At 39.4% G+C, this 71,998-nt stretch overlaps 1 protein-coding gene and 1 pseudogene across 1 annotated transcript; both read left to right on the top strand.

Annotated features, from left to right (window-relative positions):
• Positions 1-12,990: 12,990 nt before the first annotated feature.
• Positions 12,991-39,083, top strand: TMEM272 (transmembrane protein 272). Its single transcript, XM_044666527.1, has 4 exons — positions 12,991-13,048; positions 19,159-19,218; positions 23,857-23,939; positions 38,721-39,083. The coding sequence occupies exons 1-4, from the start codon at positions 12,991-12,993 to the stop codon at positions 39,081-39,083; spliced, it is 564 nt and encodes a 187-aa protein (XP_044522462.1).
• On the top strand, positions 17,756-17,869 carry LOC123243407 (annotated as a pseudogene).
• Positions 39,084-71,998: the final 32,915 nt, after the last annotated feature.

The raw sequence follows: 71,998 nt of genomic DNA, 5'->3' as shown, positions 1-71,998 counted from the left end.
TATTTGTCCCCTCCTCTTCCCATGCCCTCTTTGTGTGTAATAGAGTATCCTATTTTTCTTATTCACTCAAGTTTCTCTTGGTGTCCCCTACTATTCACCCCTCTCTTTCCCATCCCCCCATGTCATCTTAGACCATTTGGTATTCCATCGTCTCCCTATGAATTATTCTTCTGATTGCTATGATAGTGAATACTATAATAGTGAATAGAGTTCACTACAGAGAATTATACATAGCATTTCTCCACATAGGAATACAGATAATTAGATCTTATTGAAGCCCTTAAAGAGGCAAATTTTAAAAAATATGAGTTTTCTTTCTTTCCCCTCTGTTTCTTATTTACCTTTTCATGTTTCTCTTGATTTTTGTGGTTGGATATCAAACTTTCCATATAGCCCTGGTCTTTTCTGTGCAAATACTTGGAAATCTTCAATTTTGTTGAATGCCCATACTTTCCCCTGGAAGTATATAGTCAGTTTTGATGGGTAGTTGATCCATGGTTGAAGGCCCACCTCTCTTGCCTTTCTGAATATCATATTCCAAGCCTTGTGGTCTTTTAGCGTGGAGGCTACCAGATCCTGTGTGATCCTGATTGGTGCTCCTTGATATTTGAATTGTCTCTTTCTGGCTTCTTATAAGATTTTTTCTTTTACTTGGAAGCTCTTGAATTTGGCTATTATATTCCTGGGGGTTGTCCTTTCTGGGTCTAGTGTAGAGGGTGTTCTATGGATCCTTTCAATGTCTATATTGCCCTCTTGTTGTAGAACTTCAGGACAATTTTGCTGAATAATTTCTTTTAGTATGCAGTCCAAGTTTCTATTAATTTCTGCTTTTTCTGGAAGACCAATGATCTCAAATTGTCTCTTCTAGCCCTGTTTTCTTGATCTGTCACTTTCTCATTGAGATATTTCATGTTTTCTTCTATTTTATCAGTCTTTTGACTTTGTTTTATTTGTTCTTGCTGTCTTGAGAGATCATTAGCTTCTAATTGCTCAATTCTAGCCTTTGGGGACTGGTTTTCCTTTTCAATCTGGTCATTTCTGGTCTTCAGTTGATGTGCCTCACTTTCCAATCGTGAAATTCTGCCTTTTAAACTGTTATTTTCTTGCCAGATCTCTTCCTTCTTTTTCATCATCTCAGATTTGAACTCTGCAATAGCTTGTGACCAGTTTTCATTATTTTGGGAAGGTTTGGATATGATTTCTTGTTTGTTCCCCTCTGTTGTCTGGATTTTCTCTATGTAAAAGTTGTCGAGTGTTCCCAAGTTCTTCTTGATAATCTTTCTCTTCTGGGGTTCCTGATTTTGGTTTGCCATTGTTGTTGGCCCAGCGCCTTCTGCGCTTTATCCTCACACTCAGGGTCTGTCTAGGCTCCCGAGGTCTCAGGTCTCCTTGTTCTCGGGGTCGAGCCTCCTGGTCGTCCCTGGTCTGCCCCTGTGCCCCAGGCTCCTTCAACAGTCTCAGGGCACTGCTTCCACAGCCGTGCTCCTGTCTGCACAGGGTCCCTACTCGAGGTCCAAGCCTGTGCTCAAGAACCTTGTCCACGCCTTGGGCAATGCCTTCACCCGCGCAGACTCTCAGGAAAGTCCGTGTGCGTTCTTTAGCCTCTTGGGGTCCTATGTCTTGCTGCTATCAGAAACAAGCCCTGGAGCTGCCAGTGACATAATGGGTGCCCCAATCCTGCTTTCACTCTTGTGCGCTGGCCTCTGAGTTGTACGTGGTGTGTGGGGGTGGGGGTGGTGGAGGGGCTTCTTCCTCTCGCGTTTTAGTGAGAGCTGTTTCACCCCTTTATAGTGTGGAAATGCCCCGATTCTGCGTACCTTCAATGCTGCGCCCTGTTGTGGGGTCCCTTCATTCGTCTGGATTCATTTTTATGTCCCCTTGAGGAGTCCTGTATGCTTCGGTTAGGAGAGATCAAGCAGTCCTGCTCCTTACTCTGCCGCCATCTTAACCGGAAGTCTCTCCCATAGCTTTTTACCACCACCATCTTATCACTCATCAAATACTGTCAATAGATATATTGATTCTCTTCTCTATTTATCTTGAATATCTTTATTTATATCATTCCCATTTGTCTGTGAGCTCCTTCCTGGCATCCCTAGCATTTAGCTCAGTGCCTGCCTGGCACTTGGTAAAACCCCGATAAATGTTTGTAGACTGAATAACTAGAGAGCCCCTAGAAAGTATAAGGGAGGGGCAGGGAGTCTCTTCCTGAGTCATGAAAAGATTCCTGTAGTTAAATGCAGGAAGACTTGTGCTGTTGAGTTAGATGGGAAGTATAACTTGTTCATGAGTCCTGCTAATGTTACAGAAGGCTGTCACATGTTGCCTTTGTTACATGACCGTTCTCAGCTAAGTGACATCAAATGTCTATTTTGTGGATTTGGAATGAAGCTATATTGTCAGAATGTTCATGAAGGGGAAAGAAATACTTCTGCCCACTTCACATCACCTTTCCCTTCTCTGGGCAGCACCAGAGCTGAGGTGAAGACTGAGATTTTAGAGATTTTAATTTTGTTGGCCTGGCCAGAGAGTTCTAGCTATTTTTCTCTTAAGAACTGAAAAGAAAAGAATCAGCAAGCCTTTTTAAAGTGCTCACTATGAGCCAGGTACTATTCTAGGTGCTGGGCTATAAGGACAAGAAGCAAGGTCATTCCTGCCCTCAAGGAACTTACAGTCTATGGGAGTGATACAACATATTCTACAATATATAAATAAAAGATATAACAAAATAAGTGCAAGGTAATTAAGGGGGAGACTATTAACTGGGGAGATCAAGAAAGGGCTTCATTTGGCCAGAGGTGGCACTTAAGATGAACATTGAAGGGAACTAGGGGATTCTTCTTCTTTTTTTAAAAAACCCTTACCTTCTGTCATAGAGTCAGTACTGTGTATTGGTTCCAAGGCAGAAGAATGGTAAGGGCTAGGCAATGGGGATAAGTGACTTGCCCAGGGTCACAGAGCTTAAAAGTGTTTGGGGCCAGATTTGAACCTAGGACCTCCCATCTTTAGGTCTGGTTCTTAATCCCCTGAGCCACCCAGCTGCCCCCAGAACTAGGGGATTCTTAAAGACAAAGGGAAGGGAAGAAGCATTCCAGGTATGGAGGCCAGCCCAGACAAAGGCCTAGAGAGGAGATGGAATGTCAGGGGGGTAGGAGAGGGAAAGGGTGTATCTAGAAGGCAATTAAAAAGGAACATAAAATGTTTGATGGGGAGAAATGTGTCATCAGGCTTGAAATACAGTTTTAGAGCAAAACCAAACCAAACCAAAAACACTTTTGCCTACAAATGAGACTTTGACAAGGAGTTCTGACAGCTCTGAATTCTAACAATGGCTTCCATCCCAGCTCCAATGACTAATAGATCTGAAAGATAATACTCCCTGTGGTAGAACAGTTAACAGTTCTCCGCACATTTTGGTTCTTCTCAATTACCTTGAATGTTAAAGAAAAATGAAGGACTTAAAGAAGTAGAAATTACCCACGTTTTAAAAATGGAAACAATGTTATGACCCACATTGATTTTTTAAAAAAAGTAGTTGCTATCAGCTGGATGCATCATCCACCATTCTATTTTTTATTGCTTTATAAAATGTTTCCTTCCCTTGAAGTCCTCTCCTGAGTCTTCCTCATAGCACAGAATTGACACTAGGCCAGTGATGGCGAATCTTTTAGAGACCGAGTGCCCAAATTACAGTCCTCACGCCACTTGTGAGCCGCCCCCTTACCCCAGACAGGGGAGGGAGGAAGCTCTCCCATTGGGCTGTTGGGCAGAGAGGTGGGTGATGGAAGAAATGTCCTCAGACAGGGTGGAAAGAGTGAGGGGAGCAGCCCCCTCTAGTATGCTCCAACACATGTGCCATAGGTTCGCCAACATGGCACTAGGCTAACCCTTCGGGTTGAATGAACTTAGTTTAAAAAAAAAAAAAGGCTTTGCAGATGCGCTGCTGCCTAAATGGCCACCAGGTCAGGGAATTTTCTGTCCCAGCAATTTGTGAAAATTGTCTCCTCAATCTGCATTAGTGGGAGGAGAGCCACCACCAGTGCCAAGACTTGGTTCTTTGAGGTATACAAACAAGCATAAAACATTTGATCATTTCACTCAGATTGTTATCATTATCCTCAACATCATCTAAATAAAATATAAGGTCCCTGAGGGGAGGCACTATTTTGTTTCTGTCTGTATACTCTCAGTATTTAACACAGTGCCTACCTGGTAATTGGGTGCTTAATAAATGCTTGTCAACTGAACAAATGAATATTATTTTGTTGTAAAGTTGCAGATGGGGATGGTGTGGGTGGAGGGATTTGGCAAAGGCAGGAGACTGAAAAGAGAATCCTGTTTGGCACTCAGGCTGGGTAAAGGGTGCTCTCAAAGGGGAAAAATAAGGCTACAACTCATTGTTCTCTATGGTTCCCCATGTGTGCACCAGCCTCAAATACATACATTCAAGGTACAAACTAATTGTTCTATTAAGTCAGACACACACCCAGTGCCATTAAGTCCTAGCCTGCTCTTTAATAGGTTGTCATTGCTTGCCTTCTCAATGAGGAGGGGAAGAGAGGGAGGAAGGGAGAGAATTTGGAACTCAAAATTTAAAAAAAAATTTAAAAATTATTTTACCTATAATTGGAAAAAATATTTTTAAAATAGCCAAAAAAATAATTTTTGTTATAGAAATGATAGAAACAATTTGAGAGTAGTGCTTGAAAGCAAATTTGGTGAAAGTTGATTCTCAGAACTGAACACAGTACCTGGCAGAAACCAAATGCTTAACAAATGTCTTTTTAGGGCAGCTAGGTAGCTCAGTGGATAAAGAGCCAAACCTGGAGACAGGAGGTCCTGGGTTCAAATCTCACTTCAGATACTTCCTAACTATGTGACTCTGGATAAGTCACTTAATTCCAAGTGCCTAGCCTTTACTGGTCTTCTGCCTTGGAATTCATGCTTACTTAGTATTAATTAGTATTCTCTAAAACAGAAGGTAAGGGTTTTAAAAAAATGCCTTTTTATTCATTACTGGCCTTGTACAATTTGTAGAGTGTAAATGCTATCCCAGGGACAAAAAGAAAATGGTTACCATGGAGAAAAGAGTAATTTGTCCCATAGGTAGAAGAACTGAAGTTTAGATCTGCTGTGAAAAAAAATTCCGTTCATCTTAAAAAAACAAACAAACAAAACAACTCATACCTTTCATCTTATATTCAATGCTATTTATTGGTTCCAAGGCAGAAGAATGAATGGTAAGGGCTAGGCAATGGGGGTTAAGTGACTTGCCCAGGATCACATAGCTAGGAAGTGTCTGAGGTCAGATTTGAAGCCAAAACCTCTCATTTCTAGACCTGGCTCTCAGTTCTATTGAGCTACTTAGCTGCTTCCTATTTGTATTTTAAAATCTGCCTATGGATTGTTTTAATTTGGGGCATCTAGGTGGTACAGTGACTAGTGTGCTGTGCCTAGAATAGAGAGCTGAGCTTAGAGTCAGGAATCCAGCCGTAGACACTTTCCCAGTCGTGTGACCTAGACATGTTGTGTAACCACTGTCTGTCTCAAAGTTTCCTCAACTGTAAAATGGGAACAATAACATCAGCTCCCTCCCAGAACTGCTGGGTGGATCAAATGAGATAATATCTCTAAAAGCACTTAATGCAGTGCCTGACACGTAGTGGGTGCCACATAAATGCTTATTCCCTTTCCCTTAATATTCTAGCAATAGCATATGCTAAATTCTTGTTGAATGACTCATTGATCTCTTTTGTCTCCCCCATTAGTTTATACAACCCCAGCTAAATACTGGGGATCCAGAGAAAGGCAGAAGCCAAGTCCCTGATCTCCAGGAATGGACATTTTAAAGGGTGAGGCATGCCCATGCCCACAACAAAAGTTCTAAGAATTTTAAAGTCGAAAACTTATGTAAAGAATTTATGAAGATTTCATATACCATGATCTGTGTGTGAGTTTGTTAGCCTGGGGACATCCTACCTCCCTGGTTCTAATCATTATGTGTGTTATGGGAGAAATATCTCTTCTCTGAGTTCATGTGATGGGTAACTGCTGCCAAATACATATTTAACACAAAGCAGAAATTATGATGGTCTAAGTTATTATTATCATTTTATTAATTTTTAATTTTTTCTATTTTTAATTATTTGTTTGTTTTACTAAGCTTTATTATTACTCTCAAACTTAGGGATTTTTAAAATATTTTTTTTATTTTTTTATTAAGTTTTATTATTATTCTCAAACCTAGATTCAGACCTCAGAGGAAATATGAACAATCATGAGTATTCTGAAAAGGTTTTTTTATAGTCAAAATTATGTTAGAATGACAGAGAAATAATTTGTTTACATATTGTGATTTTGTATATTCCTCTTAGGGCATAAAAGTTAAAGGGGGCTCAATGGATTGAGAGCCAGACCTAAAAATGAGAGGCCCTGGGTTCAAATCTGGCCTCAGATACTTCCTAGCTGTATGACCCTGAGTAAGTCATTTAATTCCACTCTTCTGCCCTGGAACTAATATTAATTTTAAGAAGGAAGATAATGGTTTTTTAAAAAGTTAAAGAGAAGGTAGATCTACAATTCTATACTTTCTTCAATGTCATAAAAACTGAACAAACTTAAACAGTCAGGATCTCATACACCTCCTAAGGAAACAAATTTGTCAAGAGTTAAACTAAAGCCAGGTTCCAGTTTAAGCTACATTTAGAGTATTCACAATAGGCTGATTGAGGACCAAGATTTACATGTTGCCAAAAAATCAGGAATAGTTGAGATCCTTCCTTTGCCTTCTTATCTAAGGAACAATTAAAACTCAAGTACATTCTTATATCCCATAGGACAACTTTTGGCCAGGTAAGGTTAATTTTAGCCAAAAGGTACAAGAAGAATTCTTGAAACTCCCATAATACAAGGTACTTCTACGCTAGCAGAAAATCAAAAGATGAAAGAAATTAGGATTCTCTGGCCTGGCGAAATTGCATGCAGGATTGCTGGGGATCCCCACTGCCCAGCCAAGAGAGGCCAAGAGGCCAAGATTACCTGAAAAAGTTTGTTCTTTTCTAAGTTATAACTTGTTCACATCAAAGCAGAAAAAGGAAGTGTGCCTTTACCACCCATAAGTGAGTATTATACAAGGTGCTGGAGGAGAAAAGGCATTTTGATAAGATTTGGACTCAAGCAACCTCATGAAATTTGTTTGGTCTAGTTGCAGAATAAGACACCAATACAAATTCCTAAATATTCTACAACCAGTGGATTAGAGCGTTTAAAAAGGATGGGGATAAAGGAAGGCTTCTTAAAGAAGAGGATATTTAAATTTTGGCTTTAAAAAATGAACAGGAAATTAATACCTGAAGGCATTCAAGGCCAAGAGAACAGCCTTAGCAAAGGTAGATAGGTGGGAGATTGCAGTACTTATCTGAAGAACCATTTTTTTCCTACAGCTAAAAGGATCATAACAGAAAGTTAAAAGTGAATCAGCCTATTCAGAAGACCAAACAAAGTAATTTCCCACTGACCCAAGACCCCAAGAAAAAGGACCACATTTTCCTCATTCTTTTAGCCAAAGGTGATTTTCTGTGGGACCGCAGTGGGTTTTTCAGACAACCTTTCTGTTCTTAGAGGCTTTGATTAGAAGGCAGTATCATTAGTAATCCACCTCATTAAGTGTACACAAGAACAATCAAGCTCCAACCCTCACAATAGCTACCTAGGTTTCCCAGCTGGCATCTTTTCTTTTCAAACAAACCACTGGCACCTGCTAACCTCATTACCACTCCCCAGAGGTCTGGCTCCGATTATACTCTGAACAGTGAGAAAGCAATGGAGAAATAGCTGAGAAGAAAAGATAGACTTCCTTGGAGCTTTGGAAGGATCTTCTCCTACAATCTCTCACTGACCTAATTGGGGAAAATAAAGATTGTGGCAGATATAATAGAAATGGGAACTTTAAGACTAGTCTAAAAATGGAGAATCAGCCTTAGAAAATAGATGAAACAACTCTTAGAGAAGAGCCTCCATGAAAACTTATGGGTGTGATTGATAGCTAGCTAGATGGATGGATAGATGGATAGACAGATAGATGGATAGTATAATAAGGGAATAAAGCAAGTGGATGGGGTTTGTGGGTCCCTAAGTCAGTAGGTGGAAAAGGAGGGTACAATGGTGGAGGTAGTAAATTGAGGTGGTAGGAGATGTAAGGGAATGTCTGAGTTTGGGGAAATATAAGATGATGAAGTAGAATGAGCGGCAAGGGGAGAGGATGAGGTAGTTGGGCAGGCAGCTGCAACAGGGAGACACAGACTGGGTACACAGGCTTGAGACAGAGGACACTGAAGAGAAACAGGCTGAACCCTTCCAGGTAGGAAGGGCACTTCTACAGACAAAAGGTCAGGGCCAGCCAGAAATGGTTTGAAACTAACTAGAGGGCTTTCTAGTCAGTTTCTCAAGTTCACAAAGAAGAAGTCCCCAGGCTCTTCCCTGTCTGTGAAATAGAAGGGCTTCTCAGAGGAAGTCTAGAGATCACCACTTCCTCCAAGATGGACGCCTCCAGCTTCCCTCAGGGTCCAAAGAGAAACTATTCCCTTTTCTCCTTATGCCTCTTTTATCATTCAACCAATGATTTAGCAAAAGGTTAGATTAAATAACAACAGGGTTTATTAAGTTTCAGGGTTGATTATAAAGGACAGAGGGATACAAGGTTTCTCTAACAACCGCCTAGAAAGAAACTCCAGGTGGGGGAGGGACACAGGAATGGGAGACTGAGAAAGGGCCTGCTCTCACTCAGTCCGGGAGGTTTTGTTGCCTTTAAGGTTAGGGAAGTTACACACAATGAATCAGGAGATAATTTGTATCAAGGGTAAGCCCTACTTGACTATGGGGAAAACGAAGTCTTCAAAGTTTGATTGCTACCACCCAAATCCACCCTTCTCCCAAAATTAGGAAGGAAATGGGGATTGAAATAGGGAAGGTCAGAGAGATCCAGAGGAATTAGCTAAGCTACAAATCTCAAGAGAAAAGGCACAGAATCAAGGCCAGGTTTCAGCCCAAAGCCCAAGCTCAGTTGACCTTTCTGCTCTGACCGAGCCTCCCGGATCAACTGCCGCTAGTCAGGATTCTAAACCCTCTCAACTGCCAGAAATTCTGCAGTTAGCTTTTACAGAGTTGATTGCACTTCTGCACTACAATAGAAGCATAGATAGATAAATACATACAGAGAGAGAGAGAGATGATAGATGGATGCATGGATAGATGGATGGATGGATAGATAGATAGATAGATAGAGACAGATTATACTCTTATTAAGTGCTTAATATTCTCATATGAGAATGATAGAGGAAAAGTTCATTGATTCCGCATCATTCAATCAATCCCTTTAAAGACCCATTTGTTTGTTGTTGTCAAACTGTTATTCAGTTGTGTCTGACTCTTCATGACTCCATTTGATGTTTTCTTGGCAAAGATACTGGAGTGGTTTGCCATTTCCATTTCTGGCTCATTTTACAGATAAGGAAACTGAGGCAAACAGAGTTAAGTGAGTTGCCCAGGATCATACAATTAGCTAAGCGTCTGAGACCAGATTTGAACTCATGAAGAGGGCTCCAAGTCAAACACTTTATTCCACTCCACTACCTAGTTACCCATGCTTTTATTGTAGTCTTAACCATTTTGTACAGAAATCTTTATTAAATCTCTTACACATATCCCTACCTCTTAGAAGGATTACTTGTTCCTATACTAAATCTCTTTTTTTGTCCTCTTATATTTTAATTTTTTAGTTTCTCTGTTTCCTTCTCTATTGCCAGGCTGCGAGGTATCTCTATTCAATATGGAGTCCTGGGACTTTACCTTCCCTGTTCTAATATCCTGTGGGTTAGTAGAGGCAACAGAAGAATGGCATACTTAGAGTAAGAAGAATTGGGTTTAAGGTTTTACTTTGACACTTACTGGTTGTATGACTTCACAGACAAGTTACTTGCCCTTGCTGGGCTTCTGTCTCCCTATTTTTAAAATATTTAAAAAATTTATTTATTCCCACTTCAAAAGGATATAGGAAGAAAGTAATGTGTATATTTCAAGTACTATATAAATGTGAATTATTAATAAATTAGATATCAGGCTTCTGGAATTTATATGTAAAGCAAGATTCAAAAGGCTATGAGAGAGGAGGTATCTAGATGGTTCAGTAGATTGAGAGCCAGGTCCAGAGACAAGAGGTCCTGAATTCAACTCTAGCTAGCTGTGTGACCCTGGACAAGTCACTTAACCCTAGTTGCCTAGCCCTTACTGCTCTTCTGCCTTAGAACCAGTGCTTAGTATAATTTAAAGACAAAGGGTAAAAATTAAAAAAAAAAAATTTTAAGGCTATGAGAGGAAATAAGAGTTTCTCCTGGGAATGTTTGTTGCACTTTTTTTCAAGTCCTTATCAAGCTGGATTCCAGGTGATCAAGGTTTCTGAAAATAGAACATTACTTTTTAAAAATTTTATTTAATTAATTGATTTAGAATTTTTTGAATGCTTACATGATTCATGTTCTTTCCCTTCCCTCCTCCCGCCTCCCTCCCTTAGCCAACATGCAATTCCACTGGGTTTTACATGTCAATGATCAAGATCTATTTCCAAAGAGTATGGCTATAAATTTTTGTACAAGTCTTTTTTCCTTATTATCTCTTATTATCTTTTGTTATCTCCTTATTTCCTTATTATCTCTTTGGAGGACATTACTTTTAAAATGCATTACTTCAGTGGTTCCCAAACTTTTTTGGCCTACCACCCCCTTTCCAGAAAAAATATTACTTAGCCCCCTGGAAATTATTTTTTTTAATTTAAAAGGAAAGATAAATGCACCTGTGGCCATCACCGCCATTCTGGATCACTGCAGTACCCACCAGGGGGCAGTGGTGCCCACTTTGGGAATCACTGCATTACTTTAACCATGATGAGAAGAATAATGCTACAATATTATTATTAATATTAACCCTCTTGTACATATAAGCATGTTCCCCCACTTCTAGTTTCCTCCCTCTCAGCCTTTAGAGTATAATTCAAATGCCACCTCCTCCCTGAAGCCTCTCTTGATTTGCTTAAACAGCAGGAAACTCTCCTTCTTCAACTCTCTCATAGATACCACTCCTTGGCACCTATATTACTCTCATTTATACGATAGATTTTTATATACATATCTTATCTACCCTTGTTGTTATTAGTGTTCAGTGGTTCAGTCTTTTCCAATTCCTTGTGATCCTATGGACCATACTGTCCACAAAGTTTTCTTTATTTCTTCTACTAGAATATGGACTTCTTAAAGTCAGGGAGTTTGTCTATCAAAATCTGACCCTTCTCCATACCCATATGATGAAGGTCCAGTGGTCAGGAAGATATTCTCATTCTGTGGCTACAAGAAGGCAGTAAAGTGAGTCAGAGATGAATGAATTGGTTCCAATCACCGTACTCCATCTTTTTTTTCTCCACGTGTTCCTGTTTGTTTCTTCATCTAATTGTGTCCTATCTAGCACCACCTAAGGAAAACCTATTTTATTGCATGTATCTTTAGATGCTCCAATTTAGGGATTTAAAAATTTCTCCAGTAGGTTAGGAAACATGATGTCTTAGTCATACTTTGGTATGGCACAGAACTGATTATAACGGAAAAAAAATGAAAACTTAGACTGAATTAAGGGAAGCATAGCATGAGGGAATGAGGTGGTGACAGTTCAGCTGCAGTATTACGTTTGGTTCTGAAAACCCCATATTAGGGAGAGCATTAAGAAGCTAGAGAATGTTGAGAAGAACCAAAGGCCTCAAGATGGTGAAGAGAAAGGTATAGAGTACATGCTGTATGAAGATCACATGCTGGAAGCTAAGATGGTAGAATAAAGGATGTTCCACTCCCCTCATCCCAACACACATACATATGCAAAGGAAATAGATTGCCTCAAAACAAAGGAAAGCTGGAGGAACACATCTCACTGGGATAAGAGAGAAGAGTGGCCCAGGCAGCACAGCATCCATGAGAAATGACAGAACTTGGAGAAGCTCAACATGTTGTGGCTCCCCCTGCAGCAAAGAAGCTATAGAATGGGAACAAACCCAGCCAGAACCACTCTAAACAGGTATAGAAGGCAGAGAAGGCAGGGAACCTTCAAACTCTCAAGGGACAGTGGAACCCTGAGGCTACAAGGAAGCAGAGAGGGGGAACTGGAACTGCAGGAACCTACTCATTCCAATATGGTGGCTGAGCCCTTGGCCTACATGGAAGCAGAGAAGGGGAACTAGAACTACAAGAGCCTACTCACTCCCATATGGCAGCAGAGTACCTGAGGCAGTAGAGTCCAGAATGGTAACCTGTCCAGCCCAGGCTACTGAGCAGGAGCTGGTTCATATTTCCCTTAGTCACTGGAAAGACTAAGTGAGGCAAGAGAAGTTAGTTTTCCCAGAGTTATACAAATTCACCATGGAGCAATGCCCAGAATCTGATTCTCAGTCCTGGACTCCATTCCCATCCTTGATTATATTTCCTCTCTCTTATGACTTAGTATGGGCTGGTAGGTAGCATAGCGAATAGAATGCTGGGCATAGTGTCAGAAAAAACATCTTCATGAGTTCAAATGTGGCTTCAGACACTTACCAGATGGGGGACTCTGGGCAAGTCACTTAACCCTATTTGCCTCAGTTTCTTCATCTGTCAAATGAGCTGTAGAAGGAAATGGCAAGCCATTCCAGTTTCTCTGACAAGAAACACCCCCAAAATGGGTCATGAAAAGCTGGACATGACTGAAAATGACCGCACAACAACAATAAATCACAGGGTTAGTGACTAGCAAAGTGGCTCCTAAAAGACTCCTAAAATGTAGATGACATACTTGCCATTAGTCTACACTGCTGCCTTCAGGTATATATGGCAAAGGTGATTGATTAAATAGCCTAAGACACTCTCCTGGTTATAATGATTTTTTTTTAATCCTTAGGTCTACTTTTGAGAAAACTTAACAATGTCTGGTGGTCTGGAGAAGGCTTGTCACCAGTGCATTTCTAAGATCGCAAGTAATGGTAAGTTGCTGATCTAGAGACCATATTTATTCCCAGGAAAGAATGGTTTTAGAGTTGATATTGGAGTCCAAAATTCTAAACCAGAGGTTCTTAACCTTGTTTATGTCATGGATCTCTTTGGCAAACTGCTGAAGCCTAGGCACCTGTTTTCAGAATAATATTTTAAAAATAAAAACAATTGGAGAATGACTAAACAAGTTGTGGCATATGATTGTCATGGAATACTACTGCACTGTAAGAAATGACAAGTAGGTTGATTTTATTTTTAAAAAATTTGGAGGGCAGCTGGGTGGCTCAGTGGATTGAGAGTCAGACCTAGAGATGAAAGGTCCTGGGTTCAAATTTGTCCTCAGGCACTACCCAGCTGTGTGACCCTGGGCAAGTCACTTAAACCCCATTGCCTAACCCTTACCATTCTTCTGCCTTGGGGCCAATACACAGTATTGACTCCAAGATGGAAGGTAAGGGTTTAAAATTTTTTTTAACATATTTTATTTTCCCCAATTATATGTAAAAAAATTTTTAACATTCATTTTAAAAAAATGAGTTTCAAATTCTCTTCCTCCTTTCATTTCCTCTTACTCCTCCCCCCATCCTGAGAGGATAAGCAATCTGATGTAGAGTTTATATGTGCAATCAGGTAAAGCATTTTTCCATATTAGTTATTTTGTGGAAGAGATCTCACACTGAAAAAAAGGAGAAAAAAAGTGAAATATAGTATATTTTGATCTGCATCTAGTCTCAATCAGTTCTTTCTGGCAGGGAAAATGGCATTTTTCATCGTGAGTCTCTGGGATTGTCTTGGATCACTGCAGTACTGAGAATAACTAGGTAATTCAAAGTTGTTCATCAAAAAACATTGTATGGGGCAGCTGGGTAGCTCAGTGGATTGAAAGTCAGGCCTAGAGACGGGAGGTCCTGGGTTCAAATCTGCACTCAGAATCTTCCCAGCTGTGTGACCCTAGGCAAGTCACTTAATCCCCATTGCCTAGCCCTTACCACTCTTCTGCCTTAGAACCAATACATGGTATTGATTCTAAGACAGAAGGTAAAGATTTTTAAAAAATATATTGCTGTCACAATGTATATTCTTCTGGTTCTGCTCACTTCACTTTGTATCAGTTCATGTAAATCTTACCAAGTTTTCCCAGAATCATCTGAGCAGGTTAATTTTTTAAAAAACATGAGAAATTCTACATGAAATTATGATGAGTGAAATGATCAGAGCAAAAATTTATTACATAGAGCAACTGAAATATTGTTTGAAGAATGACTTATGGACCATATCCACTTTTCTCTATTCCTAATAGAATACAAGCTTCTTGAGGACAGAGACTATCTCACTGTCTTCTTTGTGACTCTACCACCTGGCAGAGTGCCTAGCATTTAGTGAGTGCTTAAGAAACATTTATTGATTATTATGAAATGATAAACTGTGAAAAGACTTGGTTACTCTCAGCAATCCAATGATCTAGGACAATTCTGAAGGACTTATGGACAAAGAATACTATCTACCTCCAAAGAAAGAACTGTTGAAATTGGAATGCAGATCAAATCATACAATTTTTCACTTTAATTTAATTTATTTGGGTTTTTATTTTGGGGTTTTGGCTTCATATGATTATTCTCTTACAAAAATGAACAATATGGAAATATATTTTGCACAATAATACATGCATAACCCAGACTGAATTGCTTGCCAGCTGAGGGAGGGAGGAATGGGAAAAGATGAGGAGAGTCAATTTGAAACATATAACTTTATGTTATGTGGACTTATGTGGAAATTTGTTGTTACATGTAATTCATAAAATATCTTTATAAAAAATAAATGTTTATTGATGGATGGACTTTCCCATATCTCCAGAAGAGGAGGATGCCACCATCCTTCTCCTCATACAAGGCAAAAACCTACGTGTCATCCTTGACTTCTCATCCTCTAACCACCCACCCCCTCCATCACCAAACAATGGTCAAGCCACATCATAATATCTCTTGTACATATCCCCTTCTCTCCTCTGACAATGCCAGCACTCTGATGCAGACTCTCATCACATCACATCTGGATGATTTCAATAGCCTGCCAGTGGGTCTCCCTGCCTCAAGTCTCTCCCTGCTCTAATCCATCATTCATACATTTATCAAATTGATCTTCTTCAAAAGCAGATTTGATCATGCCACTCCTCTATTCAATAGACTCCTGATGTTTCTCCTTATTCCCTTCAGGATCAAATATAAAAGCTTGTTTGTCTTTCTGTCCTGTCTTACCTTTCCAGTCTTCTTACACCCTTCTCCTCTCTGAGTTCTCTGCAATCCAGTGACATTGATTTCCTTGATATTCCTCCAAAAAGATGTTCCATCTGCTGACTCCAAACATTTTCACTGACTGTTCCCCATTCCTGCAAGGCTCTCCCTCTCCTCATCTCTGTCTTCTGATTTTCTTCTAGTGTCAGCTAAAGCCCCACCTTCTATAAGAAATCTTTCCCCATCGTACTTAATCTTAAGGCTTTCTCTCTAAGATTGCCATTCTCCAATTTTACACCACCACCACCACCACCACCACCACGCACCATTCTGTTTGTAAATAATTCTTTGCATTTTGTCTCTCTTACCACCGCCCCCATTAGACTGTGAGCTCCATGAAAGCAGGGACTGTTATTTGCCTTTCTATGTAACCCCCAGGGCTTAGCACAATGCCTGGCACATAGTCGGTGCTTAATAAATGCTGGTTAAATTACTGCATATTTTTGTGTATGTTTACTTCTGTATGTTATACAGCCTTCTCCTTCTCCCTTAGGAGCATAAGCTTTTTGAGAGGAAAGATAGTACCTAGGACAGTCCCTTTCATTTAGCAAATGCTTTTTTTTTAAGAAAGAGATTTAAAGCTGCTGAGTATCCCTATTACTCTCTAACCCTCTTTTCTTCTATAGGTGGGACTCCTCTGCTGGCATTAAAGGTTTTTTTGGAATTTTGAATTGTGTCAAAAATATCATTAAATAGATCCATAAATCCACCTGGTATGTGGGAAATTTAATGAGGAAATAAGTTTGTAAGAAAGTCAACAGCCATTTATGGATGTCAGCCACAGATCCAAAGCCGAAGCCCAGCTTGGACTTCAGACCACAGGACCTCTCAGTGACTGTCAGCCCAATCTGAAACAGTGTTATGGTTATTGTGATAGCAGTTCAGATCCCTACATCTTCCAGTTGCCCATCTCTCACATTTTCCTTCTGCCAAGAAAGAACAGCTGTATTCGATGTGCTTTCCAAACCCCTAGAGGATTTCTTTAATATCTGGGAAGTAATGAAATATTGATAAAGGCATCTGTATGATGTGTGCTCCCTTGTCTAGCCTCTTGGGGATGCCTCAATTAAATTTGATAAATGCACATGGCCCTAGCCACATGTTCAGATGAGAGAAGGCTGCATTTTGAAGTTGTCAGTAAAGTCCCGAGAAACTTTTTCTTAAGTCTATATAAAGAGGAAGAACTAGAGGGTGTAGGAATGAAAAGGGCAGCGGAGCCCACATTTCACCTGCAACTATGCCTTAACGTTAAAAAGCATTAGTAACAAACTTGTAAAGTAGGAGAATGAAGCCCCTGGTTATAATGAGTGGCTAAGGAAATTATATCCTTGAATAGTTAAAAGAGTGGGTGATAGAAGTAGGCAAGAAAGTCTGGAGGCCTTGGAATCTGTGACCACAATATAGTTTGTTGGCATCCCAAATTCAAAATGGTCAAAATGAAACTCTATCCCAGGAAATTCCCCAACTCTTCCCCTCAAAAACCAATTCTCTCCTCTTGGCTTCTCTTTTTCTGATAATGGCAAAGCTACTCTCCCAGTTAACCTACTCTTAAAACAGCAAAGTGATCTTGGGCAAATTACTCACCATACTAAATCTCAGTTCTACTATCGGAAATTGAGGACCTCCAATGTCCTTTATTCATTTGGTATCTCAAGCCATCAGTATTCCATGGCCACTGGCTGTGAGGGCCCTTCAAGGAAAAGAAAAAGCTCTATGTTCCTTGGCACCTTCCTGTGACTAAGTTTCCCATATCCAACTGGTTCCCAAGTCCTGGCTGTGCTTCTCTGTAATGTCTCTCAAAACCATCTTCTTTCTATTGCCACTGATACTCCCTTGTTTTCCTGGACTATACCAGAAGCTTTCTAACTCATCTCTTTGTTTCCAGTCTTTCTCCTCTTGAATCCATCCTTTATATTCCCAACAGAGGACCTCTCAATGAATTGGGTGTATCTTCTCTTATCTCTTCATTCAAATTTTGCTTGATCTTTATTATTTTGTTACATTTATTTTTTGACAAGGGTTATTCTTTCTATGTACATTGTTGTAGTTATAGTGTATATTATTTTCATGGTTCTACTTCAATATGTATCAGTTCATGAAAATCTTTAAAGGCTTCTCTGTATTTATCATGAATGACATTTCTTACTGCATGGGAATATTCCATTATATTCATATGCTACAATTTGTTTGGCTGTTTCTCAATTGATGGTTTCCTACTTTGATTCCAATTCTTTGTTATTGAAAAAATGCTTCTATAAATGTTTTAATTTAAATTTATTTGTTTGTTACATTAAAATGCCCAGATAATGCCTTCTCTCTCTCCCCTCTTCCTATTAGAAAAGACATCATTTGACAAAAAGATATGTATGTATACATAAACTATGTCTTACTTACTTCTATTTATCAGTTCTTGCATTTACTTCAGCAGCACATATACTAAAATTTGAACAAAAGAGAGAAGATAAACATTGGCCCTTATACAAGGATGACACACAAATTCACGAAGCTATAAATATTTTGATTTATATGGGGACTTTGTTCTTAGCAATGGCTATCTTTGAGAATAAGTTCGATAATGGAATCTCTTGTTGAGTGGATATGGACATTTTAGTCACTTCATTTGTAGAATTCCAAATTGTTTTCCAAAATGGTTGTCCCATTTCACAGCTCTCTCAACAATGTATTAGTGTGCCTGTAATTTCATTTCACAATTTCTCCAACATTGACTATTGCCATTTTTGTCATTTTTACTAATTTTCAATGTCTAAAGGAAGAACTCAGGGTTGTTTCAATGTGTGTTTCTAATATTATTAATGATCTAGAACAGTGATGAGCAAACTTTTTAAAGAGGGGGCCAAAGGAAAGGAAATACTCATCTGTCAGTCTGTTTCTAAGGCAACTCTTTGGAAGTTTCATTGTATTGTATCCTACTCACTGTATTCATCAGATTAGGAATAATGTCCCGCAGGGATAGAACATTTCAGGGCTCCGCACCCCCATCTGACCCATGGGCCATAGTTTGCCCATCATTGATCTAGAACATTCTTCCCTATAGTTGTGAATACTCTGAGATTCTTTTTTTGATAACTCTTCATATCCTTTGACCACTTATCTATTGGGGAATAACTATTAGTGTAATGTATATATGTATATGTGTGTGTGTGTATATGCATATATACACACACATATATATATATTTAATTGTTTTGATCTCTTGTTCAAGGGTATATCTCCTATATATCTCCTACCCATATCTTTGAAAACTATTGGATGTGCTTCCTTGGGGTTTCTTTGGCAGAAGAAAGGTGTATTTATATTAGGACCACTAGAATTGACCACAAATATCCCAAATTGCTGTTTTCACTTTCACATAGGAACTAGGCAATTGACTTGAGTTGATTCATGTATTCCTAGGTCACAAGGGGAGAGGACAGGAATAAGTATTGATGTAACACCTACCACATGCCAGGCACTACACTAAGCACTTACAAATATTATCTCATTTGATCCTCACAACAGCCCCATGAGGTAGGTGCCATTATTGTTCCCATTTCACAGATGAAGCTGAAGCAAAGTGAGATTAGATGACTTGCCAAGGATCATATAATTAGTAATTGTTGAAGCAGAATTTGAACTTAGATCTTCTTGCCATCAAGTCCAGAGCTCTATCTATTGTGCCACTTAGCTGTCATTATTATGAAGGGGAGGAAGTCAAATTTTATGTAATACAATGAGGGATCACCAGTTTTCAACAAAATTTGTGATTGCATGGCTAGCTCAGTAACCTATCATGCTTTCTCTTCCCACAGCCTGCTTCATTTTTGCTCTCCTGGCTTTTCTGGCACTGCCCTTGTCCATGGCTTTCGTAGGTAAGCATGCTGGCTGAATTTCTGGATTGTACCTAAAGGGCACATATTTGTTTAACACCCTGAGGCATCTTCTCATCCTCCAAACTTCCAAACTAGGATGCTGAGGGGCCAGGAGAATGGGCCTCAGAGGTTCTTTTCATGCCCTGTATTTCTGTCTGAAAATTTGATCTTTTATTGGAAGAAAAAGTTAGTCTGCTGATACCCCAACACATAAGTATTCAGTAAATGTTTTTGAATGAGTGAATAAACTGATACAGAAGTTATTTACTTAACAAACTCAATTATCTAGAACCAGAGATCCCAACTATATACCTAGTAGGTAGGAGAAGCTTGTATAGGGAAGCCAGGGAGTATTTTTAAAAATAAATTTCTATATCTCATTATTACAACTCGCCAGCTTTTAAATTTCATGTATAATGCCATAAATCATCTATTTATTTTATTTCTGATGTGAATATATATGGTAAACTCTAGAATTTTTTTCCTTTCACATTGACTAGAGAGAACAGTTTATTAAAAAAATTATTAAAAAATCAGGAATACCTGATCTAGAACATAGTTAATAACCAACAAGGAAATAAGACTCCAAAACAAAAACAAATGGAAAAAATAAACAAGATAGATGTCTCAAAATCTTTTACACATATGCACTGAACTTTTTTTCACAGAAAAAAACCTGTAGGCTTTCTCTGAGAACTTATGTATGCTATATAAGTTTTACAAGAAGCTTGATCATCTCGTTTTTTAACCTTCAGCAGATTAAAAGGAGCATGTAAAAGTATATAGGGTTTCCCCTTGTTCTTTTGCAGGGGTGGTGGGTCTAACAAGTATGAACATTCTTTATGATGTCAAATATTTTCCAATGATTGGTGTCTGGTTTTTCTGAGTGTTTTTTCTCTTCCTCTTCTTTTTTTTCTTTCCTTTAAAAAAATCTTTTAAAGCAGGTGACTGGGAGTATGAAAGGAGGGCCATAGGGGTGAATCTAAGCAATATCGAAACAAAAGATCAATAAAAATCAATTTTTAAAAATATTTGAGAAGGGAAGCTACCAGAGGGAGGCATTCTGACAGACAAAAATAGGGATAGGAGATGGAAGAAAATTCAGAAGAAGAAACTAACCCAGAACATCACAGCCCCTATAAGTCTGGGATTATTTAGTTCAGGGGCAAATAGGCCCTGCCTCACCAGTCTCTGAAGTTGTTATTTCCTTACAACACAACACAATAATTGATGGTTACAATCATGATGCTCAATCATTTCTATCAATCCTGAAACTGAGTCATTAGGGCACTCCATGACCAGAATCATGTGATTTGTTTACATTTAGAAAGGTTTTCAGCCAAAATGAAATAACAACAGTAATGGTGATGATGATGGCATTGGTTTATGAAAAGGGTAAATACTCAGCTTTGCAGAAAATTTAGTTATGTGAACCAAATCATTACCCAATATTGCTAGATAAATGGAGCTCACAACCTTATAGGCATTTATTTGAATCCTATTAAACTCTCTAGAAGGTATCTAAATCTCCACTGAACAGTGACTGCTTTTAATCATTAGAAATAAAGAGGCATCAGAGACATTACTCAGTGGTAACCTCACAACTGGGTTTTGAGTTTGAAAAAGGAAGTTCATATATAACCTAAAATTGACCTTTAAGGTACTTGAATTTAACTCTTTGTTTAAAAAGGTATGCTGCATTTTAGTATCTATTTTCCTTAATAGCTTCTTCTGGGGGAATTCATTACAAATTTCTAGAATTTAAAGCAATCAGATACTTTGAAGACCATATATGATTCTCTTCCCCTCACCCCACTGGAGCATATGCCTTTGTACTTGAGTTGAGAATCTTTGGACATATCCCACCTGGATAGCTTTGTGAATGTCAGTAGAACACAGTGTTGTCCTAGGCCAGTGATGGCAAACCTTTCAGAGACCTTCAAGACCGAGTGTGAGCAACCCTCACACCCCATGTGAGCCCCCTGCCTTACCCCAAACAGAGGAGGGAGGAAACACTCCCATTGGGCTACTGGACAGAGGGAAGGGTGGAGTGAAAAAATGTCCTCAGATGTGCATGGAGAAGAGGAGGGGAGCAGTCCCCTCCAGTGTAAGGATTAAATTTTAATGGTTTGGCTAAAATATATGAAGATTATAAATAATAGTGGTGGTTGCCAATTCAAAGTATTATTGCTCAAAGTCAAAATGACTAATAGCTTTTATTTACCAAAGAGGTGGAAAGAGTGAAAGCAGAGAAATACAAAAGGATAGAGAAGACATTGGCCTATCTAACTAAATATTGCTCTGGTGCTCCACTCAGCCAGGACTTGCTGGCCTTCAATAGGAATTAAACTCTCTCCAGAAGTCAGGAAGGGAAAGCCAGCTCCAACTAGGCAAAGAGAATAAGGGATTCCCTTTCACAAGTGTAAACTCAAAGAGAACAAAGAATTCCCTTTTATATTAGTATGCTCTGGCACATGTGTCATAGGTTTGCCAACACAGTCCTAGAATAACGATTTGCTGTGTCTACTTAACTAAGGTAGTTAATGAGAAATGAAATGTCATTGCAATGATGAAACATTAATTACACATGCTGGAGACTCTGATCCTACAATAATTCTATTTTCTTGGTCCTGTTGGAATAGTCTCACAGTCATTGGATGTTATAAGAAGTGTTATAGGTAACTACCTGACCTCAAAGCCAGGTGAGCTCTAGATCTGAGTCCAACACTACCTGGTGTGGGACTGTGGGTGGTCATTTAACTTGTCACTGCACTAGAAAATTGTCTAAGACAATTACTGTAAAGAAGGTGCCAATCTGCATTGTTAAAAGGAGTTTCCTCCACAGAAGAAAAAACAACTGCTTGAACACATAGGTTGATGGGGATATGATTTGGGATGTAGACTCTAAAGACCACCTCAGTGCAACTATCAATAATATGGAAATAGGTCTTGATCAAGGGTGCATGTAAAACCCAGTGGAATTGCATGTCTTCTATGAGGTGAGATAGGGTAGAGTTGAGAGGTTGGGGAGACGGAAAGAACATGAGTCATGTAACCATGGAAAAATATTCAAAAACAAAAATCAATTTTTTTAAAAAAAAAGGAGTTTCTTCATCCTGGAGTGCCCTATAGTAGTGATGGGGCCACTAAACCATACATAATGATCCTTGTGGATCTCACATTAGCAAAAAACAAAACAAACAAAAAAACACACAGTGATCTGTGTTTTGTTATATTTCTATTTATTTTGTTAACTATTTCCCAATTACATTTTATTCAGGTTTGGGCTGCACTGGGAATATTTTGGTTCACATGAAGTCCACAGACTATGTGGATGATAAACCACGTCTGCCCTAAACCAATTATATCACAGGTCTAGTTACCATCCCTTGTATTAAGGTGAAGGAAAGAGAAAAATAATAGTAAGGCAAGACAAGTTACCTTTAGGAAAGGGATGGGAGCCATGAGTGCACTTTGGTTTGTTGCCAGAATAAATCAGATTCACAGTATCAAGGATACAGAGCAGGAAGGAAATTTAGAGGTCATTTATAGATGAGGAAATGGAGGACTGCGGAAGATAAGTGATTTACCCAGGGTCACACAGATTAGAAGCATCAGAGACATGACCTGGACTAGGGTCCTCTAATTCCAGAGTCAAGTCTCTTTTCATTCAGAAAGTCAGTCTCTTTTCATTGTACCATGAAACTTCTGAGTCACTAGTGTTATAACCTAGATGGACATAGATGGAATGTTGCCAACTCAGTCTTGAGAGAGTTGCCTGTAGTACCAAAAAGGAAAGTAATTTGCAGGAGTGCCTTGGGGGGCTTCTCTCCTCCCCTTATCCCTGTGTGCCTCTCATCACCTGCTCCTCTGTCCAGCAGCCCAATGGGAGATCTTCCTCCCTCCCCTATCTGGGGTAAAGAGGCAGCTCACAAGCGGTTTGAGGGCTGCAGTTTGGGCACTGCATCTCTAAAAGGTTTGCCATCCCTGCCCTACACAGTTATGCCCCCAACCCATGATTTCCTAGTTTCAGCTCTCACTACATCATACTGTTACCTCCATGTTTCAGTTTACTTGGGCTTTAGAAATCCTACTGTGAATCCTATCATAAAGTAAATAATTCTAATGATGATCTCCATATGGTAGATTTGCTTAAAGCTGTTGTTCTTCCTTTGTAACTTACAAGCAAGGTAAAGCACTGCAAGATTGATTGAGTTTTTCTGTCCAAGTGAATTTTCCCCTCAATCCCTGAAAAGTTCACCCTCTAGCTGCAGCACGTTCTTGGTACCAGCAGCTTGTGGCTAGTCAAAGAATCAATTCCTCATTCAATCAAGCAACAAGAATTTATTAAACACCTTCTAAGATACATGCCAGTCATTGTGCTGGGAACAAGAAATTCAAAGACCAAAATGAAACTGCCTGCCTTCAAGGAGCTTCCACTATACAGGGAAAGATAACATACACATGCAAATATTTACAAAATATATAAGGCAATTTTTGTGTGGAGGAAGCATGGTAGCAGCATATTTCTCTCCTCCTGGCACCTAACCTCCCCAATTCATTCTTCTAACAAAGCTTCCTCCTTTAGGATATTACTTTCCATCTTTGCACAGTTTCTGCATCTTTTCCCATGTCTAGGAATGAAGTTTTTGGAAGACTGCCCTATTGAGCCACTCATTCCCTTATACTTACTAGTGGGAGGGATCATTGGCAGCCTGAAGGTAATGTATATTTTTGTATGTTAACTTTTCACTGAAAAGACCTCAGCTGAGGTGGTGGTTGTTGTTCAGTCATTTCAGTTGTGTCTGATTCTTCGTGACCCCATTTGGGATTTTCTTGGCAGCGATATTGGAGTGCCTTGTCATTTTCTTTTCCAGTTCATCTGACAGATAAGGAAACCAAGGCAAACTGGGTTAAGTGACTTGTCCAGGATCATACTGCTAGTAAGTGGCTGAGGCTAGATTTGAACTCATAAAGGTGTCTTCCTGATTCCAAGTCCAGGTCTCTATTTACTCTAATACCTCGCTGCCCCTAAGCTGAGAAGACCCCCTAAAATCTCATTTAAGTGTCTGCTGCTCACAGAGGAGTGTGAACAGCTTTTTACTGCAAAGCTTCAGTTAGCAGAGAAATGCTATTAAAACAGTAGTTGTGACCACGAGACATTGAACCCTCCCCACTGTGCTCTGAATACCAGGGTAGAGTGGAGATATTGATTTTCCAGGCAGGAGCTGGGAATCTGCTATCAAGACTTGGTTAAAGCGATTCTTTGCTTGCTTTTTACTCCGCACAGCAGATGTTATCACCTGCTTAGTCTGATAGCTGCTGGAAGCCCTGAGAGCTGATTAGACCTTGAGAGGATGGACAGCAGCCAATAGAGGCACATGTCATTCATATACATCTCGAGCTGGCTCTTTTTGCCCCTTTCTAAAGGGAAAAGAATCTTCAACTTGGTGAATAAGATTTTGCAATTTACTCTGGCTGGGTCTTCTCTGGCTTATGGACCAGGACACACCTCCCAGGCTCTAGTTATCAGCTAAATCCTAAATTCTGCCCAGCTGCTCATTTTATGCACCTGAGAAAGACAGTCAACTTTGGAGGATCCAGACTTTGAATACCAACTAGTACCATCTTTCTTCCATCCCAGGGTTTGGCTCTCTGGTTCCCTCTGCTGATCATTGCTGTTACCACCCCTCTCAGCTTCCAATATTCCAGGACCCTGCTTCCTCCAGAATCAGCACAGAAGCCTCCTACTTTTGTTTTTGTATTTTTATTTGTTTTTTTTTTAAAGGATGAGATTTTACTCTCAATTATTACAGAGGAATGGTAAGAAGTTTAAGTTAACAATAGAGAAAACTTATAAAATTGCAAGAAATTGTAGACACTAGATCAGATGTTCTAGGTATAAGTATATCAAGAAGGAGGCCTTGATCATTTGTAAGGAAATAGAAAAATAAACATTTAGACCTTGAGGGAATCTTAGAGATTATCTAGATCAAGGGTTCTTATCCTTTTTTGTGTCACAGATCCCTTCTTGGAATAATTTGTTGAAATATATAAAGTAAAATGGGTAGGATTACAGGGAATCCAATTCTATTGGAAAACAATTATCAGAATTTTTTTTAATTAGGAAAAAAAATTGAAATGTGATCAGAATAGTAAGAAAAAGTAAAAAAAAATTACATTGCAATATAGTTATCAGAATATTTTACCAGTTATATTGAAATCCAATTATCAGAATATTTTTTAAAAGTTAGGAACTAGGTTATATTGAAATACAGTTATATGAATATTTAAGAAACTAAGAAATTGGGGGCAGCTGGGTGGCTCAGTGGACTGAGAGCCAGGCCAAGAGACAGGAGGTCCAAGATTCAAATCTGACCTCAGACACTTCCTAGCTGTGTGACCCCGGGCAAGTCACTTGACCCCCATTGCCTAGCCCTTACTGCTCTTCTGCCTTGGAGCCAATACACAGTATTGATTCTAAGATGGAAAGTAAAGGTTTAAAAAATAAAAAGAAGAAACCAAGAAATCAGTTATATTGAAATACAATTATTGGAAAGTTCATGTACCCTAGAACCCACAATCTAGTGTCCAAAACCCTTCATTTTATATACAAGGACAAAGTGACTTGCTAAAGACTATGGAGACCTCTGTCCGAGTGTCTTTTTTATTTTGTCTGGAATAAGTCCTGCCCAAATCCCCCAGGGATGGAAGGTTTTTTAGAATTTACCTCCCCTCATAGTACAAAGAGAATTCTCAACTTCTGCTTATCTTACCTCACTCTATTTACCTGTAAGTGTCCCAGCTGGTACCCACCAAAGTGGGGCAATAGGCAATGGTTTGATAGAAAGAAGCCTGGGCATAATTGCATCTCAAATTTAAAAAAAAATCCTCTAGATCAGTGGTTTTCCAGGTGCAACTTGTGGACCTCTAGGAGTTCCTGGCTCTTTCAATGGAATTAACAACATCAAAACTGTTTTCATAATAATATTATTTTAATTTCTAAAAGAATAAACATTGAGAGAAGTAACCCACATAAACTATCTACTATAAGACAAAATTTATTATCAAAATATTTATTATTCAGTTCCATCTTGGATTCTATTGGAGTCCAGGAGCCCCTACGGCCCTCATTAGAATGCAGCCTTCCCTATAATGGAGTCCTATGGCCAGAAGTCTTAAATATAATTCCATAAAGAGAATAACAGGCACAGAGGAACTTGTTAACTGTGGAAGACTCACTCGCTGAGCCATCTGACTGCTGAGTTGGATTTTTCCTTCAGAGGCATTAGAATCTGGGCGGTCTATTCTTTTTAATAATAGAAAACTTTTCCTTTAGGAAAAAAAGCAGAGAAACTGGAGTCATTTCCCTTAATGAACAGCGTAGGACCCTAATAAACAACGGTGATGTTTTCTTGCCTAGCTAAAACCATGCAACAGCAAATTAAATTTTGATACTCATCACCACAAGGTAATTCACAAGAAGTCAATAATCATTAGCTCCAGTAGGGAATACGTTTTTAAGATGAACCAAATATAGAATTCTATTAGCCATAATAACGCGATATTAAGCACCATCAAAAGAACGCATTTGTATTCCCATCATCTCTGTGAAGTGGGGCATTAATCCCATCATGCCATTTTATTGATAGAAAAATGGAGGCAAGATGAGTTTACTTAGCCCAGAGTCGTTAAATAAAATATGACTTGGACTTTATTTATCATCAGCATATCAACAAATAAATCATCAATAAGCATTTCCTAAAATTGTGCCAGGCACTGCATTAGGCAATGGTCATATGATATCTGGCATCGTAGATACCTCTACCTCGAGACTTGGCCTTTTTAGTGGCCTATGATCCTGGGATAACACAGAAATATCCACATTGCAAAGGCAGAGATTTCTTTTTCCAGTGGTTGCAAAGAGTGGACGAAGGTTGTGTACCATTTAACATTTTAGGGGTATGTTAGAGAAAGAACTCAAACCAAGGTCTCTGTTGGCTTCTGCTCTAACACACTGGAGTTGGTGGGGGCAGGTTTTAAGAGGGAAAGAGGCTACTGAGTTGATCCTCAAAATCTGCAAAGTCTTGAGTTCAAATCTTGCCCTTAACACATACTGGTTATATGACCTTGAACAAATTGTTTAATAAGTCAACTCTTTCGATTACAGAGAAGATACTACCAGCCCTGGGGAATACCTTCAGCCCTTGAAAGGGAATTTTTGGGGAATCAGGGAAGTAGGGTGGGAAATCTTGAATTCTCCATCCCTCCTTGACCAGAGGAAAACCTTACAATCCTCAAAAGGTCAGGATATTTTGGACTTCTGTGGGTGGTGACAGCAACATCCCCAAAACAGCACTGGCTAAAGATAACTTAGACCCACTCAGAAATGACAGCTTCAGGACTCTACAAGCTTCAAGACTCTACCTCTACTTCAGGGACTAGTGGAGAATTACCTAAAACTCAGAGGCACTTCATGAGGATTCTAGGAAGGGGAAAGGTAGGAAAGAGAAGGCAACATGAATTTATTAAATGACTACTATATGTCAGGTACAGTGCTGTGCTTTATAAATATTATCCCATTCAATCCTCACAACGATCCTGGGAGGCAGATGCTATTATTCTCCTCATTTTACAGTTGAAAAAGTACTCTACGTGACTTATCTCATTTGATCCTCACAACAACCTTGTGAAATAGATACTATTATTCCCATTTTACAGATAAGAAACTGAGAAGGAGGGGTTAATGGAATTGAGGCAGACAGAGGTAAAATAACTTAGTAGGGCCATACAACTAGTAAACATCTAAAGATGGTTTTGAACTTAGATCTTCCTGACTCCAAGTCTAATACTTTTATCCACTGACTTTTTCCTTCATCCAGGAGCTGTGAGTTATCCCTTGCCACTAGTGCTCTGCAAGTTTGAGCCCTGGATTCTGTATCTACTTATGGGAGACTACATCCCAGAATTTGTGGGGAGTGCTTCGAACCCATGACTTTAAGAATGATCTCACTCTCCCAGGGATGGTTTACTGCAAAGGGAAACGTATGCCCCTAGTTTAGAGGCATGTGCTTGTCCTTTGTTCCTTGTCATACTTTCTTGGTAAAAGTCCTTTTATAAAATGATGATGATATTGTATAACCTAGGCACACCAAATTGCCTACCGTGGAGGTTTCTGCCAGCCCTGCCACACTGGGCATGGGGTGGGTTAGGTTCCTTTGATTGGCTGCCTGTGACTATAACTATCAACCAAGGGAATGGCTCTTTTTCCAGAGCACAGCCCCAGTTTGAAGTCCAAAATCCCTCTGGGACTTGAGTCCCTGGTATACTGGTTTCTCTGGGCTGCTATGCCAGGCTGACTGGGCCATTTGACCTATAATCCTGGCTCTAATATCTAGTGAGGATAACCTGCAGTACCCAAAACTGAGGACCTCAAACACAGAACAGAAACAGAAACAAACACCCTCAGACCAGTTCCTCGGAAAGGGGGTAAAAAATGGGGAGCAGAAGAAGTGACGTTTTAGCACAGTAGGCAGTGCATCATTGGTCTTGGAAGCTGAAGGTCCTGAGTTTGATCCTCAAAAGGAGGGTGTGATACAGTGGGAGAGGCTTCTGGAGACAAGAAGAGTCACTTGGTTTGGGCTTGCCCCCACCTGATAGAGATTGTCTTTACCTTAGGGTCCATTATTCAGTCTGAAACTGCTAGCCTGAGATTCCCTTCAGGGTGGATTCTCACAGGAACAGGGAATAAGCACAAGCTTTGGGGGTCTCCAACTTATAAACTAATTCTAAAACTTGGGGTTCATCAGATCTTACTAGACTACAAGTTTGGATTTCTAGATTCCATGTTGACAAGGCTTAGGATTTTTTTTAAACCCTTAACTTCTGTGTATTGGCTCCTTGGTGGAAGAGTGGTAAGGGTGGGAAATGGGGGTCAAGTGACTTGCCCAGGGTCACACAGCTGGGAAGTGTCTGAGGCCAGATTTGAACCTAGTACCTCCCATCTCTAGGCCTGACTCTCAATCCACTGAGCTACCCAGCTGCCCCCTTAGGATTTCTAATGTTAGAAATAAATCCCAATTCCTCAGGGCAACTGTGAGAATAATGAGGGGAACAGGGGATATATAACTCTCTGGGGACATAATCTGCCAGTGGGAGTAGAAGAACGAGCCCAGCTCCTACACCGTAGGGGTGTGTGTGTGTGTGTGTGTGTGTGTGTGTGTGTGTGTGTGTGTGTGTGTATTTCCCCCAATAACTCTTTTATATGTACCTCCCGTGGCTTTTGAGTTAATTGAAGAAAGACTTGTTTTTTGTTTGTTTTTGGTTTGGTATTTGTACCCCCTGTGTCCAGCACAGTGCTTGGCTCATGGAAGTACTTAATAATGTTTACTAATTGATTGGTGGATATTGAGTTTCATCTCAGCTCTTAGCATCCCTAGTTTCTTTCATGCCTCAGCTCAAATTCCACCTCCCTGAAAGAACAGTAACTGACTCCTGACGATGAAACCCAAGGGTGCCAAACAGAAACAGGTCCACACCCATAAACCCACACGTGTTAGGATGCACAAGGTAAACTGGGATGGGGGAAATGGGTAAAACACACTAGTTGGTAAACATCAGTTAAAAACAGTTACTGGTCACCACTCAAGGTTCTCTCTCTGTGGGTCCTCTCTTGGGGTTTGAGGAAGGCACAGGAAGAAAAGTAAAGGGTTTAATACGGAGTTTTAAGGGCTGGGAAGTGAGGGAAAGTCACTCTAAATCTACTTGTCTAGGGATAAGTTCAAGGGGCTGGTTGGGCAAACACTACACGGATTCTAGCTTAAGCTCCCAGGACCAGCCTGTTAGGTCAGAGGGAGGTTGAGTGTCTCCCTGCAGGGTCCTCTTGAGCTCCAGCAATGATCACAGCTTTCCAGGAACCACAGCAAGTAGGTCCACAAAGAGGTAAAGTCAGGGAGCTGCGCTAGTCTGGTATGTCCACCAACCAGAACTGGATTCTCTGTTCCACCTGACCTTTCTCACAGGGTAGATGGTTTTGGCAGGAGACGATTACTTTTTGGGCTCTTCACTTCCAGCAGCTAAGTAAGCACCTAACTGCCATCAGCTTCATCCAGAGAGTCTCTCAGAAAAAGATCTCTTTCTCCCTCACTGTTCCATGCCTGGAACCTTGAGCATTTTCCCCTGACAGCTATGCCAGCTAACTTGTATCTATTGTTTAACTTTTCCTAATTCCCTCATAACATCCCACAGAGATGCCCCCAGCTGCCCATGCCTTCCTCTCAGAGATTACCTTCCATATAGCTTGTATGTACCTAGTTACTTGTATATTGTCTCACCCTTAAGATGAACTTTTCTTGAGGGCAGGATTTCCCATCTCCATCTTTCTTTGTATCCTCAGGATTTAGCACAGTACCAGCCCACATAGTCAGAGCTGAGTATAGAAAGCCAGGTCTGGATATGGGAGGTCCTGGGTTCAAATCTGACCTCGGGTAGACCTGGGAAAATCACTAGCTTCCTCTACTTTATATTGATTCTAAGACAGAAGGCAAGAGTTTAAAAAAAAATAATGCTTGTTGACTAACTATCTGACTGACTTTAGAGAGCAAATTTAGAGAAATGAGTTCAATTGAGGCCAAGAGTATAAACCTCAGCATCAAACCCCAAAGCAGCCATAGAGCTGCTTTCTTTAGAAGTCTAAAATGCAGTGAATGCTTCTTCCTAACTTAGATATCTCTTAAGAGGATACTGGAGAATTCCAGGGCTTAAATATTTTCTAGACTAAAGCAGTGGAGAAAATACAGCTCAATATATATCCTGTGCTTTAGGGAGAAACATCTGGTTGGCATAGGAGGGAATCCTAGATTAGTTAAGGGTAGATGCTTTATCTATCCTAAAAGATCAACTGGACGTGGGGTTCCTACCCTCTGGGGGTCTGCCAACTTGTCTTTTTTTTTATAATTGATAACTATAACAATATAATTGGTTTCCTTTGTAATCCTATGTGTCTTGAAATGTTATTCAGAGAAGGGGTCCGTGGGCTTTTCCAGTTTGATGAAGGATATTATTTTTTAAAGATTAAGAACCTTCCATTTAACAGAAAGGGTGGTTTTAACCTGAACTACTTAGATATTTGCTCATTTTAAACTCTAGAGATTTTAGCTGTAGAGATTAGGCTGATGTGTTAGATAACTTTTAGATTGATTCGTGAGATTTTGTGGGATTTAAGACTACTATGGATCTCGTTGCTGTTGTTGTTCAGTCATTTCAGGCATGTTCAAATTATCGCAATCCCATCTTGGGTTTTCTTGGCAAAGATACTGCAGTTTATTTTACAGTTGAGGAAACTGAGACAATCAGGGTTACGTGACTTGCCCGGGGTGACACACAGAAAGTGACTTGAGCCACATGTGAACTCAGGTCTTCCAGATCCCAAGCCCATCCTTCTGTTTAATATACCACCTCACTGCCCAGTAGGGACCTTAGAGGTAATTTATTCCAACTCCATCATTTTACAGATATAAAAAACTGAGATACAGAGAGATGAAGTCATCTGCTAAAAAAAGTAATAATCATGTAATCCATATAGCACTTACAATGTGCCAGGCACTGTGGAAGCGCTTTGCAATGATTATCTCATTTGATCCTCACCTTAGTACTGTTATTATTCCCATTTTATGGATGAAGAAACTGAGACAGAAATTAAGTGATTAGTTCAAGGTCACCCAGGCCCATAAATTTCCAAGACAGTGTTCCAAGAACTGCCAAATAATGGATGCCAAATGCCAAATTGGTAAAAACTTCAGAAGAGTCAGAGATTGAGTTGGAAGTTTTAAAGAGCCCATCCTTGGTGTGAGGGTTGTCTGAGTTATCAAGCCCAGAGCCTTTCCCATTCTGTATGCCAATGGGTGATTGGGCATTTCCCGGCATGTGAAGGGAAAAAGAAATCCCACTATGGTTGAGTCCCATGTTCTGTGCTGGACCATCTCCTCTAGCTAGGATAATTAGATAGAGTACTAACCTGGGAGACAAGGGTAGAACTGTACTCAAGGTAGACTGAGTTTGATTTTCTCTTGAGACACTGGCTGTGTGATCCTGGGCAGATTGCTTCACCTCTCTGCTCCTCAGTGGCCTCATCACAAAAAAGGAATAATATTAGCACCTCTCTCCCAGGGCTGTCTTGAGGATCAAACAAGATAATGCATTTAAAGCATTTTGCAAACCATAAATCGCTATGTAAATGTAAGCTTTTATGGCTGTTGTTGTTCAATTGTTTTTCAGGCATGCCCAGCTCTTTCTGACCCCATTTGGGGTTTTCTCTGCAAAGGTATAGGAGTGGTTTGCCATTTCTTTCTCCAGTTTATTTTGTGAGGCAACTGAGGCAGACAGGGTTGAGTGACTTGAGCAGGATCACATAACTAGTAGATGTCTGAGGCTGTATTTGAACCCAAGTCCTCCTCACTCCAGAGAAAGTGCTCTCTCCACTGCACCAGCTAGATGCTCCATTATTAGTTAAAGCTTCAGAGACAGACTTTCTTGGCAGCTAACGTGCTAACTTAGTTCTAGAAGAGTTTATTAAAAATCAGCGAGGTCCGAGATCGAGGGGGATGCCAAGAAATATAAGACGATGTCCCCATACTCAGTGAGCTTGAGTCTTGCTAGAGAAGTACATGAGAAAGTCAACTACTTGATATTGATTAAAAAGTTGACTGATTTAGGGGGCAGCTGGGTAGCTCAGTGGATTGAGAGCCAGCCCTAGAGACGGGAGGTCCTAGGTTCAAATCTGGCCTCAGACGCTTCCTAGCTGTGTGACCCTGGGCAAGTCACTTGACCCCCATTGCCTACCCTTACCACTCTTCTGCCTTGGAGCCAATACATAGTATTGACTCCAAGATGGAAGGTAAGGGTTTAAAAGAAAAAAAAAAGTTGACTGATTTATTGATTCATTTATTGATTCATCTGTTGAAATATCTATCTTATATCAATAGATTAAAAAATACCTATCAAAAGCCTACCCTGGCTATGCCTTGTGGGAAATACCTAGATAGTAAGTTTTTTGTATTCAAGGTACTGATACTCCTAGAAACTACCCCATAGATAAAGGATAGTACAACTGTGAGGTATCTTATAGAAGCGGTAGAGCATTAAGCCTAGAGTCAGGAAGACCTGAGTTCAAATTTAGCCTCAGACTCTGCCCAGATGTGTGACCCTGAAAAAGTCACTTCACCTCTATGTTTGCCTTGGTTTCTTCATCTATAAAATGGGCATAATAAAAGCACTTACTTCCAAGGGTTATTGGAAGGATCAAATGAGATAATATCTCTAAGGTATTTTTTAAAGTGCTTTGTAAATGCTAGCTATTATTAGTAGTATTATAGTTAACATTATTATTATTCTCTTGTCTAACCCCTTAATTTTATAGATGGGGAATAAATCTTATCTGTAGCCAGCCTGGGTCAGGAATCTGTGTCTCCCGATTCCTCCTTTAGTAAGATAGACTTCAGATATATTGATTAAATTAATCAGCTATATATCCTCAAATGCAATGCATTATATAGACATGAAACCTACTATTGCTCCAATGATGTCTTACAGGAAGAAAATTACCTGATAAGAAGTCAAAAGTTAGGTGACAAAAATCAAGGGATGCACAAAAGGGCAGATTATTGGATGGTAGGGATAAAAAAAAAAAACATGTCAAAGGGATCACGGCTGTTTTTTTTGCTGTGGCACTGACTGTCTCTCTGGCAGGCATGAGTTGGATATTCTTAATGAAAAAATGGCAGGTTCTTGTAAATTACTTCTACCTGCCCTTGAGGGGCTGAGCAAAGCCAGAGAAAATGCGAAAAAGAGAGAGAAGTATTGAAAGCCTGTGGCATATGGTGACCAGCTCAGCTTATCTTTCAGCTCTGAGAGGAAATCCAAGAGCATTTAGGATGGTAGGCAGCTCTTACTGTGACAAGGCGTGTTTGCTCCGGCCCCTGCATCTGTGGGGCTCGGCCAGTATCCGGGACTTGGTCCAGCCACTGGAGGGCAACAGGATTCTGCCTTGGAGGAGTGGAGTGATGTCACAAATAACACATGAGTCCATTATTCCCTTCCGGCTCTCATCCTTATGATACATTTTTAGAAACTCTCCCAAGAGCAGGACCTACCAAATGTGGGAGATGTACAAATAAGGAAACTAAGTCACAGAAACTGGTTTTAAGGGAAATCTTGCTAGCCAGAAGATCCTCTAGGTTAAGGACACTCTTAAAAGTCTGGATTTATTCTCTTTTTCTACTCCATCCCATATCCACCCAGAATTTTCCTGCTCTGAGCCAAACAGCTAGCTGCCTTCTTGAATTATAGAGGAAAGAACCCGCCCTCCCCCCTCTTTCCTTCCCTCTTTTCTCCTCCCTTTCTTCATGTCCTCTCCCTTCCTGGATTTTCCTGAAGTTGGCAGCTTGCAGAACTTTAGCTCCCAAAAGTTTTTCTAATACTTTAAAAACAGCTCAGAACAAGTCATTTTATTGCCTAGCCCCTTGCTGCTCTTAGAACTGTCTTAGAATTGATAATAAGACAGAGGGTAAGGGTTGTTTTTTTGATTTTTGTTTTTTTTAATTAACCCAGGAAAATGTCAGCAGTAAGGCACAGAAATTGCTCCTAGGAGAGTGGAGAGGTAAATCACCATTGTCAGCTAATGGCAGAATAGATAGAGATTTGGACCTGAAGTCAGGAAGAACTGAGTTCAAATGTTACTTCATACACTTTGTATAAATGGAGATTTTGAACCTTGGACTTCATCCCCCAGAAGTCCCTTAGTATTTCCCAAAATTCCCTTTAATCTCTCCTGCACCTCCACGTTGGCGTGGTCACATTATTGCTTTGTAAGTTCTGTAGCTCCTCCCTTTTTCTCTCTTCTTCATGAGTGTGGCTGAAGTTGGTTTAGCACCTTTTCACTCTAGCTTTTTTATGTTAGTTTATTATTAATAAAAATTTATAAAATATAATACTTAGTTCTTGTATATTAATTTTAAAATCCACCACTTACCACCTTGAACATGGACTAGTCACTTTACCTTAGTGTCCTCAACTCTAATTTAGGAGCAGTAATAACATGTACCTCCCATGGTTGTTGTGAAGGGCAAACAAGATGATATTTGTACAAAGCACTTAGCACATGTTCAGTCACATCCCAGCTCTTTGTGACCACAAGGACCAGAGCTATCCATGGGATTTTCTTGACAGGATATTGGAGTGGTTTGCCATTTCCTTCTCCAGTGAATCCCTTTAGCACATAGTAGGTGCCGTGTATATGTTTCTTCCCTCCCCACTTGTTCTAAGTAAAGAGCTAAGTTTCTTTTCTCAGAATGTCTGAGACTGCACATAGTTGTCTTCTGGTATCCCAATTATACACATCCATTTTTATAGTCCAAAACTTGGTTGCAGAAGAATGCTGAATGGGAACCAAAGGAGAGACGAGTTCCAGTCAAGTTACTTCTCCTGGCCTCAGTTTCCTATTCTATAAAATAAAAGAGTAGGAGTAGATGATCTCTGTGGTCCCTTCCATCTCTACATCTCTATGATCCTATTCTGTCTAGCTTCTTAGAAAGAGGATTTGTATTGAGAGTATGGAAGTGCCAGCTTCCAGAGCTCTCTGGCTGAGCAAGGGCCAGCTAATAGAGTACTGTCCGTACTCTGACTCATTCACAATGGAAATGCTGCACATTTCTTAGTGAAATGCTGCACATTCCTTGGCCATCATTCCATATTAAATTACCCTCTTTGTGCCTCATCCCATCTCCTCCCCCTACCCTGAGGGACATGCCTCATTTAAGAACTAAATAACAGCTAGCCATCAAACTCTGTGGTTCCATCTGGCATGACTGAACAGCACCCGCTCATCTGGGAAGAGACAAACCCTGAATTCTGACATTCCTCTCTCTTCTGCTTAAGGTTTGCTGGGTTCCAGCCGCTTGGATTCCAACCATTGCCACATCTTTTCTATGTCATTTCAGGAGGGATATTCCTCACTCAAATTTAGATCTTTTGATGCTGTAATGACCTGTTCTCAATATTTAAAAACACACACAAAGCCCACTTCTGGAATGCAGCTGGTCAGACAAATCAGGGTGGGGTGAGAGCAGCCCTGGAGTCTTCACCTAAAAAGCATTCATAACAAGGGGAATTTATGTGTTTTTTTTAAATTATACTTTGTTCTTTCTAGTCATCAAGCAGACACTTTTTTTCTCCCCACCAATCCCCCTCATCCCTAGAAAAAAATAAAAAGAAAGCTCTTTTTACAAAAATCTATAGTAAAAACAAATTCTCCTATAGGCTATGTCTCATTCTGCATATTTAGTCCATTATTTCTCTGTCAGCATGAGGATTAACATTCTTCTTCATCAAAGGTCCTCAGGAATTTTGGTTGATCATCATGCTGATAAGAGTTGTTAAGTCTTTCCATTTTTTTATTTTAATTTTTTAGAAGACTAGGTTTCCCTGCCTCCCCCAGGCTGTCTTGATAGGTACCATCTCACTGATAGCTTGGATCTGTTTCATTTTTTACCTCCATAGATAACTCTACACTCCTAAAGGAGGGCTCCCCATATTGGTCCTATATTTAGGGCAGATACCTAATCAGCATTGGCCCTACTGAAGCTCAGAACTCCCAACTCAAGTAACCCACCAGCCTCAGCCTCCCTCAGCAGCAGGGATTACATATGTGTACCCACATGCCCAGCAAAATAGTTCTCCGTGACATTATAGTATTCATTGTTCTTCTGGTTCTTTTCTCTTCTAAGTTTAATTTTAGCTACTTCTTCAAGAGAAAGTAGCAGCACTGACTTCTGACAGGCCCCTGGGGGCTCATAATAAACATGCCTTAGGAGCTGAGTATGAGGTGGAGCAAAGCTAGGCATATGCTTTCCAACTGCCCAATTCCCAATTTGGTACAAATCATTTGCAGAGAAAATTACCAGGACAACTGTAGGCAGGAGGAAAGTCAGATGCCAATGATGGTTTCCATCAGGGCTGGTTTTATGAGCAGGTTTCCTCTGTGATTTGAGATACCCACGAAAGACTGCCTGTCTGCATTTTGTTGAGTCTGAAATTCCAGTTATTAGTCAATAAGAGAGGGTTAAGGCATTAAGGCCCCCTGTTACAATGGGGAAATAAAGATAACCATTAGCACCTTGACTTGAATTAGCTTTATCGGATTAACTAGCAGAAAGCAGAACCTCAAGGGAACAGGACAGAGAATGGGTTCTTTTTGATGGGAGGAAAAATGGCAGAAGTAGATGATTCTCACCAACTTTCCCTCATTGTGGTATTTCATCTAGAATTGGCTCTGGTTTCGGTCCCTTCCCCTCTGCTCTCTTCTTCTCTGCTAGACTAATCTCTCCCTTTCCAGCCTCTCCACTCTGCAATCTTATTCTCCTGCTAGGGACAAGCAGATCTTCTATTAACATAGTCCATTCCCAAACTCTCTTAATTCTATTGCACCTTCCCTCTTTTATTTCTTGTTTATCTTATATATAGCTTATTTGCTCATATGTGCTTATTGTCTCCTCCCATGAGACTGTGAACTCCTTGCGGACTAAGACTTGTCTTTTGTCTTTTTTGTAACTCTAGTGCTTGGCACAGTGCCTGGCATGTCAAAGGTGCTTAATAAATGTTTATTGACTGACTTGAGCCTCAGTGCTCCCAGGTGCGTGTGCATACACACACACACACAGAGAGAGAGAGAGAGAGAGAGAGAGAGAGAGTAAATGTTGCGAAATTACAAAGAACAAGTATAACTCCAAAAAAGAGATTTGAGAAGACATCCCGCCCCACTCCTTTACTGAGGTGGTTCACAAGTGTGATTGCATATATCTTCAGACTAGTTTGATATATTGCTGAGTTTTTCTATTTTTTCTTTTTTCTTTTCTTTGTCTTTAAAAATAGTATTTATTATATAAAATGGTTTTTTGGGAGGGTGAGGGGAAGATACTGGGAGAAATTTGAGTGATATAAAAAAAACAAAAGATTTTAATAGAAATTTGTTTTTTTTTAAAGGGGGATTGATGATGTAAAAAAAAAAGATGTAAAATTGTTTTTAAAAAATATGAAATGGGGGGAGGCAACTAGGTAGCACAATGGATAGAACACCAGGTCTGTAGTCAGGAGGATCTGGATTCAAATCCAACCTCAGACATTTCCTATTTGCATGATCCTGAGCAAGTCACTTGACCCCAATTGCCTAGTCCTTATTGCTCTTCTGCCTTAGAACCAATATATAGTGTAGTATCAATTCTAAGAAGGAAAGCGTTTAAAATTTTTATTTTTTTTTTATTGTTGGATGACTTTCTGAGAGGGTGAGAGGAAAGTACTGGAAGAAATTTTAGTGATGTAAAAAACCAAGAGATACAAGTTTTTTTTTTGTATAAATGATTTCTAATGATCTATCATCCTCTTCCTCTCTTTCTCCCTCCTCCTTCCCATCCCCTCCTTTGTCTGCCTGGGTCTATGTACCAATGTCACAGGTTTCCCTTCTGCTCTACGATTCCACCAAGATGAGGCAGCTGCTCTCCAAATCTGTTGTGATTGATGATGATGACGATGATGAATATCCCTGGAGACAGAACGCTCATAAATACTACATCCACCTCATCCTCAGTCTCTTCCTCTTCATCTGGTTCATCCTGGGCAACTATTGGGTCTTTTCCATCTACCTGCCCAATTTTATTCCTCCTTTTCACCAGCCTCAGGATTACTGTGATAAAACCTTGTACCTCTTTGCTGTGAGTGTCCTGGTTATAAGTCATTCGGTGCTCTTTTTACTTGTCTTTTGTAGCTGTTGTATATATGTCTTTTCCAGACAAAGATATACAGCAGAGGAAGACTAGGACCACAGCCATTCAGAAAAATAATGAAGAAGCCACAAAAATGCCCTTGTGAATGCCTTCCAACAGAGGGGGTTTTCTTAACCTGGGGGTTGTGAACCTGTTCTAAAAAAATATTTTGATAACTATTTCAATATCATTGGTTTCTTTTACAATCCTACTTATTTTATTTTTTGCATTTGAAAACATTATTTGGAAAAGGAGTCAGCAAGGTGGCACAGAGGATAGAATACCTGGCCTGGAGTCAGGAAGACCTGAGTTCAAATATGGCCTCAGTTACTTATTATGTGACCCTGGAAAAGTCATTTAACCTTATTTGCCTCAGTTTCCTCATTTTTAAATGAACTTGGTGAAGGAAATGGAAAATCACTCTTTGTCAAGAAAACCCCAAATGGGATCAGGTAAAATTGGATATGACTGAAACAAAGTTTTAAAAACTTCCAAAAGGGTCCATCATCCAAAAAAAAAAAGATTTAAAACCTCTGTTCTACACAATATGTACTGATTTTGTAAGGAACCCTGCTCTTTCCTTTTATTTTCAGAATTTGCATCCATAAAGGTTTTTGTTTTTCTTGAGACAGGAGTACAGATATGGGAGAGGAGGAAAGAATTTCCATGTATAGTGTTTACCTCACCTGGCTGTTATGAGGTTCAAGTGAGAAAATATATATAAAGAACTTTGCAGGCTTTAACGTGCTATAGAAATGTCAGTTACTATTATTATATCATTCTCGTGTTTTATTATTAATATTATTAGCATCTGAATCTATGGAATGTCAGTCAATGCAACCACTCACTGTTACAAGAGCAAGGCCTGACAGGTTCTTTTAAAATGCCAAAGTGGACCTGCTGGACCTGCTGTCTGTGCTTTGGAATACAAAGACTGCTCTCTAATGAGGCCAGACACCCTTTGGAAGAAGAGAAGAGCTCTGAAACTCTCTGATCCCATGGAAGTTGACCGTGGTCAGTTTTAAAGGTTTCCTTTCAGAAGGGGGCCATATTGATGTTCCAGGCCAGGCCTGGATGATGCCATGTATGTGAGGTGCAATAGCTTGATGCTGACAGAGGAAAGTCCAATAAGTCAGCCAATAAGTATTTATTAAATGCTTGCTATGTGTCAGACACCCTTCTAAGCCCTGAGATACCAAGAAAAACAAAAATAGGGGTCTACCCTCAAGGAGCTTATGTTCTAATGGGGTGGAGAGGGAACATCATGAATGGAAGGGATTCTTTTTGGAGATTAGTAGCCATGTGATATTGTAAAACTGTTGTCTTGGCTTTGAGTTTATACTTCTCCCTGCCCTTCAGCCCCTGTCTAGAATTTAGTTGATGGATATACTGTAGACAGTGGTATCAAATTCAATAAGAAATGGATATCTATCTATCTATCTATCTATCTATCTATCTATCTATCTATCTGTCTGTCTGTCTGTCTTTCTGTCTGTCTATATATCTATCTCTCTGTCTTTCTGTCTATCCATCTATACCTGTCTTTCTATCCATTTATCTATATCTGTCTATTATCCATTCATCCATCCATCCATCTATCTATCTATCTATCTATCTATCTATCTATCTATCTATCTACCTATCTATCTGTCTGTCTATACATATCCCTGTCTGTCTTTCTGTCTATCCATCTATACCTGTCTTTCTTTCTTTCTTTCTATCTATCTATCTATCTATCTATCTATCTATCTATCTATCTATCTATCTATCTATCTATCTATCTATGTCTATCATCCATTCATCCATCCATCTATCCATCCACCTACCCATCTACCAACCTGTCCATCCATCTGTCCATCTGTCTGTCAATCTATCTGTCCATCCATCCATCTATCTACCTAACTACCTACTTATCATCTATCTATCTATCTATCTATCTATCTATCTATCTATCTATCTATCTATCTATCTGTGTATCTATTGGTCTGTCTGTCTATATATCTATGTACCTATGTATCTATCTGTCTATCTATCTATCTATCTATCTATCTATCTATCTATCTATCTATCTATCTATCTATCTATCTATCTATCTATTGGTCTATCTATTGGTCTGTCTATCTATTGTTCTGTCTACCTATATATCTAGGTATCTATGTAGCTATCTATTTAGGTATCTATGTTTTTATGTATTTACCTATCTCTCTGTCTCTCCTCTATCTATCTATCTAGATATGTAAGAGTCCCTGTGGGTACACGCTGACCTAGAAAACCACATATTGACATTATCTATGCTTTATTGCATCTTTATTTTCTAAATTATGTTTTTATCTGGTTTGGGCTAATAAGTTGCCCATGGGCCACCTATATAACACTTTTATTGTAGACAACCAGACTAAGTGAGCCTGTGGACAGCCTGCATGTATTTGAGGCTGCTGTCCCTAAATATACAGTGAAATGAGTACCTTCTTAACCTCTCTGAGGCTGAATATTGTGTTTATACGCCTTCATCCTTCTTTGGTATCTGAGATTAGGTTTAACCTTCTGCTCAAGAGAGTGGCTAAAGGATACAGATTTCTTTGGAGGCTTGTTATCTTAATTAATAAGGTCAGAGAGGATGCTAATGTCATGATTTAAAGAAATAAATCCTATACAAATAGAGGGACCCAGAGGTATATTTCTAGGTGTAAAATGGAATTTTTTCTTCTTTCCCAATCAGGCACATGTGCTGTACATATGCATGTTTTTATGGTGCCTCAAAAAATCTTAAAAAAACATGCCTTCCAGTACATTCTAATCAAAACCAGCAACAGAGTTGCAGTCAATCTGTGGCACTGAGTTATTCAAAAAGCAGATTCCCTTCTGTAGTTTCTTCACTGAAAAGTGTACATGGTTCTCAGGGAGGCATACTCTTTAGTCTTTCTAACATTGGCATGTATAGTGCATTATAGGATCATGGGATTGAGATGTGGAGATGACTTAGTCCAATCCTTATTTTGAAGAGGAAGATCGGTCTATCTGGGCAGCAAGCATTTCACAGAATCACAGGCTCTCGGTGTCAGTCAACAAATATTTATTAAGCTCCTATTATAAGCTAGATGCTGTGCTAATTAAGTAGTGGGGATATAAAAAAAAGACAAAAGTAAGTCCCTGCTCTCAAGAAGCTCATGGTCTAATAGGGAAGACAACATACAAACATACAGGCTACATACAGGTCAAGGAGGAAATAATCAGCAGATGGAAGGTGTTAGATGCTTTCCAATTTCTCATCATCTTCTGTAATGTGGAGTGCCTGGAACTGAACATAGTCCTCCAGATGTCATCTGACTAGAGCAGATGATCACCTTCATGCCAGATGCTCTATGCTTCTCCTCATGTAGTCTAAGATGGCATTCCTTTGCTTGATTTCTTTATCGCACTGTTGGCTGGTTTTAAGCTAATGATACCAAAAACTGCCCCAATCTTTTTCAGGTAAATTTCTCTCTAGTCATGCCCCCTCTCACTTATACTTGTAGACTTGATTTCTTGAAGCCAAGTGTAAGACCTTTCATTTCTTGCTAGTTTGATTTTACTAGATTCTATCCAAGTCTGTTTCTAACCCTAAATTTGTTTCTAATCCTAACTCGAGTTCAGAGATTGGAAAACTCCAGCTTGGGCCAAATTTGGATTGTTTCCTTTTTGGTATGGCACATGAGCTAGGCATGGATGTACAAAAACAAGGGGTAGGCTGCATTTAACACTCAAGTAATAACTTTCCGGCCCTTGTACTAGCCCACCGAGCTCTTTTTGGATCCTGACTGTCCTCTTTATTTCATTGATAAAGTTGTCAAGCAGATAAAGCCCTGAAGAGATATCATAGGGTGCCCATTTGGAGATGATATTGTAAGTTGACATCCAATCATTCATTAATGGCTAATTTTTTTTGTTCAACCCTTCAACTAGTTCCAAATCCACTTAATTGTTCTCTATCACCTAGCCCAGCTTTTTCGATCTAATCTATAAGGATAACATGAGAGATTGTATAAAATGCTTTGTTGAAACTTGAGTAGAGTTTTCATTGCTTAAGGAACAGCGCTTAGCAATGCTTTCTTGTTTGGGCAGAGGGGAGAAAGTCTTTGCTTTCCCTTCCTTTAAATTTCATCCATGCATTAAAGAAGTTGCTTGCTAGAGTGTATAGCAGTGGCCGTTATGGGATTATGAGATTCTTTTCACTATTTGTAGTTCTATTGGTCTTGTTCCCAGTGAGCAAAAGTATGTTTCCTCCCAAGGGAAACTCAGTTCACGTGGGCGTCATGTCAATATAAGACTATTCACATTATCTAGCTGAGTTTCAAGGCAACATGGTAGAACTGGAGCCCCTGAAAGTCTTGGGAGTTCCAATTAACACTTGGAAATCTACATCGTCACCATCAATGACGAACCTCCTGGAAGAACCAATTTCTGCTATACCTATTGCAGTCATCATAGACTAAAGTGAGGAAGTCACTTGGCTTGTGTAGACTTTACTGTACCAGCAGAGAAATTTGCTGTCAGCCCCATTTACAAGCCCCATGATTTTATATTACTTCTGTATATTGTGCTGTGCATCAAAAGGTTTATATTTTAGTGTGAGATGATGCAGAATGATAATTGATTTATGTATTTTTACAATTGTCATAAACCTTTGCTAACTTTATTTGTAGGTCTTTTGTTTTTCTAACTTTGAAGAAATAAACTTTGCACAAGCAGTTTGTTTTTCAGATCTTTCTTTGAAGATCCAATGGCAATTTTAGCACCATTCTCAGAGGCCATCATTCAGTCATTTCTTCATTGGCTTAGATAGGGCATCTTAGTCCTTGCCCCAAAGAAATAAGGCTGTCAAGAGTCTACCCTGCTCAAGAGTTCCTTCACAAATTCATACGTGTAGAGTCACCATGTGTCTCAGATTTTCTAGAACAACACCAATTCTAACACATTAAAAAAGTGTACTTTTAAACAAAAATATGTCTCTTCTCTTCCTCCCACTTAACATCTCTTCAACAGAACAATGGGGGGGACCCTGAAATTTTCAAAATATATGTGCAGTACAGCAAAACAAATTCCCACATCAGCCATATTCAAATTCAAATTCTCAATATTAGTCCATTTCTTCTCTTCCAGAAGGTGAAGGATGATTCATTTTCAATCCTTTGGATTCATGGTTTATAATTGCATTAATAAGTGATCCAAAGTCTACCAGAGTAGGGTAGCTCACTGATTCAGTGGATAGAGAGCCAAGCCCAGAAACAGGAGGTCCTCAGTTCAAATCTTGTCTCAGACACTTCCTAGCTATGTGACCCTGGGCAAGTTATTTAACCCCCATTGCCCAGCCTTTACTACTCTTTTGACTCAGAATCAATATTGATTCTAGAATGGAAGGTAAGAGCTTTTTTTTTTAAATTTTTAAATCTACCACAGTTGTTTTTCTCTATATTGTTGTTATTGTTCTAGTACTGTTTCCTTCACTCTGCTTCAGTTCACATATATCTTCTCAGGTTCCCCTTAAATTGCCCATTTCTTCAACTCATTTTGGCACAATATTCCATTACATTCATACTTTCTTTAGCTATTTCCCAATAGATGGGCAGTTTCCACTTTGGTATCACAACAAAGAACTGTTATACATATTTTTTGTACGTATAGATTTTAAAATTTGACAAGCCTTTACAAGCAGAAAATATTTCGTGGGGCAGTTAGGTGGCTTATTGGATAGAGAGCCAGGCCTGTAGATGGGAAATCCTAGGTTCAAATATGATCTTAGACTCTTCCTTGCTCTGTGACCCTGGACAAGTCACTTAACCCCATTTGCCTAGCTTTTACAACTCTTCTGCCTTGGAACCAATACTTAATATTGATTCTAAGAGAGAAGGAAGGAAGAGGAGGAGCAAGAGCAGCAAGAGGAGGAAACTTTGTTAGGTCACACATCAAATAGTATACAGATATTTTATTTATTAAGCACCTACTATGTATAAGACACTGGGCTCCATGGGCAGGTATTGTTGAAATGAATGAACAGGAAATCTTGTTGGGGTTTTTGACTCTTCTTGTGTGCAGAATTGAAAGGGAAAAAAGAATCTGCCCTCCAAGATTTTAACTCAAAGGTTAAAATTCTCCCAACTTCACTAGGTATTTTAGCTGTGTGATCTAGAGGATTCACAAGAAGATTTATTGCTACTAGAAGAGGAAGAAAGAAAATGTATTTTCCAAAGAACCATTGTACTACACTCTGGCAACCCTCAGATGCTGGCTCAATAAGCTATTTGAGATGAAATACTGGGATATTCCATACATTCAAATAGGTAAATTACTGGAACACAGTATGATTGCTTTTCTGCAGCTTAATTGAAGTCTAGGCTCAAAATCTAATTAGTCAATTGGTGAACAAGCATCTTTTTCTCATTATATCGTTAAAAATTTTAAATTGTTAATATTTTATTTTTAACTACATGTAAAAACAATTTTTAACATTTTTTCTTAATTTTGAGACCCAAATTTTCTCCCTTCTTCTCTGCCCTCTGCCCCATGAGATGGCAAGTAATATGATATAGGCTATTCATGTTCAAAATTTTTTTCCATATTAGTTATATCATGAAAGAAAAACTTTTTTTTAAAAATGGGAAAAAATAAAGTTTTGTTTTTTTTAATGAGCTTTGATCTGCATTCAGATTCTATCAGTTCCTTTCCTAAAGGTGGAGAGCATTTTTCATCATAAATCCTTCAGAATTATCTTAGATTCCTGGAGTGGTGATAATAACTAAATCATTCACAATTGATCATTGTACTTTATTGCTATTATGATGTATAATATGCTCCTGGTTCTTCTCACTTCACTTTGCATCACTTCATATCAATTTTTCCAGGGTTTTCTGAAAGAGTCCCTGAGCAAGCATTTTTAAAGCATCTCCTATTGCCAAGCATGGTGGTGTCAAGTACTAGGTACACAAGAAGAAGGATACTGGGGGCAGCTGGGTAGCTCAGTGGATTGAGAGCTGGGCCCAGAGACAGGAGGGCCTGGGTTCAAATCTGGCCTCAGACACTTCCTAGCTGTGTGACCCTAGGCAAGTCACTTAACCCCCATTGCCTAGTCCTTACCATTCTTCTGCCTTAGAACCAATACACACTATTGATTCTAAGATGGAAGGTCAGGGTTTTTAAAGAAAAAGAAGAATAGTTCCTGCTCTCAAGGAAGTTAGAGTTTATCAAGAGAAAGAAAAGTACACATATAAGTACATAAAAATACTAATAAAATATAAGCTAATTTATTGCCTTCATTTAGGTCTTTATCACTTCTTACCTAGATTATTTATTAGAAATGCCTCCTAACTGGTGTCCTTGCCTTGTCTCTCCCCATTCCAATCCTTTGCTTACAAAATAATTTTCCTTAATTGCATATCTGGCCGCATGACTCCCTTACTCAGTTCCCATTATATTTAAGATAAAATGCAAACTCATCGAGTTAGCTTATATAGCTCTGCACTTGTGTGGGGCAACTAGATGGCGAGTGAACAGAGTATTGAATTTGAAAAAAAGATCTGAGTTCAAATTCAGATTCAGACACTTTCTAGCTGTGTGATCCTGGACAAGTCACTTAATTTCTGTCTGCTTCGGTCTCCTCAACTGTAAAATAAGGTTAATAATAGCACTTACCTCCTAGGGTTGCTATGAAAATCAAATGAGATATTATTTATAAAGTACCTGACACATGGAAGCCATTTAATAAATGCTTATTCCTCTCCTGCACAATTTAGCCCCAACCTGTCTTCCCAGCTTAATTTCTCCTCTTCTTGCTTTCTGTGATTCAACCAAACTGGGCTTCTCTCCATTCCTAACACATAAGACTCCATCTTTTGTCTTTGTGCTTTTATCCTAGCTATCCTCCATGTATTGGCCAGGCAACTAGTATTTATTAAGCAGTTACTATGTGCCTGGCACTGTGGACTAAATACCCAATATACAAAAGAAAGGCAAAAACTGTCCCTACTGTCAGGGAACTCACAATCTGGTGTGTGTGATGCACACACACACACACACACACACACACACACACACACACACACACTAGATTGTGAGTAGGAGCTATTTCATTCTTTATACTTATATCCTATTTGAGGCTGGTGTATGATAGGCACATAATAAATACATGCTGATTGATTGATAAATACAAATTTAATTTGGTAGGTGAGCAGCTGGGGGAATCAGGAGAGGTCTCAAGTAGGAAATCACATTTGATTTGCACTTTAAAGGAGGCTCAGGATTGCAAAAGATGAAGGTCTTATAAGAATATGGTCATATGATAATAACAATAAAGAGATATGGCATGTGCCCAGGTAAATATAACAAAAAAATAACATGTGACAGAAGCGAAAGGGAGAGCCAGACCAATTCTCTAGGAAAATTTAGAAGTGTCCTCCTGGTTCCTGGACTTGTCTTCACTTATACAAGGAGGTAAAAGAAGGAATGCATGAGATCAGGAAATGTCAGATTGAATTGGAACTCAAGGTTCATGAAGGATACTAGTGGAAAATGAGACTATCCTGATTTATTAACTCCACAGTGATGGAAATCAACAAACAGAAATAGGAAAGTTGGGAAAAGACATTTAATAGGAAAAATGAGCATTTTTAGGGACATTTTGAGCTTGAGGTTCCTGTGGCAGTTGGAGCTACAGAGATGGAGGTCAGGAGAAATATTAGGTCTGGATACATAGATTCAGGCATCATCTGCATAGACAGGATAATTGAACTTAGCTAAGTAGATAAGATGATGTGTCAAAAGAAAAGAGTATAAAAAGAGAAAAAAAAATTGAGGACAGAGCCTTATGGGAAACTTACACTTCAATGGAAAGAAATGAATGATGGTCTAAGCAAGGGAACCTGAGGAGCATTTAGATAGATAGCAGATGTGGTGAGCAAAAGATGAAATGACTAAGAAAACAAAGGTTCCATCTTCTGAGCATATTGTTTTATTAAGCAATGCACGCTAATTGTCTAACAAATCAGGACCAAGCCTCTTCCTCAGCTTAGAGCCAGATTATAGGGTAATGAAGAGTGAAAGTAGTGAGGAAGTAGAGGCAGTAAGTGTACACTGTCATTCTTTCTAGAGGTTGGGCAGTAAACAGAAGAAATAGGATGTTAGCTAAAAGGAAAACTATAGTCAAAGGAAGGTTTTCTCAGGACAGGAGAGACCTGGGCATTTTTATAGAGATCGGGGAAGGATCCAAAAAAGATTGGAAAGATTGAAGATGAGAGAGAGAGAAGGAAATGATCGATGGAGCAATGTCATGAAGAGATGGAGTAAAGGACAGAAAGAGAGGAGTTAGCCTTCTCAAAGGGAAGTAACACTTTGATTCTCAAAATAATGAAGAATGGGCAAAAATATAGAGAGGCTCTGAGGTGTGAAGGAGAGGGGACATGAGGTCATCCATCACTGAAAGCCTCAATATTTTCAGTAAAGCAGAGGTAGAGGCCATCTTCTGAGAGAGAGAAGAGATGGGACGTTGTTGAAAGGCTTGGCTAAGGAGGAGGTTTACAAAATTAGCTATGTGTATTGTGATAGAGAGTCAATAAGAAATAAATAAAAGGATTGCCATGTGATCACTGGGTCAGTTGTATGACTGCTTCCATTCCAGATCATTTGTCTACCACCATCTTTCTTTTTTTTCCTTTTTATTGTTTATTTATTCATCCATTCATTTATTTTAACTTTTTTTTTCATTTTAAGTTACTAATTCGTTCCCTACATCTCTCCCAATATCTTTCCTTACATCTGTCCCCTCCTCCACCAATCAAGAACATAAGCAATCTGATGTTAATTATACATGTGAAGTCATATAAAACACATTTCCATATTAGCCATGTTGTCAAAGAAAAAGCAAGGAATATAAAATGAAAAAGTATGCTTTCATATCTTCACTTTTCAATTGTTAATTACTCTTTTGAGATCTATTCAATTATTTGCAGTATTCTTTTCCATCCTCATTAGTCACCATTGACCTCCAATTTTTTAAAGAAGATTAGTACCTGGATTGGGGTCTGCCCTGACACCCCATCCTCTGGCATCATCCTTGAGGGCTTCAATACATTCATGTTGTTAATCACTCTAGCAAACTGACCCCTCAGTTCCTCAACCTTGGAGTTACTTTTGAGAGGTAGTTTGGAGCAGTGAACTTGGAGGTAAGAAGCTTTGACTTCAAGTCCTTCTTTAGATACTAATTGTATGACTTTTGTCAAGTCACTTAAATTCTCTATCTTAGATTCTTCAAATGTAAAATGAGGTGGGGTAGGGTTGGGGGACAGGGTTTGACCTTGATGGTCTCTTAGTTTCCTTCCAGCTCTAAATCCACACTCCTATGGCTTCCCTCTACCTCACTTTTTGCATTCAGTTACTAGAAATTCCAATTCTACAATATCTTTAGCATTTATCTCCTTATTCACAACTAGGGCCAGGATCTGCTTTTAGGCACTTCTTTGTCATCCCCCTAGGCACTAGGTGGTGCAATGGATAGACCACCAAGCCTGGAATCTACTCCTAAATTCAGAAAGACTCATCCTCCCGAGTTCAAATCTGGTCTCATATGCTTACTGGCAGAATAATACTAAGCAAGTCACAAACCCTGTTTGCCTTCATTTACTTATCCGTCAAATGAGCTGGAAAAGGAAATGGCAACCCATTCCAGGAATTTTGCCAAGAAAACTCCAAGTGGGTCATGAAGAGTCTGACATGACTTAAATGAATGGACAATAAATTGCCATCCCCCTAGACTATTACAATAAGACCTCTTAGCACATGCACTCTTTCTCCACCTCAAATGCTTCCTTCATATATAGCTGACAAAATAATTTTTTCTGAGCTTAGATCATGTCATACTTCTACTCAAAAAACCTCAGTGGCTCCCCATTATCTCCACAGTAAAGTTGAGGCCCTTTTAAATGTGGGGACATTCTAGTAACACCAGATGGTGCATCTAAAGTAAACAACTCTCTGCTCCTAGAGCACACTTCTCATATATCTGCTTTTGTTCAGGCATTTCCCATTCATCAAAAGCCCCATCTCATAGACTTCCTGATGATTCTATAGACTTTTTTTTTCTGGAGATTTTACTCCTTTTATCTGAGGATAGGCCTCCCCAGACCCTCCTTGCCTCCTGACTGGTGATTGCCTTTCCTAGCCTGCTTTTTCAAGAAGACCATAGCCAAACTTCACTTCATTCCTTACTTTTCGGCCATCTTCTCCACAAGCTTGACAACTTCCTTGCCTGTAGCTACCATATATTTTTCCCATCAAATTCCAGAACCATGATCAAATCAACCACCATTGTTCCTGGAAGGGATGTGTCAATTGTTTCCAACTTACCATACACTAACTTTCTGGACCAAAGTGCCTTTCTCTAGCCACCATTCCCCAATCTCTTTATAGGTATTGTTTCCCTGCCATTAGGATGTAAACTCCATGAAGGTTGGAACCATCTTTGCTTTTATATTTTAACTCCTAGCAATAATGCAGTTAACATGTAATAATGTATATTATGGCTGTGTTGGTGTCTTTTCCCCTTCTTTGTTTGTGAGCTCCGTGAGAAGCAACTAGGTCCTGTGGTTGACAGAATAACCAGCCTGGAGTTGGGAAGATGAATTCAAATCTGTCCTCAGATTCTTACTGTGTGACCCTGGTTGAGTCAATTAACCTTTTAAGCCTCAGTTTCCTCATTTGTAAAATGAGCTGGAGCAGGAAATAGGAAACCACTCTAATATCTGTGCCAACAAAACCCCAAATGGGTACATAAAGAATTGGACATGACTGAAATGAGTGAGGAGAAGTGTATGGATGTGAACACAGAAGAAAATTGTTGATTGATTAATGGTGGATTGAAGTCATCACCAGGGTGAGGGATTAGGAGAAGATAGAAGATAAAAATACTGGAAACAACAAATTGGGAAAAAATCTTTATAACAAAAAACTCTGACAGGGGTCTAATTACTCAAATATACAAGGAGTTAAAGCAATTGTATAAAAAAATCAAGCCATTCCCCAATTGATAAATGGGAAAGAGACATGAATAGGCAATTTTCAGATGATGAAATCAAGGGTATCAATAAGCACATGAGAAAGTGTTCTAAATCTCTAATAATTAGAGAAATGCAAATCAAAACAACTCTGAGGTATCACCTCACAACTAGCAGATTGGCTAAAATGAAAGAAGGGGAGAGTAATGAATGTTGGAGGGGATGTGGCAAAATTGGGACATTAATGCATTGCTGGTGGAGCTGTGAACTGATCCAGCCATTCTGGATGTCAATTTGGAAGTATGCTTAAAGGGCTATAAAAGAATCCCTGCCCTTTGATCCAGCCATACCATTGTTGGGTTTGTACCCCAAAGAGATCATAAATAAACAGACTTGTACAAAAATATTTATAGCCGCACTTTTTGTGGTGGCAAAAAACTGGAAAAGGAGGGTATGTCCTTCAATTGGGGAATGGCTGAACAAATTGTGATATCTCCTGGTGATGGAATACTATTGTGCTCAAAGCAATAATAAACTGGAGGAATTCCATGTGAACTGGAAAGACCTCCAGGAACTGATGCAGAGTGAAAGGAGCAGAGCCAGAAGAAGATTGTACACAGAGACTGATATACTATGGTAAAATCGAATGTAATGGACGTCTGTATTAGCAGCAATGCAATGACCCAGGACAATTCTGAGGGATTTATGGAAAAGAATGCTACCCACATTCAGAGGAAGAACTACAGGAGAGGAAACAAAGAAGAAAAGCAGCTGCTTGAACACATGGGTTGAGGCGGACATGATTGGGGATGTAGACTCGAAACTACCACACCAATGCAACTATCAACAATTTGGAAATAGGTCTTGATCAATGACACATGTTAAAACCAGTGGAAATGTGCATCGGCCATGGATGGGGGGAGAGCGGGGGGGGGGGGGTGAAGGGGAAAGTAGGAGCATGAATCATATAACCATGTTAACTTTTCTAAAAAATGAATATTAATAAATGTTAAAAAAAAGAATCAAACAAGATCACATACATAAAGTACTTTGCAAACTTTAAAATGTTATATAAAATTTTTAAATAAATTTATATAAACAAATTCTAAAAAAAAAGATAAAAATACTGGTTGAAGTAAAGGTGAGGGAGGACTGTGATCAGGAAGGGGAATTTCAAGGCTAGGATCTTTGAGGTGCAGTAGCTTCAGATGAAGTATAAGTGTGGCCACCTTTAAGGCTGAGGTTGAGTTGGAATGGAGGACATGGCGGTTGATTTTGCTGAACAAGAAGGATGTGGTATTAAGAGAATTCGTAATGTAAACAGAGAAATGACTCCCTATTACCTCCAGGATCAAGTATAAATTCTCTCTTGGCTTTCGAAGCCCTCCACGATCTATCATCTGAGCCCTTCCTGCCTTTCCAGTTTTCTTACAACTTATTTGTCCCCTCATACTCTGTGATTCAGTATGAGCGTAAAGGAGAGTTTGAGGCTAATGAGAAGTTCGTTATTATTATTTTTTATTATATAGGGAATTGTATATATGGATGTGATGGAATGTTACTGTGCCATAAGGTACAACATACATGAAGCATTTTTTAAAATGGCACCTATATGAACTGTTGGTGCAGAGTGAATTAACCAAAACCAGGAAAATAATATACGTAATGATTACTACAATGAAAATTGAAAGAACAATAAAAGTAAATTGAATGGCTATGTATTAACAAATATTATCTCATTTGATCCTCACAACAACCCTGAAAGATAGCTGCTATTATTATCCCCATTGTACAGTTAAGGAAACTGGGGCAAAATAGAAGTTAGGTGACTTGCCCAAGGTTACACGGCTAATAAGTATTCTTTTTTTTAAGTTCATTTATTTGATTAATTAATTTAGAATATTTTTCCATGGTTACATGTTCTTTCCCTCCCCACCTCCCACCTCCCTCCCAAAGCCAATGCACAATTCCCCCGGGCTTTACATGTGTCATTGATCAAGACCTATTTCCATATTATTGATATTTGCACTAGAGTGATCGTTTAGAGTGCTAGTAAGTATTCTGAGGGCAGATGCTGTGTAATTATAAGACCGATGTTGCCTAGAAAAATAGTTGAGAAAATCTATTTCTCTCCATGCACCGTTGGGGGACTGTGCACGTGGAATACTGCATATATAGTCAGATACTATAAATGGGTTGTTAGGTTGGTTTTACTGAACTTCTCCTTTCTTAGTCACACGGCACCTAAAGGGCCAGGGGACTTTCCTATCTAACTTGCAGCTGAAATCTCTCATTTGTGTCATCTTTCCCATTAGAATGTGAGTTACTTGATACTAGGAACTGAGTTCCAGGGTAGTTCAGTGACTCAATGGATAGAACACTGATGTGGATTCAGAAATATGCTTTAAAACTCAGCTAATTGCTCTCATGGAGGGAGAAACTTCTCCCAATGCAGGTCAGCATCCTCTCTTTATCAATAGTCTTGGTTGAAGCACCAAGGACCCTCGCTTAGGGTGATCAAGCAAGTATATGCCAAAAGCTGGTCTTGAACTCAGGGCTTCCTGGTCCTATAGCTGACTGTCTATTATGTCACTGTGCTAGGTTTGCAAAAATGAAAATGAGACAGTATAGATTCTGAAAGAATGATCTCTACTCAGGGTAGGTGGGGACACTAGGCCTATCCAAGGATATAGGCACCCCCAGGGCCTAGCACAGTGTTTTGGCACATAGTAGGTGCTTAACTAACGTTTGTCAATTGACTGATCGATACAAGCTATTTGATGAGGCAGAGAGTAGGAGCAATTAGGGATTTCGTAATTTTAATATGAGATGGTAGTTTGGGCTGAGCCTTGCAAGGAAGATAGAGATTTTAAAAGTTGAAGAGGGAATACATTCCAGATTTGAGGAACATTCATATATTCCATTCAAGAGTTTCTTCCTCTCTTTACCTCTTTGGTTTCTTTGAAGTCCTCTTCAAATGCTACTTCCTCCCAGAAGCATTTCCTGAGTCTGCCCTAGTTGGTAATGGCCTTTCTTTTCCAGGACTTCACATAATACTTTGCTTTGAACTTCTCTAGTAAACTCACATTACTTTGTATTTAGTTGTTTGTGAATATAAAAATAAGTAGTTAGCCAGCACGGATGGATATAGCACCTACTATGTGTCAGGCATTGTGCTAAGCACTTTACAATTGTTATCTTATTTGATACTCACAACCCCAGTACATAGGTGCTATTATTATACTCATTTTCTAGATGGGGGGCACTGAGGAAGACAGAAGTGCTATTATTATTCCCATTTTACAGATAGGAAAACTGAGGCACTACATCCTGGGCTATCACTGGTTGACTTTTTGTCTTGCCACTAGATTTTAGTGACTCTGGAAGAGAAGCTGACAACTTTGTGCAACTCTGTCTCGCAAATCCATTTCACTCAAAAGTCAAGACATCACCCTGTAATATCATTGGTCCTCTTCAAAAAGGAAGGACAAACAACAAAGGCACTGGATTCTCCCACTTCTCTACCAGTGTGACCTTGGATAAATCACTTCACCTCTGGGGCTATAGCTTTCCATCCATAAAATGAAAAGACAGCAAGAGATGACTCTTCCAAATGGAGTGTCTATGACTTTCCTGCAAGATGGAGATTCTCTGACTATAGCATAGACATATCAATTAAGTACATATATACTATAGCATAAATGATATTGCTAAATAATATATAACAGAGTCATATAGTGCCTAGGTATATCCCCTCTTATAATTGGGTCTCCCAGGAGGAAATAATCCCAAGTCCACGATACTCTGTGGCCATATCCACTCTTACTGATTTGTTTACTTTTATGAGTCAATCTACACTATTAATTCAAAACAAAGGTATTTAATGATAGCATAGTAGGAAAAGTAGCAACGATATTATTTCCTACACAGACCTAGGACACACTCTTCCACAGACACACATACCAAAGTGGGGAGGAGTAGACCTACTAAGAGAAAATTGTCAAGAAGCACATAGAGGGAATACATGTGGGCAGGTGGGCACATGTGGGGAGGACATGTGGGGAGGGAGTTTAAAGAAGACATGTGGCCAGAGCACATATGAGGGAGGGGCAACTCACATCTCTGAGGTTGCAGAGCAGCCAAGATCTTCTGTTGATGCCACCACACTGCTCCCTATGCATGTCTCGCGTGGCACGTACTTTCTTCTGGGCGGTTCTCAGCCTGTCTCATTGTCGTGAGTAGGCATCGCTCCACTGGGCACATCGTTGTGGAACTGGTCTGCTCTGAGTTTTTGGCTCAGGTGGAATCTTCAGCTGAAGTGCTCCTTCTTTCCCACAAAAGGAAGAGTGGGCTCTGCCAATTTTCTTTTAGCTTTGAGCCCATATGTATAAGTTTTAGCTCTATTAGTGAGGGAAGCAGGTCTTTCTCGCACTCAGTATGAGATTAGGGCAAAACTTTCAGCTACTCCATAAGAAGTTTAACTATCAGTTCCCAGTGTCTTAGCTGTGAATGTTTGGTTTTTTTCTCTTTACTTCCAGGGGCAAAACATTTTTGGAACACAAAACGGTCTCCTAGCTGATCTGAGACCATGAGTATTTTCATTCATCTTGAATTCTTACTTATTCCTGCTCGCCATCACTATCCCAAACCTCTACAGGTCAAAAAGTCCTTTCAAACATGCAGCAGTTTCTGACCGCCAAACTGTACCCTTTCACAAACATTTTTAGAGGCTGTCTTTCAACAAAATGCCCAGAGCATGCTGAGTCTCAGGCTCCATGTCTTTTTCACTGTCTCAAGATCCTTTGGATCGCCCATTCAAACTAAAAGGAGAGGGGAGGGTAAGAACATTAAAAAGCCAAGACGAGCATCAAAGTTTTGCCAACAATTCTTTGCTCCAAGTGCTATCATGGTAGATGCCTTTATCATGGGTAGATGACTATGAACAGGCCTCTCAGACTTTGACCATTCTTCTCTCTATATAACACAGTAATATTTGATATATAGGGAATCCTCAAGGTGTTCATGCAGTTTATTTAAGCTTACTAAAAACGAAAACCACACTAAAACTTTGGAGATGCCCTATGTATACACACATGTGCTACAGTCAACAAAACTAGATTGAGATCATTCTTGAAGTAATGTCCTATAGAGAATAAAAATGGGGGTTTCAAATGATCCACAAATTCTGAGTCTCTTCATGACTCCCTTTTCAATCAGCTTCTCAAAGCCACAGCAGTTTGCCAGTAGATTCTATAATACAAAGGTACCAGGACCTTACCTTGGACTTAGTACATGTCTCCTGTAGCTAGAGCTCCTTCCTCAAAGAACTAGGATTCTGGAAGGATCTTATCAATTAGATATCTTGAGGGGATAATGGATGGATGGATAGATGGATGGATGGATGGATGGATGAATAGATAGATAGATAGATAGATAGATAGATAGATAGATAGATAGATAGATAAACATAGATACAGATAGATGGATGAATGTTTGGATGGATGGATGGATGGATGGATATAAACAAATATGATAACATTTGTGAATCACTTAGCACAGTGCCTGGCACATGCTAAGTCTCATATAAATGCTCACTATTATTATTGTCATTTTATATGTTTATGTGTATATGTATATACATACATAAAATATATATACCTTTTTGGAAAAAAGAATGCTGAATGTAAACTTTATTCAAAAAGGAAAAACAAAACAATCTTGTCAATTTTAAGTAATGGCTAAGAAAGACAGAAAGGGGAGAATAGAATTAAGGCACGGGAAAACCAATGCAGTTTCTTAAATGTTTACTTGAGATTTTATATATCTATATATATATCTATACATGTATATGTACATATACATACATACATATACACATAGAGAGAAATAGAAATATGTGGATGTGTGTATAAATATCATACACACATACACTAACAGATGAAAAGGTGAAATGAAAACCCATTCAAACATAAAAGAAAAAGTTCTTGAACTAAATTAAAGAAAGGCAGAAGGAAGCCAGGTAAGTTGGTTTTAGCTAACATGTGGGCTCTAGATTTAAAAAAACAAACAAACCCAACACCACATGACTGAAGGAAAGGCTAAGTAGAGACAGAGGAGAAACCCTGAAGTGTAAAGAACATTGATTTTCCAGTCAGAGGACCTGGGCTCTAATTCCACTTCTGACATTTACTACCTGTGTGACCTTCTGGACACCTTGGTTTTCTCACATGGCAAATGAGAATTAGACTAATTGGCCTCTGAGGACTCTTTCAGGTCTAGGACCTATTCCTTCCCAGTAATACAAGTAGCATTCTCCTTGTCTTTGAGCCCCCATCAGGGATAATTCATTTCCACAGTTGCTATCAGAACAGATTATAAAGATGGCAGTGAAACAACATAACTTTCTTAAAGTGTGACTAAAGAAAAGAGAACATAGGATCTTGGAATCATATTTTTAGAGCTAGAAAAGGACTAGAGAAGTCACCTAGGACAACTTGTTTTTTTATTTTTCTGCTGAGTAAACTGATGCATACAGAAGTCACACAAGTATTAAGTGAAACTCCATATTTTTATTTATACGACTACTATGCAGATTTAATACCCACAGACAACTAACGTGCAAAGTAGACAAGTATTAATATTCCCATTTAATGGATGTAGAAACTGAGTCTTAGAGAAGTTAACTCTATTGGTGGTCCAGTAGCAAGTGGCACAAACTGTACATGACTCTGTCCTCTGGCATCATTTAGTTCCCTTTCAACTGTTTTTTTGTTGTTGTTGTTGTTGTTTTTTTACTGTTATGTGGTTATTTGCTCATGTGTTAGCAGGAGAATCATAGAAAAGAGAATTTTAGATTATTTCATTTCCTTTCTTCTTAGCTTGATTAAATGTGACAGCTGAACAGAAATATCCTCAATTTAGTTATCCACTTAAAAAAATTCACTGTTAGGCATCAGGGAAATTCAAATGGCTGCCTAGAAAAAAACAAACCAACCCAAAACATTTGCCCGACTGGAATTTCCTGACCATGTGTCTGTCTGACTGTATGAGTCATTTTCACTCTGCATGTGTGTGTATGTGTGTGTGAGTGGACTTTAAAAATGTATCAGAGGTATTATCTGTGTCTCCTCTTTTCCATTAGTATGGATAATGGAAAGCAATCAATTTGTGTATCTCTTGAATCAAGCTTGGCAGGCACCATCACTGGTACTTCCTGCCCAGACTAAAAAGACCTGCCACTCTATTTAGTCACTAGGGAGAACTTGTGAATTTATTTGCATATTATACTGAGAGAATTACTCAATGCAAGATACTCAAGGCATCTTCCTCTTCCTCCTCCTCCTCCTCCTCCTTTCCCTTTTCATTCTATTGCATTCTCTTTCTCCCTGCTTCCTTTTTTTTGCTACCTGAGCTCTCTCTTACATTCCCTTTATATAATAAATTCCCAAGACTAATAATGCCTGGTTTCCTATAGAATTGTGCTTTCTGGTAAATTCTCTTACTGACTGAATAAGGAGCTTATACTAAGTAAAACATATAACAGCATTACCATTATGACCCCATCTCCAATGATCTCACAAGCAGCTGGTGTTGCCATGACAACTTTGCAGGAGAAAACTGTGCTGTGTTCCATGTTGTCAATGAAGCATTTGTGGGGTACCAAAGGGAACCATCTTTTCCCATCATGTGTGTCAATTGTTAGGGAGGTCATAAGGCTGTATCTTACTTTAGACCTTCTGTGTTCCTGTCAAATCTGGTCAAAACTAAAACAAGAAATCAATAATTGATCAATCAAAAAACAAACATTTATTAGATGCTTACTATGAGCCAGACTCACTGAGCATAAACAGAATGGCAAAGTAGTCAAGAGCAGAAATATTTTTTTCATTTATTTTTTTTTTTGGCTTGGGAATGGAGGGACACACAAATATTTTAGCAGTCTTCAAGACAGAGGAAACGCCCATTATTTGATCTCCTTCAAGCACTACAGGCTACACCATGTTCCTTGGTTCTTATTCAAAGATCATCTTATTTAGTTCTGGAATTGTTTCAGGGTTGCCTGTGTGATGAGTCTTTCCAGTGAAACAATAGCTCCTTGATGGCATAACTTCTGTGTCACAAGGTTCTTTTTTTTTCATTCCTCTTGAAAGTTCTAGCACAGTGCTAAGCCCTACTCAGCTCAACAAATGTTCATTGAACTGTCATGATGATTTAAAAAAGGAAGAAGGGATTCATTTACCAAGCATTTTCTTATAATTGCATGTTTAGCTAAGCCTTCCAAAAAATATCCACACTTCATACCTTATTCCAGACTTTTCCTCCATTGCCCCTTAGTCTTAGTTGCAGCAAGATGCCCACAAAGCCCAGAGATTCTATTTATTTTGCAGTTACCCAAAGGTAAAAGGACACTGTTAAGTATATTTCCTCTCAGGGAAGGGGAGGTTAGGTTCTTAACAGCCAATGATATGATCTTATATTTAGTACAATACTTTAAAGTTTAAATGAACTTTTTTCTTTAAAATATTTTTCCATGGTTACATGATTCATATTCTTTCCCTCCCCTCTTTTTCTCTCCCCTCCCAAAGCTGATGAACAGTTCCACTGGGTTATACATGTATCATTGTTCAAAACCTATTTCCATGCTATTCATATCTGCAATAGTTATCTTTTAACATCAAAACCTCAATCATATTCCCATTAAACCACATCATTGATCATATGTTTTTCTTCTGTGTTTCTACTCCCACAGTTCTTTCCCATAAGTCCCTCAGAATAGTCCTGGGTCATTGCATTGCTGCTAGTACAGAAGTCCATTACATTCAGTTTTACCACAGTGTATCAGTCTCTGTGCATGATGTTCTCCTGGTTCTGCTCCTTTCACTTTGTATCAATTCCTGGAGGTCATTCCAGTTCACATGGAATTCCTCCAGTTAAATGAACTTTCTTGACAAAGATCCTTAGATAAAGGGCAGTTCCAAGCCTGAAGTCAGTTAGATATGAGTTCAAATCCAGCCTCAGACACTGCCTATTGTAGAAAAAACTATATGACCCCCACTCTCTATACTATACTATCTGTGTGACCTTAGTCAAGTCACTTAAAAAAAACAAACCTCTGTTTGCCTCAGTTTCTTTTTATGCAAAATGGGAATAATAATTATAACAACACCTACCTCTTAGGGTTATTGTGAGGATTAAATGAGATAACAATTTTGTACCCTGGCACATAATAATCACTATGTAAACATTAGCGATGCGATTATTATGTATTATTAATATCATTGACTGATGAGGAAACCGAAGCTGATTTGACCAACTAAGAAGTATTAGGGTCAGTCTTCAAAGATAGGTATTTAGTTCAGTATTCTTCCCTTACATAATGAGTATAGTGGCAAGCCTCAGCAAAAGGGTCCATGGCCTGTTTAGGATGAGAAAGCAGGAGGGGTGTGTGACAAAGGTGTATTGACTGGTCCAGAGAGACCTTTTCCCAAAACCTTCTTCAGGCAGATTCTATTTAGGCTAGCACTCTTCATTACTGAAACAAATTCAATTCCACTTGATTAAAAACATCATCCCCACCATCAACAATATAGCTGATACTTACATAGCACTTACTATGTGCCCTGGCACTGTGCTAAGCACTTTACAATTATATCTCATTTGATTTCCCAACAATCATGGGAGGTAAGTGCTTTGTTGTCCTCATTTTACAGGTGAGGAAACTGAGGTAGGTGGAGGTTATCTGGTTCAGGATCACATAGCTAAGTGTCTGCGAGCAGGTTTAAACTCAGTTATTCCTAACACCAAAAAAGGTTGATTGTGTGCAAGGCAATAATATGTAAGAGATAAGGGTCTTCCCAAAGAATCCTGCATGTTTCCCTGGTGAAATGAGACAGATGCAGACATTTTGATAGTGCCAGGCCATTCCTTAAAATGCCACTTGTTACTGAAAACCTCTAGTAGCATCCTGGCAAGAATGTGAGCAATGCAGTTGAACTTTGCAGTTATTTTATGGACAGCTTTGTACTCAAATTTCAGAGGTTGTTCTGAAGTAATCAGCAGTCTTTTGGAAAGAAATGAACATCTTGATGATTAGCTACTATGTCAACTTAATTGGCCAGCCTCTGTAGACCTGAAATGATCCCCATGAGAACATTTCAGTTCCCATACCAATCTCTGGGTAAAGGAGATGATGTGAATGAACTGTGTTATCCCTTCCTCCATGAGGAGCCGGGAGGACATATTGCTAATATTAATGTTCTTCATTTTTTAAATATCAGAGACCCCTTTGGCAGGATAACATAGCTCCCAGACCTCTTTTCAGAATAATCTTTTTAGTTGCATAAAAGAATACATAAGATTCCCGAGGAAACTGAAGATGAGTGAAGATAAAAATTGTTTCCCCTCTATCCAAGTTCCCAGAATCAGAAATCTTCCTACCAACCCATGGTGTAATCTGTGGACTCCCCTGGGTTGAGAACCTCTCCACTAATAGGATGTATCATGAAATACCCAAGCCAAGTGCCTCATCACAAATAACACTATAATAAAAACCTCTGTGTAATATTTTTAAAAATCTTTTGCTAGTAAAAACCAGTACAACCAAATTTCAGCAATAAGCTAGTCATATGGAAGATTTTCCTTGCCTTAAACACATACCATGTACCTTTGGCACATGGGTCAGCAAGACTGGGCACACAGGCATTCAGTAAATTCATTTTAATTGACATTCACATAGAGCTGTATATATGTAATAATGTCATTTTAGCCTCACCACAATCCTTTGATACAATAGCTATTATTATCCCATTTTACAGATGAGGAAGCTGACATGTTTAAAAAAAAAAAAAAAAAACCTTGCCTAAAGTCTCACAGTTACTAAATTTCAGTTAGAATTTTGAACTCAGGTCTTCTTGACTCCAAGTCTGGCCCTGGGCTCCGGACTGTCTGAATAAATGAAGAGTCCACTGTATTCATTCATTGAAATGGAAGATGATCAAGATGAGACTGGCACCAACCAAGGGCACTTTCAGGAGAGACTCCTATTGTGGGGGGATAAACTAGCTCTTGGCTGCTTTCCCATTCAGGGCTGCAGTGATCAAGAGGCCCCCTAAAACTGAGAAAGCTAAAGAGTGGACCAAGTTGAGTCTGGTTCACGCGGCTGACAATCCGGCTTCATTTCCCTTCAGAAGAACACCACGGGGAGGCTGAGCTGCTTATATAATGTCGAGTGATGTAATGCGCTGCTCCAGGGGGATGGATGCGGGAGAGAGGCAGAGGAGCCGCCAGCCAGCCCACCCGCTGCTGCTGCTCCTGCAGCCCCGGCCTCTGCAGGCTCCAAGGCTGGATCAATGACTCCTCTAAGCGCCCTAGGGAGATAGCTCGTACCATTATCCTCCCCCAGGCTCCAGCACCCAGCAGCACTGGCAGCTCTGGATGCAGCAGGAGATGGGGAACTCGGTAGGAACTGAGGCTATTGCAACATCTCAGCTCTGGAGGTGGTTTGCTTGGTGGGGGTGGAAGACTTCATAGCATCAGAGAGTTAAAACTGGAAGGAGAGGTTAAAACTCAGAGACCACTTAATTCAACCCCTCATTTTGCCGGAGAAGAAACTGAGACTGACATTAACTGCAACTAGATTGCGGGTGTGTGACCCTGGACAAGTCTGGTAACCTCTATCGGCCTCAGTTTCCTAAACAGGCATAACAGTAACGTTCACCTTCCTGGAGTTATCTATCTGTCCCCAGATGGGGAGAACGGGACACCCTTCTTCCTGCGGTGGTTGTGGACATCAGTGGCTATTACGAAGTTCAAAGAGTTTCATAAATGTTGTTATTTATTAAGAAGCTATCAGTAGCAGCGTTTGAATCCCCTTTTTCTGCCTCCAGATCCAGGTTTGCCCCTCTTTGCTGCGCTGTCGCTGTCTTTGCCTCGCGCTTAGCGCGAGTCCCACCTGGCCCTGGCAGGAGCTTGTATGCCAAGTAACAAGTGGCTCTCCCAGGGCGGGAGGGAGGTTGGGAGGGAGGGGGAGGAAGGCGGTTCTGTACCGTGGATGCCTTTTGTGAGCACTGACTGTTTGGGGCTTAACAGCTCCCTGTGTGACTTCCAGGCGTTCCTACGGCAGTTTCATCACAAACCCCGAGCCCAGAGAGGCGAACAAAAGAAACAGCCAAGTGGGAGAGGGAGGTTCTTTGTCCTTGACTTCTTCTCCCCCCGTTGGGCTTATGTAAGGTGGGAGCGAACCTCCTCCCTCCTTCCCGGCTGCTTTCTGCAGGGTACTGCCGAAACTCTGTTTCTCGGCTGCCTTGGGAACGAGCATGTGCAGCTCCCTCGCTCGCTCCGTGCAGTTCCGCTTACATAAAGTTCACTCCCTCTTTCCGCAGTGAGGTGGCCTCCAGTTAGCCTGCCTTTGGCCACGCCAGTTTTCGGCTTTGGCACTTGGCCTCAGTCCTGAGCGTCAGAGCGCTGGTTAGTGCAGATTTAGGGCCGGGGAGAAATGTTAGCTAACCACCATTAACCGTCGTTCCCATTTCCAGCCTTTCGCCTTCCTGCTTTCACTACCACGTCCCTGGGCTTCCACCTGTGCTCTCTGTGCTCCTCAGCCTGAAACCCAGGGGCTAGTCCTACTCAGCCTTACCCAGAAATGGAGAATTTACAATCGGGGGAGCGTCCCTTCCTCGGCCCTTCTCATTCCCCCTTACTTTTTTTTTTTTTTTTTTTTAATGGTTTAAGAGTTGGCTGGTATGAAGAGGAGAGAAAAGAAGGGTTTAATGCAGTGATGGCAAACCTATGAAACGGTGTCAGGACTGACATGTGTAGCCATTTTTGATGACACACGGAGGCATGTGGCTGCATACAGAGAAGTATGGGGCCGCATGCCCAGGATGAAACATTTGCTGTAGTGTAGTGTAGACGCTCTGTGCACTATAGATGACAATTCTATCTATATTAATTTACCTATTTATTAAATGCAGTTACACATTACAATTATACATTTTTGTTATTTAAACTATAAATATCAGAAATTATTTTTTTCTCTAAGTGGCACACCACTCAAGTTATGCTCAGTTTTTTGGCGAATTTTGACACATCAAGCTCAAAAGGTTGCCCATCACTGGTTTAATGACTTGGGGTATGAATGGGGCAGCCCTGTCATCAGCATCCCAAATACCTAGGCACATTCTTGTTTTTCATCATCCCTTTTATTCACTGTAGTGTGAAGACTATGCCCTCACACAAGGGAGAAACTGAATCACCAGGGAAGCCCTCACTGAGTTTCCCTTCATTGGAGAAACTTGACATTACCTTGTTGATCCTGTGGTGGAAAATGGATGAACTTTGGAGTTCCTTCTAATTGAGGGCTAGATTCTGTGAATGATGTGAAACTTAGCCCTTCTCTTTCCACACAATACCGATTCTCTAGCATTACTCCTTAGACCCCTAGAAATGCAAAAAATTTATAAGCTTTATGTGACATGTTCCGTACTCTGTGAAAAATGGAGTATGAAATAATCAGGTATCAATGGTTGGATGTGAGCCCAAGATGGTGCCATCACAAGGACATTCCTTTAAAAAGATGCATTGTCTTTATACTAGAACTAGATCTTTAAAATGTCCCTGAACATTTCCAAAGCCTACCTTCTTTAAAAGGAGACCTTAATAGTAAGAGCTTAAGAAATGCCTCTTGATTGATCACTTATTTCATTATCAGAGAAGTACCATTCTTAGAAGAGAGCTTTAGATTCATATTCTAAGTCCCGGGTAACAAATTATTTGTGTGACTTTGAGCAAGTCACTTATCTTCTCTGGGTCTCAGGTTTCTCATCTGCAAAATGAGGGAGTTAGATTGGATGGCTCTAAGGTCTCTGCAATCAATAATCCTATGACCTATTCCTCTGAATTGTAGATGTTTATGACCATGAAGGGGGAAGGGAGGAAAGAATAACTCTTAGGTTTCTTCAGTGGAGTGCATTCTGAGCTTCTTTAGGGAGTACTTTGGGATGATGGGAAGAAGAAAGAAGAAAAGGTAGCATGTTAGACAGTATTAGCTAGGACTCTGAGAGTAGCTTCCGTCAGAAGCTAAAGGGGCTTTCTGGCACAAAGAAGTAGGCCCAGTTAATTAAATGGGATGAATTAAGTATGTATAGCTATATTCTCATGGATTTAGACTTCAGAATCTAGTGCAATCATTTTACAGATAAATAGACTCAGCAATACTCGGACTCATTCAAGGCCATATAAGTAGCAAAGTGGCTTAAACACAGGTTCTCTTCCAAAACCAGAGCTCTTTCCCATTAGAGAGCATCTAATCTAACCCTTAATTTGGTAGATGAGGAAACTGAGTTTGACAGGTGAGGTTACTTATCCATGATCACACAGCCAGAGTCAGAATTTGAACTCGTAGTTGTTTCTGCTGTACTATGCTAGCTCTCCTAAACTAGTGTGTTTCTTTTCTCTTTTTTAAAACTATTTTTTTGCAATTACATGTAAAAACAATTTTTGATATTTGTTTTTTAAAATCTTGGGTTCCAAATTCTCTCCCTTTCCTGCCACCCCTCCTTTCTCATTGAGAATGCAAGCAATTTCATAAAGGTTATACATGTGCAGTCATGCAAAACATATTTCTCTGTTAGTCATGTTGAAAAAGAAAACACAAACCAAAAAAAAAACAAAACCCAACAATATAAATGAAGAAAGTAAAAATAAAAGTATGCTTCAATCTGTATTCAGACTCCATCAGTTCTTTCTCTGGAGGCAGAAAGCATTTTTCACCATAAGTGCTTCAGAATTGTCTTGGATCATTGTATTACTAAGAATAGCTAAGTCACTCACAGCTGACCACCATATAATATTTTGGTTACTATATACAAGGTTTTGCTGATTCTGCTCACCTCACTTGCATCAGTTCATGTAAGTCTTTCCATGTATTTCTGAAAGCATTCTGTTCATCGTTTCTTATAGCACACTAGTTTTCCATCACAATCATATGCTACAACTTCTTCAGCCATTCCCCAAATGATGGGTTCCCCCTCAGTTTCTAATTCTTTGCCACCACGAAAAGAACTGCTATAAATATAGGTTCTTTTCCTCTTTTTCTTTTTGTAAAATCTCTTTGAGCTATAGTTAGGGATATAGTAGTGGTATTGCTGAGTCAAAGGACATGTACTCTGTTATAATCCTTTGGGAGTAGTTCCAAACTGCTCTCAACCATTTGGCATTCCAAAGGGCTTTAAAAAAATGCCTTCCCTTTGACCCAGCCATTCCACTGTTGGGTTTGTACCCCAAAGAGATAATAAGGGAAAAGGCTTGTATAAAAATATTTATAGCCACACTCTTTATGGTGGCAAAAAATTGGAAAATGAGGGAGTGTTCATATGGTGGCAAAAAATTGGAAAATGAGGGAATGGTAGAACAAATTGTAGTATATGATGGTGATGGAATATTATTGGAGGAATTCCATGTGAACTGGAATGGCCTCCAGGAATTGATGCAGAGTGAAAGGAGCAGAACCAGGAGAACATTGTACACAAAGGCACAATCGAAAGTAATGGACTTCTTTACTAGCAGCAATGCAATGACCCTGGACATCTCTGAGGGACTTATGAGAAAGAACGCTGTCCACATCCAGAGAGAGAATTGTGGTAGTAAAAACACAGAAGGAAAACATATGATTGATCACATGGTTTGATGAGTATATGATTGGGGTTTTGATGTTAAAAGATAACTCTACTACAAATATGAATAACATGGAAATAGGTTTTGAACAATGATAAATGTGTAACCCAGTGGAACTGCTTACCAGCTTCAGGAGGGGGGAGGAAAAGAGGGGAGGAGGATCATGAATCATGTAACCATGGGAAAATATTCTAAATAAAATAAATAAATTTTAAAAAAATTTTAAAGAATGTTTGGCATTCTCAATTCCACAAACAGTACTTTAGTGTCGCATTTTTCCCACATTTCCCCCCAACATTTGTCATTTTCCTTTTCTGTCATATTAGCCAATCTGATATGTATGAGGAGTTGTTTGAATATGCATTTCTTTAATCAATAATGATTTAAAGCATTTTTTCATATGATTAGAAATTTTTTATTACCTTTCTGAAAAGTACCTGTGCATACATATCCTTTGAGAATTTATCAATTGGGGAATGACTTGTAGTCTTGTAAACATGACTCAGTTCTCTATATATTTGAAAAATGAGAACTTTGTCAGAGAAACTTATTGTAAAATTTTTTCACATTTAGGATTACTGTGTATTTCCCTCCATCCTATTTCCTAATCCCCCCCTCCATTCATTTATCCTATTGTCTCTCTCCTTTCACCCTGGCCCTCCTCAAAAATGTTTTGCTTCTGACCACCACCTTCAATCTGCCCTTTCTTTTTCTCTTCCCCTCCTACTTCTCTGTAGGGTAATATAGATTTCTATATCCAACTGCATTATAGAGTATTCCCTCTTTGAGCCAATTCCAACAAGAGTAAGATTCAAGTCCTGTCCACCATACCCCTTCTTTCTTCCACTGTAGAAGCTTTCAAACCTCTTTTATGTAAGATAACTTACTTCCCCCCCCTTCTCCTGATGCATCTCACTTTCTCACCCTTTAATTTTAATTTTTTGGATATCCTACCATCATAGTCAACTTATGCCAGTGCTTTCTATCTTTATATACTCCTTCTAACTATCCTAATTAAGTTCTTAGGAATTGCAAGTACCATCTTCTCATGTAGGAATGTAAATTGTATAACCTTATTGATTCTCTTATGATTTCTTTTTCCAGTTTACCTTTTTATACCTCTCTTGAGTCTTGAATTTGAAATCAAGTTTTATATTCAACTCTAATCTTTTCACCAGGAATACTTGAAATTTCTCTTTTTCATTAAATATCTATTTTTTTTCTCTGAAGGATTATACTCAGTTTTGCTGGGTAGGTGATTCACAGTTGTAATCCTAAATCCTTTTCCCTCTGGAATATCATATCCCAAGTCCTCTAGTCTTTCAATGTAGAAGCTGCTAAATCTTGTGTGATCCTGACTGCAGTTTCACAATATTTTAATTGTTCCTTTCTGGATGCTTGCAATATTTTCTCCTTGACCTGAGAGTTCTGGAATTAAGTTATAATATTCTTGGGAATTTTCATTTGGGGATCTCTTTCAGTTGGTGATCAGGGTATTCTTTCAGTTTTTATTTTTCTTTCTGTTTGTAGAACATCAGGGCAGTTTTCCTTGATAATTTCTTTTAAAATGATGCCTGCGCTCTTTTTTTGGTCATGACTTTCAGGTAGCCCAATAATTCTTAAATTATTTCTCCTGGATCTATTTTAATGCAGGTCAGTTGTTTTTTTTTTTTGGTTTTGCTTCTCCAAAATTCAATTTGAGGAGATATTTTATTTTATTTTTAAATTTTACCCTCCATCCTAGAATCAATATCATCTTAGAATCATTACTACATATTGGTTCTAAGGCAGAAGAATGATAAGGGCTAGGCATTGAGGTCAAGTGACTTGCCCAGGGTCACATAGCTAGGCAGTATCTGAGATCGGATTTGAACTCAGGACCTCCCATCTCTAGCCCTGGTTCTCTATCCATTGAACCACCTGGCTGACCCCTTGAGGAGTTACTTTAAAGTTGTTTGGCAGTGAATTTGGAAGAGCTCAGGTGAGTCCCTGTATTTCTCTGCCATCTGGGCTCAGCTTCAATCAGTGAGTCAAGAGTTGTATTTCTTAATCATGAAGTTGGTTAACAAGTTAAGTAACTTGTCTTGGCTCCCACAGGTTTTAAATGTCTGAGTTGGGATTCAAACCCAAATATTCCTGACTTCCTTGTGCCCTTCCATCCCCCTCTACCACATGCTTTGGTAGTCATCCAGTCTTTGTCTGAAGACTTCTTAAGAAGGATCAGAGAATCAATAGATCCATCTGGTGGGGAGTAGTGGGAGGAAGGAGGTAGAGAATCTGAATCACAAAATATCAGAAAATTATTGTTAAAATTGTTTTTACATGTAATTTTAAAAAAGTATGTTTTTAAAAAGATCATAAAGAGCTGGAAAGCTCTTTAGAGACTTATCTAATCCAACCTCTTCATTTTATAGATGAGGAATGATGATGATAGCACACATAGTGCTTTAAGGTTTGCAAAATACTTAACAAATGTTAGCTTTTCCTCCCAACGATCCTGGAAGGTAGGTGCTATTTTTGTATTGTCCCCATTTTACAAATGATGCAGACCAAGATTAAATGAATTATTCGGGTTCCAAGCATCTGAGACTGACTTAGAACTCAAGTCCTCTTAACTCCATTTCCTGCTCTGGATCTACTATGCTAGAGAGTTTAGTGACTTGCCCAAGGTCACACATTGACATAGAATTTGAACCCAGGACCTCTGACTCCAAGTTGAGTGTCATTTCCACTGTACTATGTTTCCTACTATCTCCAAAATAGCCCGTTCCACTTTTGGACAGCTTTAATTATTTGAGAGCTTTTCCCTGAAATCTGCTTCTTTGCATCTTTCTTCCCATTATACCTGCTCATGCCAGCTGGGGCCAAGCAGAACAAATCAGATAGATTTGGGTAGCCTGGAAAAACTCAACCCAGACTTTATTCCAAGCCTACAATTCTGTATTTGAGTCAAAAGACCACCACTCTGCTGGAGTCCATTTTTCTCAGAACATCTGATTATTTCCTCAAATTCCACCAGGTGGCACAGTATACCTGGCCTGCCCATTCCAGAAAGCACTGAAAAAGATAAGGTTTACTTGAAGGGGAGAGAATCAAGTAAATCTGACACTTTATCTCCTCTCTGCTTGATGTTTCTTGTCTCCTTCATCAACTCTAAAGAGACCGGGAGCCTTCCTGACTCTATCAATTCTCATTTGCTGTTGTTTTGTATTTCCACGCTGGAAGCAACATCAGAAAATGAAAGCCTCGATGCAGTAATTTTTAACCTTCGAGTTGGACACAACATAATTCAGCCAGCTGTGGTTTGAGAGACTTCCCAGGCACGGCTGGAAAAGAAGCCTGGGAGCAAGAGCTGTCTGGGGCTGCTGATACTATTATACTTTTAAAAAGGATATGCTTGGACTCCTTGCACTCCCTTCTGTGGAGGGCATGAGTGCCAGCCTTTGCTCCCCATATTGCTTAAGCCCTTCCTTGAAGTATCGGAATCCTGCCTCCCTTTGCCCATCGATCCTTGTATAAGCCCAATAGGCTGGGTGGTAGTCTTCATTTAAAATACTCTTTTAAAAAAATAAATATACTTTCTTTCTCTAGACATGAGTTTTTTCATATCTTACAAAGCTTTCTGGCAGCCTTCTAATTTTGTACCATGAAGCCTTTCTTACAACTGAGAAAAGTCAAGTTCTGTGCTAGGTGGCAAGTCCTCGATCTATCATTTAATGTCTCTGATGAACCCTGGGAGTGGCCAGTGGCTGGTAAACTTCAGGTGTCTAGGTTCCCGCCCCCTTAAAAGCTGCCAGTTTTCCCTGGGCGTCTTCCTTCCTCAACGCTATTCTCTCTTCCTCTTTCTTCTCTCTGCAGCTGCTTCTTCCCAGAACCATTCACTCCCTGTGGCTCCTGTGAGTTGTGCCTTACTAATTGCTCAGGAGGGGCTACTCTGGGATGGGGCAATCAGAGTTTTCCCTACCTTAGCTTCCAAAACTATTGCTTAACCTGTGGGTCAACGAGAAAACACAACTTAGAACTGAATATTTCACATCTGTTGCAGCAGGTTTTAAAAGCTCTTATTTTGACTACAGGCAGGACTTTAAAGGCAAATGAATTATTTTTCTTTTACTTTTCATAAGGTGAATGATCAGCTTTTGTCTCATTCCATGAGATGGAAAAGGCAGTGAATATTTAGCAGCCAGTGATGGGGAAGAAGGATTCTGGGAGGGAAGATTTCTGAATCTGAGACATGCCCAGACTGTCTGTTGTCGGCTGCTTTAAGACTGAGAGCTGGCTGTCTATGGCTGATAACTTTTCCTTCTGCTGCTACAGGATGCAACAGGAATACAAATCTTGGACTTCAAGCTCTGAGCAGACTGGAGATTTGCCGGTATCATAGGTTGCTTTGGTCTGGGTGACACATATTTTTCAGGGAGCCTGGGTGGGAAAACTAAAAATATGGTTTGATTTATAAAGTTGAGCCTGGTTCTTCCCACCCTCTTTTAAACAAAGTTCAGACGTACATAGCCTTCCCTTTTTCAAATGTACCAGATTGCTACTAACTTGAGAAACAAATATTTGATGATGTGACAATGAGTTCTGAGGGACGAAATCTGTTACTCCCTTCTAACAAAGTCATTTATATCTTAAGAGAAGATTTCCCACGTCAGTGCCTTAATCCAAGGTCCTGGGGAAGGCCAATAAAGAAGGTATTTAGGAAGAAAGGAGCCTTTCCCTACAATTCATGTTCATGGGGGAAAGGGAGTGGTGGTAAAAGGTGTCTGATTCTTGAGCCAAGTGAGTTATTCACTTTTGGCTGGCCTTTATCCTCTTTCCTAGCTCCTTCTTTCAGGTATGACTTTCTCTCTAATCAGTACCCTTAGTTTTGAAATGATTTTCTTTCTTTTTCTTTGCTTTTATATATTTTATTTTATTATCAATTTCATGTAATAAATTTCCACCCAAGTTTTCCCAAGTTATATGATAGAACTTATCTCCCTCCATCCCTTCCTTTCCCTTTACTGGTGCTGGCAGGTGATTTGATCTGGGTTATATATGTATTATCATGCAAAACATTTCCATATTGTTCATTTCGTGACTAATTTTATAAAACCAAAATCTCAAAACACATAAACCCAAATAAACAATTGAAAAATCTTTCATCTGCATTCTGACTCCCAACAATTCTTTCTCTGGGGGTGGATGACATTCTTTGTTATAAGTTCCTCAGAAGTGTCCTGGATCGTTGTATTTCTGATAATAACTAAGTCTCTCACAGTTGATCAGTTGATCATT

This window comes from Gracilinanus agilis, chromosome 3 (assembly GCF_016433145.1).
Source record: "Gracilinanus agilis isolate LMUSP501 chromosome 3, AgileGrace, whole genome shotgun sequence".
NCBI classification, from domain to species: Eukaryota; Metazoa; Chordata; class Mammalia; order Didelphimorphia; family Didelphidae; genus Gracilinanus; species Gracilinanus agilis.
Note: the sequence above shows the minus strand (reverse complement) of the source record. Positions and strands in the feature narration are given on the sequence as shown.

Coding starts and splice junctions, on each gene's coding strand:
- TMEM272 (XM_044666527.1), top strand. CDS start 12,991: ATGTCTGGTGGTCTGGAGAAGGCTTGTCACCAGTGCATTTCTAAGATC. Junction 19,219..23,856: donor CTTGTCCATGGCTTTCGTAG/GTAAGCATGCTG, acceptor TCCCATGTCTAG/GAATGAAGTTTTTGGAAGAC. Junction 23,940..38,720: donor GGATCATTGGCAGCCTGAAG/GTAATGTATATT, acceptor CCAATGTCACAG/GTTTCCCTTCTGCTCTACGA.